Source organism: Lolium perenne, chromosome 5 (genome assembly GCF_019359855.2).
Source record: "Lolium perenne isolate Kyuss_39 chromosome 5, Kyuss_2.0, whole genome shotgun sequence".
Lineage (NCBI taxonomy): Eukaryota > Viridiplantae > Streptophyta > Magnoliopsida > Poales > Poaceae > Lolium > Lolium perenne.
Genome location: NC_067248.2, coordinates 267,187,814 through 267,247,928, shown reverse-complemented (window position 1 = coordinate 267,247,928; position 60,115 = coordinate 267,187,814). Strand labels below are relative to the sequence as shown.

Sequence of the window (60,115 nt, the reverse complement as noted above, 5' to 3'; positions counted from 1 at the left end):
CCATATAACAAATTAACGAAGCAGTTTCAACCTTCGCCATGAACATTAAAAGCTAAGAACACATGTGTTCATACAAACCAGCGGAGCGTGTCTCTCTCACACACAAGCATTTATTCAAATAAAAACAAAAACAAACACAAACAGACGCTCCAAATAAAGCACATAAGATGTGACAGAATAAAAATATAGTTTCAGGGGAGGAACCTGATAATGTTGTCGATGAAGAAGAGGATGCCTTGGGCATCCCCAAGCTTAGATGCTTGAGTCTTCTTGAAATATGCAGGGATGAACCACCGGGGCATCCCCAACCTTAGAGCTTTCACTCTTCTTGATCATAGTATATCATCCTCCTCTCTTGACCCTTGAAAACTTCCTTCACACCAAACTTCTCATAAACTTCATTAGAGGGGTTAGTACATAATCAAAAACTCACATGTTCAGAGGTGACACAATCATTCTTAACACTTCTGGACATTGCTCAAAGCTACTGGAAGGTAATGGAACAAAGAAATCCACCCAACACAGCGAAAGAAGCAATGCGAAATAAAAGGCAGAATCTGTCAAAACAGAACAGTCCGTAAAGACGAATTTTTAATAAATACTTCCGTTACTCAAATCAGAAAACTCAAAACTAATGAAAGTTGCGTACATATCTGAGGAACACGCACGTAAATTGGCATATTTTTCTGAATTACCTACAGAGAAAACAGCCCAGATTCGTGACATATAGAAATCTGTTTCTGCGCAGAAATCCAAATCTAGTATCAACCTTCGATTAGAGGCTTCACTTGGCACAACAAATCACAAAACTAAGATAAGGAGAGGTTGCTACAGTAGTAAACAACTTCCAAGACACAAATATAAAATAAAGTACTGTAGCAAAATAACACATGGGTTATCTCCCAAGAAATGTTTTCTTTATAGCCATTAAGATGGGCTCAGCAGTTTTAATGATGCGCTCGCAAGAAATAGTATTTGAAGCAAAAGAGAGCATCAAAAGGCAAATTCAAAACAAATTTAAGCCTAACATGCTTCCTATGAAAAGGGATCTTGTAAATAAACAAGTTATGTAGGCATAATGCAACAAGCGTAGAAAGATAAAACAAGTGCAACTTCAAAAATTTCAGCATATAGAGAGGTGTTTTAGTAACATGAAAATTTCTACAACTATATTTTCCTCTCTCATAATAACTTTCAGTAGTATCATGAGCAAACTCAACAATATAACTATCACTTACATCATTCTTATCATGAGTCTCATGCATAAAATAATTACTACTCCCAACATAAGCATAGTCATTTTTATTGGTAATAGTGGGAGCAAATTCAACAAAGTAGCTATCATATATAGGAGGCATATTGTAATCATAATCAAATTTATCCTCCATAGTAGGTGGAACCAAAAGACTACTATCATTATAATCATCATAAATAGGAGGCAAAGTATCATCAAAGTAAATTTTCTCCTCAATGCTTGGGGGACTAAAAAGATCATGCTCATCAAAACCAGCTTCCCCAAGCTTAGAATTTTCCATAGCATTAGCAACAATAGTGTTCAAAGCATTCATATTAATAACATTCCCATTAGCATGCATATAAAGTTCCATGGGTTTTTTAATTCTCTCTTCAAACACATCATGTCCTAATTCAAGATAAAGTTCATAAAGATCTCTCATATTTTTGTTGTTTTCCATTATGCCTAACTAGTGTAAACAAGAAACAAAAAGATGCAATTGCAGGATCTAAAGGAAATAGCTTCGAGTACTTACAACGGCGCCGGAAAATAGCTTAGTAGCCGAGATCCGGAGTGTGAGTACCTTTTACCTTTCCTCCCCGGCAACGACGCCAGAAAATAGCTTGATGTCTACGCCCCCTCCTTTTCCTGTAGACAGTGTTGGGCCTCCAAGAGCAGAGGTTTGTAGAACAGCAGCAAGTTTTCCCTTAAGTGGATCACCCAAGGTTTATCGAACTCAGGGAGGAAAAGGTCAAAGATATCCCTCTCATGCAACCCTGCAACCACAAAGCAAGAAGTCTCTTGTGTCCCCAACACACCTAATAGGTGCACTAGTTCGGCGAAGAGATAGTGAAATACAGGTGGTGTAAATAAGCAGTAGCAACGGCACCAGAAAAGTGATTTGCCCAGGACAGTAAACAAGCAGTAGTAACGCAGCAGTAGTAACGCAGTAAAACAGTAAACAAGCAGCGATAGAAGTATTTAGGAACAAGGCCTAGGGATCATACTTTCACTAGTGGACACTCTCAACATTGATCACATAACAGAATAAATAGATAGATGCTAGACTCTACACCCTCTTGTTGGATGATGAACACCACTAACTGTGTAGGATTACACGAACCCTCAATGCCGGAGTTAACAAGCTCCACAATATTCGATGTTCATATTTAAATAACCTTAGAGTGCATGACAGATCAACATAACCAAACCAAGTACTAACATAGCATGCACACTGTCACCATCACACTACGAAAGGAGGCATAGATCACATCAATACCATCATAGCAATAGTTAACTTCATAATCTACAAGAGATCACAATCATAGCCTACGCCAAGTACTACACGATGCACACACTGTCACCATTACACCGTGCAGGAGGAATAAACTACTTTAATAACATCACTAGAGTAGCACATAGATAAATTGTGATACAAAACATATTGCAATCATAAAGAGATATAAATAAGCACTTCACTATGCCATTCATAACAGTGAATAAGTATTCTGTGAAATATAGCCTAAGAGACCCACACGGTGCACACACTGTCACCTTTACACACGTGGGACAAGGAGTCTCCGGAGATCACATAAGTAAAATCCACTTGGCTAGCATAATGACATCTAGATTACAAGCATCATCATATGAATCTCAATCATGTAAGGCAGCTCATGAGATTATTGTATTGAAGTACATAGGAGAGAGATTAACCACATAGCTACCGGTACAGCCCCGAGCCTCGATGGAGAACTACTCCCTCCTCATGGGAGACGGCAGCGTTGATGAAGATGGCGGTGGTGTCGATGGAGAAGCCTTCCGGGGGCACTTCCCCGTCCCGGCGGCGTGCCGGAACAGAGACTCCTGTCCCCCAGATCTTGGCTTCACGATGGCGGCGGCTCTGGAAGGTTTTTGCGGGTTTCGTCGATCGTTATAAGGTTTTCGCGACGGAGGCTTTAAATAGGCGGAAGGGCAGCCTCGGAGGGGGCATGGGGCCACCACACCATAGGGCGGCGCGCCTGGCTTCTTGGCCGCGCCGCCACCATGTGTGGGCCCCCTGTGGGTCCACTCTGGCGACTCTCGGGTGTTCTGGATGCTTCCGGAGATTCTAAGATGCTGGGCGTTGATTTCGTCCGATTCCGAGAATATTTCCTTACTAGGATTTCTGAAACCAAAAACAGCAGAAAACAGCAACTGGCCCTTCGGCATCTCGTCAATAGGTTAGTTCCGGAAAACTCATAAATATGACATAAAGTATGCATAAAACATGTAGATATCATCAATAATGTGGCATGGAACATAAGAAATTATCGATACGTCGGAGACGTATCACAACACAACGTAGGCGGAGATAGAAGAAATGGAACATAGGAACCAAGAGGAGAAGATGCAGATGCAGCAGCAGCTTAGGGAAAGCATGCAGATGCAGCAACAGATGTTGCAGCAGGTGCAACAACAACAGCAGATGTTCCAGCAGATGTTCATGAACCAGGCCGTGCTGACTTCCCCACCGGGGAGTAGTGCTCCTAGCACGTCGTGTCCTCCTATCTTCCCCAACTGGGTAAGTGGTTAACTTAATATCTCCGTCTCAATCTTGTTTGTTGTCTAACCAAACTTTGGATATTGCAGCCCGCGCCTGATCCACACATGTTGGTGCTCCTCCAGCGACCGCCAAGTCAGAGCCCGTTGACACCTCAGATGACCGTCAATAATACGGGCATCATCCGGAGCCTGCATCAGTTTCTAGGTGAGTTCTCCTACACTTCTAATTCTTCCATACCATGTCTCTACTATATAAAAAAGAGGAATTGTTCTGTTTCCTCCGGTCGAAGACTTCGTCCTACATAATTTTCATCTGACCATTCTGCCCTCCCACCGCACCATCAAACAATGCATCAAGCAATTACCGCATCATAAATGTTGCCCACCATGAATTTCAGGAAATAAGAACTATAGGAATACAATCACCATAATTTCAGGAATTACACACCATTACATGCCATCAGGGAAACATGAATTACAAGAAAGGAAATTATATTACGGGAAAGGTAAACTCTGACCACGCAATTTCTCCAAAAAGTTAAAGGAATATTAGACATTAATTGCGCGGAGATTTGCGAGGAAGGTTAAAACGTAACTACAGAATAATATCTCTTCCTTCTCTACTTTTTTTCAGCTTCATCAGGGTCGTGTGTTTTCGGCGGCAGCTTCAGGGACGATGGCAGCTTCGGCGGGAGCCGGCCAAGGAACCGCCGCGGCGAGGTCATGTCGTTCCCGACGCGGGCCTCTCCATTCCCAGTCCTGTCACGTGTTTCCTTCGGTCGAAGACTTCGTCCTACATAATTTGCATCTGACCATTTTGCCCTCCCACCACACCATCAAACAATGCATCAAGCAATTACCGCATCATAAATGTTGTCCACCATGAATTTCAGGAAATAAGAACTATAGGAATACAATCACCATAATTTCAGGAATTACACACCATTACATGCCATCAGGGAAACATGAATTACAAGAAAGGAAATTATACTACGGGAAAGGTAAACTCTGACCACGCAATTTCTCCAAAAAGTTAAAGGAATATTAGACATTAATTGCGCGGAGATTTGCGAGGAAGGTTAAAACGTAACTACGGAATGATATCTCTTCCTTCTCTACTTCTTTTCAGCTTCATCAGGGTCGTGTGTTTTCGGCGGCAGCTTCAGGGACGATGGCAGCTTCGGCGGGAGCCGGCCAAGGAACCGCCGCGGCGAGGCCACGTCGTTCCCGATGGGGGCCTCTCCATTCCCATTCCTATCATGCGTCTGTGCGTCGATTCCCTTTGCTGATTAGGTCGCGAGGGGACGGCGCATGCCTACATGTGGCCGGACGGGAGTTGGGGGGACGCGAAGGGGTGGTGTTGGTGGCCGCTCTCGTGCGTTCTACAGCGAGCGGCGAGGACGGAATACCGCGGTGGCGCGCTCCGGGATGGCACTAGCAAGCAGCGACTGACCAATGATCCTTCGTATTTTCTTCGTCCTAGGTAATTGCTCTAAATGCACGCTGGCGAAGCTCATGTCATCACGGCCGAGACCGTCGTGACTCGCTGGACAGCGCCAGCGAGCATCCATTCTGATTTTCCACAGAACCGAAATGCTTTATTTGTTCAGAATTTGTCTAGAAACAAAAGCAAATTCTAAAAGGCCCTGGGAAGCAAGAAGGTGATGCGCAGAACCATTTTTCTGCACTTCTCTGTCTACATCTTTGTGTCAATTGGTCTGTCCTATATAGTGAAAGTAGCATTCGGTAGCCATGCACTTGGTTTATTGAGATTGATTGATTGTACGGACGCTAGATCAGTTCAGGAATTCACCCCATTAATTTGGTTTGGTGCTTCATCGTGTAATGCTAATCTGAAAATAAATTTAGTCGGTAGATTCGACCTGCGGGTCAGTTATGAAGATTGTCAAAACCAAGTTGTACTGATAATATTGGCTATTGTACGGATGTACGTATATGTAATTTTGATATGCTCTTCTTCATTGCCTTTCACACATTGATCATCAACTAAGATGTAGAGATTTAGTATATCTCCTCTCAGTTCAATCTTAATCCTAATGCATTATGTACCCTCACTAGGAATCAATCAAAAAACTGAGGGGCTTAATACAATGTCATCCAATCAAGAGGGGTAGAGAATGGTGAAGGCCGTGGCACATCGGTTGTGATCGTGTTGTCCTTCCCATGCCAGCAACTCGTGGAGAAACGGAGTGTGAAATGGTACAGTCGCTGGCGTCAAATCACTCAGGTGATATGCAATATCTAGATGACAAACCTGAGGTGGTAAAAATGGCACTTTCATTTTGGTTGGATATAACTTGCAACAAACCTAGGAGGAAACAATACCTCAAAAAAACCTATGAGGAAACAAATGGCACTTTCATTTTGGTTAGATATATCTCGCGAGCGGTCGCCGGCTCCAAGGGTGGGAGGCCGCCCGCCCGCTGGCACGAGGCTGCAGCGTGGGAGTCCACCGGCGGGAGGCTGCTAGCGCAAGCGCGGGACTCCGTCAGTGCGAGGCTAAGATCGATCAGTCGGGGATCCGATGATGCGTTTTTGAAATAGGAAGGGTGGAAATAAAAAAATGTTTTCAACTACACTTCTGACACCTAAAACATGACAGATGGGGTAGTATTGTTTAGTTCGTTGTTATGAAATATTCTGCAGAAACTCTTAGGTATTCCACAATTTCGGGATTTTAAATCTGTTGATGTTACAAGAAATTTGTCCAATGCAACATAGTTAATGCCATTCTTTTTTCCCCACTTTTATTAATGATGTACTAAGGTGGAGCAGTGCAAATTTTGACTGCATACTTCCTATTGTTTTGCCCCTGGACTAAACCTACGTAAATTTGGTTAGTACATCACAAAATTTGACATCACTATTCGATGTTCTATCAGGTTACGTGAGATGACAGACTTTTAAAGCGACGACAATGCTAAACCAAAGAAAAATGAAGAGGGTGGAGATGACAATGCTAAACCAAGGGAAAATGAAGGGGGTGGAGTGGAAGAAGAGGCCGCGAGACCTGACATCTGAGAAGGAGAGAGTCGATATTCATCCATATATGAACGGAACCATATTACTTATGTTCCGCACATTTATGGACTGAAATAATTGTTTACCGGTGGGTAAATTTTTCCATTATCCCGTGGCAACGCACGGGCATTTGTGCTAGTCACTTGTGAATTTTAGCCATTCAACCATGTCAATTTTAGCCATTATGTTCAATTTTAGCTATTCCATGTTAATTTTAGCCATTCCATGTCATTTTTAGCCATTATGTTGAATTTTAGCCATTTCATGTCAATTCTAGCGATTATGTTCAATTTTAGCCATTCCATGTCAATTCTAGTACTTCCATGTCTTACATGTCAATTTTAGCCATTCCATGCCACTTATGCATCTATGAACTTGTAGGAGGACAAGAAGATGGAGGACAAGAAGGTGGAGAAGGACAAGGAAGTGACCACGGAAATGGTGAAGGTTGATGTTGGTTGTATGAACTTTGTTGTGCGACTTGGAACATTCTATGTTGGAAACTCTATTTTATGGACTTTGTTGGACTATTCGTGTATGAACTTTGTTGTTGATGATGCAAATGCTCTATATATTGTGCTATATGTGTATCTGGATGATTATTGCTATTTGTGAATTGCATATGCAGGAATTAATGGGGAAACAGGAAAAACCTGGAAAATTTTCAGCATCTTTGCCGTGCGTATGCACACGGCAAAGACATGTGCATGCGCACGGCAAAGGCCGCCCACCTGTGCACTGCGCCGCCCACATGTATGCTGTAGGATCGTTTGCCGTGCGGGGCGGAGTGGAAGCGCACGGCAAAGCCAAGTCTTTGCCGTGCGGCTTGGAGGGGAGGCGCACGGCAAAGAGTGCCGCACGGCAAAAGTTCCAAGCGCACGACAAAGGTTCTAGAGCACACGACAAAGCTGCGTCGCACGGCAAAGGCGTTGCCGTGCGATTTTCCCACGACACACGACAAAGGCATCTTTGCCGGGCGGGTTATTGCCGTGCACGGCCGCACGGCAAAGGCGTTGCCGAGCTGATTTTGGCCTTTGCCGTACGTTTCGGCTGCACGGCAACGCCCTGTTCTGCCGTAGTGATCGAAGAAGCCATACCTAATGCATCATGGGCAGTGGTATACAGTTTTTCGGCTCCCGAGCTGGTATATGCTCTTGCTCAAATAAAAACAATTAAAAATGGTAAATAAAATAAAATATTCTGAAATCACCTAGAAAAGATATATGTAGTGATCTGTGTAAAAAAAAAGATAAATCTAGTTGTTGCAAACAACTAATCTAAATGCTCCAAACAACACTATATTTTTTTTATTTATGCATAGACCACCAATTTCTCACCACAATGTTGCTTGCAGTTAGAGCACCTTCTCGTGTCCGTTATAAAAATTATTCAGATATTTTTGCTATTTTTTAAATTGTTTTATTCAAGCAGAAACATATGAGTTCGGGTCTAAACATGTATTTCCGGATTGAAAATGAGATTGGTGATGGACAAGTTAAACAGTGGGTGCAGATGATTGAAGAGAGACGCCACTTTATTTCGTTCACTGCCTATGCATGATCAAAGCGTCCAGGCCCTGGCGTCAACAGAAAATAAAAGGTGTCCAGGCCCTCCCAATAATTCAACTTAATGGAGATCTCAATGCACGGATCAGTTGGTTTTTTTTTTTGCGGGGAACTTAGAGAGCTTTATTAAACAAAAGCGTTCACTTGGCAGTCAGTGAGAAGGCTGCTAACCAGGAAGTTTGGAGTCTCAGACAACCAACTCTCGGTCACACACAATATGCTTGCTTGTTTTGCACATTGGTGAGCCGAAACATTAGCCGTCCTTAATACATGATGAATAGAAAAAACTGTAAAAGAACTAGCTAGACTCCAATTTCTAACAAGATAGGAGCCACAATCGAAAGCGAATTGCGGCGATTATTCCAGAGATTAACTATCTCCAGGCAGTACGTCTCCATAATCACATGCGTGATGTTAGGAATAAGCACTCCGATATGAAGACAACACGGTGTGCTCACGTGTACGAGTAGTATACGTATGTGTATGGCTCTAGGAGTTGTGCACCGAGTCGGTTAGCTAGTCTAGGTATTATATAATCTATGTAATAGCTAGGCTTGTAACAACACCGTGAGTTGAATCAATACAAGGAAAAACACCAAGGTGCGATATGCACCTGTGGCTAATCGCTTTTGTGTTGTGCGCGTGAGTAGTACTAGCTAGCAGATCACAAGATCGATCAAGCAGGAGCTTGGCTAGCTGGGTCGTACCTCACGGCGGAAGTACTGGCTATCGTACGTGCGTGACGTCTCGTCGGAAATCACTTCATCGTCAGTCGTCGGAAAGTACTCGACGGCAGGGCTGTGTTTGGTATCAGATCGGCGAGAGTACTGCCGGGTCTGGGCCAACAATTGGTATCAGAGCCTCGTGGAGGATCTCCTAGTAACGGGAGATCATGACGAAGGAAGTGGGCGAGTCTTCCGGCGCCGCGGCGCCGGTGTCGACGCAGTACCCGCAGTACATCCGCGACAACTACACGGTGTGGGCGACCACGATGATGTGGGCGCTCGAGTCCAACGAAATCTGGGAGGCTGTCGATCCCGGCGGCGACGAGTTCATGAAGGGCGCGCCGAAGTACCGCAAGGACCGACAGGCACTCACGGCCATCTGCTCGGTGATGCCGATGGACGTGAAGCAGCACCTGATCTCGAAGAAATCTGCAAAGGAGGCGTGGGAGACGATCAAGACGCTAAATCTTGGTCACGAGCGCGTCCGCGAGGCGGCCCTACAAACCTTGCAGAAGAAGTACGAGAATCTGGAGATGGGAGAAGATGAGACGCTGGACGCCTTCGCTTCGAGGGTCGCTACATTGGTCAATGGGATTCGTGCGCTCGACGAGAAGCTCGAGGAGATCTCGATCGTAAGGCGTTTCCTACGCGCGGCGCTGCCGCGTTACTTGCCCGTTGTTTCGGCGATCGAGCAGTGCGTCGATCTCAAGACTCTCACGATGGATGATCTAGTTGGACGGTTCAAGGCTCATGACGAGCGGATGAAGATCACCTATGGTGATGTGGTACCGCAAGAGCACGTTATGCTTACCCGTGCCCAGTGGCAGGCGGTGGTCGCCAAAGAGAAGGGCGACAAGGCATATGACAGCAGAAGTGATGAAGAAGCTTCTCGCCCAGCGAAAAAGTACATCGCAGGGGAGGACGAGGACGACGCTCCGCCGAGGAGGAAGTTTGACATCAAGAAAGTAAGATGTCATAACTGCGGCAAGCTCGGTCACTTCAAGGTTGATTGCCGGAAACCACCGAAGCCGAAGGAAAAGGCTCTCATCGCCCAGGAAGGAGATGATGGACCGATGATGCTGATGCTCGAAGTATGCGAGCAGAAGGACGAGGAGGAGCTACCTCCTCCATCACCGGCTACGGAGATTGTGATGGATCACGGTCTACCGTGTGTGGATCACGTGGACAAGCTATGCGGCGAAGGTGTCGTCGAGAAGCTACAGAGTGTCCCGTACCCATGTGAAACCACGTTTAAGGCAAGTGAAGCTTTGGAGCTCGTTCATGGCGATATATGCGGTCCAATTTCACCCGCAACCCCGTCCGGCAATGAGTACTTCATGCTTGTGGTGGATGATCTCAGTCAATACATGTGGATTGTGTTGCTGAAAAGTAAGGATCAAGGTCTACAAGCATTCGAGAAGATCAAGGAAGCTGGAGAGGTCAAGGCGAGGGCGAAGAAGTCCCAACGCATAGATCGGGGTGGTGAATTGAAGCATAAGGTGGTGGCCATGGCACGGAGCATGATGAAGAGCAAAGACTTGCCAGGAAAGTTCTGGGGTGAGGCAGTCAACACAGCTGTCTACTTGCTGAACAGGGCGCCAACTAGGAGTGTAGTTGGTGGGACTCCGTACGAAGCATGGTACGGACGAAAGCCCTCGGTTGATCATCTTCGCACTTTCGGGTGTGTGGCGCATGTCAAGACGGTATCCAGCCATAAAAGAAACTTGGCAGGTCGGAGTGCTCCAATGATCATGACTGGATATGAAGAAGGCTCGAAAGCGTACCGTTTGTGCAATCCATCGACGAACAAGATGATTGTCACGTGCGACGTAGTTTTCGAGGAAGATCTATCCTGGATTTGGGACTCCACGGAACCCATACACGACGAGATTTTTACTATTGTCTATAACAGTAATTTTAGGCATGCAGATGATCAAGTTTGGCCAGACACAAGCGTTGGTGCAGCAGCACGCTCGCTAGTGTCTCGCGCTCGACCTGGAGATGAGCCGAGCGAATCCAGCGGTGAAGTTCCAGGCGCTACACCTGGAGGTGTCTCTCCGCGTGGGAGCCCCAGAGCGAGCAGCAGCTCGCGCGCTTGGGCAGACAATCTAGGCAGCAGTGCGCCAGGAGGCTCAGCAGTGGAGCTCCACGGGAGCTCAGTTCGGACCACTCCTAGCGAGGCTAGCAGGCCGGCAGGAGGTGCATACGGGAGCCCACCAAGCAGGCGTGGAAGCTCACAAGCATGGTGTCCACGTTGGGAATCAGGAGGCTTATTTCTTGGTGTGCACTTGCCCAGCCAAGTAAAAGGGCCTCGTGGAGGTTCCACGTACGAACTAGAGAAAGGTTCAGGGGTGCACATCCCAGATTCTGCGACAGACGATAGGGATTCGTCAGGAGGTCTAGGAAGTAAAGAAGGGCTCACTAGCCCAGAAACAAGGCCGGATGAGGGCAGCCGTGTTGCTGTTTTGACCGGGCCAGAAGAAAAGAGGAGCCTAGCTCAGGTTGCACCAGACGGGATGGAAGTTAACATCCTAGCAAGAAATAAGCAGCCACATTATGCATGTCTCCAGCTAATTGATCTAGCTACATGTGAGTTGCCTCGTACGTGGGTACATGATGGCCAAAAGAATCGGCTTGAGTTGCACCCATCAGGCAAGGAGCTAGCTAGCGTTGCTAGTAGCTGCAGCATGCAAGTTCGTGTGAATCTTGGCGAGAAAGAACTTCGGCGAGATCACATTGGCGAGTCGCGAGAGAGCGACGTGGGTCATCAACCAACAAATGAAGGACCCTCAATTGAAGAAACAAATGCGACGTCGGACGCTGAAGAGTACGTCGTGCCTTCTCCGACTGTACTGGAGACGAGACGACTACGACCGACAAGAGCACGCATGCGACGCGTGTTGGACTACTATCCGAAGAAGGAATTTCGGACAGTGAATAATCCGGTGAAGATGGAACGCAAAAAGAAATGTTTGTTCATCAAGGTACCGGTGAAGACTGAAGACGCGGACAAGGAGAACTGTCGGCGTGAAGCCATGAAGGAACCGACGAAGGTAAAGTCGGTGACATGGGTGCCACGAGGAGCGGCAAAAGCAATGCCGAGGAAGACGCCCGCGAGAAGCAGCTGGCGCATTTGGGACCCAGGTCGAAGTGAAGCACACGTCGTGCTTAGGGGGTGATTGTTAGGAATAAGCACTCCGATATGAAGACAACACGGTGTGCTCACGTGTACGAGTAGTATACGTATGTGTATGGCTCTAGGAGTTGTGCACCGAGTCGGTTAGCTAGTCTAGGTATTATATAATCTATGTAATAGCTAGGTCAATACAAGGAAAAACACCAAGGTGCGATATGCACCTGTGGCTAATCGCTTTTGTGTTGTGCGCGTGAGTAGTACTAGCTAGCAGATCACAAGATCGATCAAGCAGGAGCTTGGCTAGCTGGGTCGTACCTCACGGCGGAAGTACTGGCTATCGTACGTGCGTGACGTCTCGTCGGAAATCACTTCATCGTCAGTCGTCGGAAAGTACTCGACGGCAGGGCTGTGTTTGGTATCAGATCGGCGAGAGTACTGCCGGGTCTGGGCCAACACGTGAGGCCTCTAAGCTTGGCGAAGAGAACACCATCACGCAGCGATAGACACTTAGCAACCAGCGGTTGCGTAATCCCGAGCAAAGGCTTGCTCCAGGCTCCAATTAGATGACCAGAGGACCTTGCAACACCTCCTGCACCTCCATTGCCCGCAGTCAAGTTGATTGAACCATCGGTATTGATTTTAATGAAACCCTCATCAGGAGGCCTCCATCCATGACCAGGCAAAACAATCGGCTGTCGTGGAAACTCTAGAAGAGACAAAGCTTCTCTGGTAGCCTTGACTGAAAAGTGAAAACACAGGATCATTAAGTTCCTCATCATGCTTCCACTTATTTTGCGAGTGCCAAATCAACCACATAACCATGATGATCTTTGCTCGCTCTTGATCCATAAACTGTGAGTCACACAGGATATCCCTAGCCCAAGTGTCTGGGTGTAGCCTAGTTGGTATTTGCTCCAGTACAACCTTCTTCTTCCAAACGTAGACAAACTTAAACACAAAGACAAGTGAAATCGCTCGATACGACCAAAATAATTTGACTGTTGACGAAAAGAAAATCAGTCAACAAATAAATAGCAAACTGTTTATATAAAATTGCATCCAAGGCGGTGGCAAACAAACTGAAGAAACTGCTCCCAATTATTATCATGGAGGAACAGAATGTCTTTGTTCCAGGGAGGCTAATAACTGACAACATTTTTATAGCCTATGAGTGCGTTGATGCAACTAGGACAAGGAAGCGAAAAAGGTCGTTATGTGCTGTGAAATTGGACATGATGAAGACGTACGATCGAATGGAATGGTTATTTCTGGAGGAGATGATGCTAAAGATGGGTTTCTCGGATGTATGGGATGATGCTAAAGATGGGTTTCTCGGGTGTATGGGTCAACATGATTATGAGGTGTGTTCTCGCTCCGTCGGGTTCTCGGTAAAACTTATTGGGGGTCTTTCGGATGCATTCCTTCCACACGAGGGCTTCGTCAGGGGGATCCACTATCGCCGTACCTATTTCTATTCTGTGTCGAAGGTTTCTCTGCTTTGCTTCGTCAAGCCCAAGAGGAGAGACAGATGGTGGGTGTTTGTTTTGGATCGGCTGGCCTAACCATTACGCACTTGTTGTTCGCAGATGACAGTGTGGTGTTTTTAGAGGCAAATGCACAAAATCTTGCGGCTCTCAAAGGTGTGCTGCAAATGTATGAGTCTTGCTCTAGACATCTTGTAAATTTTCAGAAGTTGTCCATCTTCTTTGGTAAAGGCTGTTGGCAAGAAGTTAGGGAGGAGCTAAAGAGTGCTATTGGTGTCACATGTGAGGCTCTATCGGAGAAATACTTGGGTCTACCAATACAAGCGACGTTTTTTGAGGCGGATGTGAATGATACACTGAAGATACCCGTTAGCGGTGCCGGAACTGGTGATTATCTAGCATGGAACTACAATAAAAACAGAGTCTTGATCGAGTGTTAAGTCAGCATACCACCTTAAGATGCAGCTCAATATTCTTAAGGCCGGCAACGCTAGTTCATCTACATCTTGTGATGATCATCGAGGATATGATGGCTGGCGCTTTGGGCGGCGGATGTCCCTGGGAAGGTTAAGGTGCACAGTTGGAGGTTGATCAAAAATGGATTGGCCATTGGCTCGGAGCTACAGAGATGGAAGATTAAGTTGGGGGTTAAGTGTTAGCATGTAACAGGGACGAGACGATACTACATCGATTATGGTCTTGCCCACACTCTGTACGCACCTAGGACTTGTTGCGTGAACAGACGGGTCTGAAGCTTCCACGGCTGCCTGGACATGTCAAGGAGCAAAGGCAATTGCAGCTCTGACTACTAGACAACCTTGGTACTCTTGATGTTAAGGAGCTACAGTTCATGATGATGACCTTGTACCAGCTTTGGCTAGCTAGGAACGATGCACGCGATGAAGATCATATCAGAAGATCATATCGAAGACCCTGACAATACCGCGAGGCGAGCGTTCTTCCTCGTGGATGAGGGTAGCTCTCAAAACACCGACGTCAAACAACATGCGGAGGACGGTGGAGCACTGGCTTCCTCCGACGCAGGGTTGGACTAAAGTCAATGCCGATGGTGCTTTCTCCAAGAACTCTGATATCGGAGGTGGCGGTGTGATCCTTAGAGGTCACCACGATGGCTTCATCAGTGGAGCCATTTTTCTCTCACCAATATCGGATCCTGAACAGGCGAAGCTACTGGCATGCCGCCAAGGTTTGAAGCTGGTGCAAGAGATGTGGTTGCTATGCTCAAGGGAACGGACAAGGACCAATCTATCCATGGACCTCTCGTGGAAGAGATCAGGTTTTACTCCAGGGTTTCGTCGAAGCCGGAGTAGGGCATGTGTGTCAATCTTGCAATGAGATTGTTCATAAGTTAGCGAAATTTGGCTGCGTGAATGAAATCTGTAATATCTGGTCGAGGGAACCCCCAGAACTTATTGTAAACATTTTGGCAACTGAGGGTGCCGGAGTTTGATAAAGTCGTAGCAAATTGATCTTAAAAAATTACATATACTTTCCTATCTAGCTCGCCATTGAGCTTTTGGAGTTCGACTTGAAATTCATTTACTGCAGGCAACAACAGATAAAGCATCTCGTCAAAATCGATATCTGCTTGGAATATATATGTGGAATACTTTCATCATGTTTCCTCCCCTGCTAACAAAACTGAAAGAGAAGCGGAAATTCAATTCGGCTCACGGGTGCGTATGCTCCCTCTACCAAGAAAACATATTTTGAAGTGTGGAAAAATTTTGACGAAAAATTCTACATGTACATCTCCATAATATATGTGTGTGCGTCAAGTTTCACGAAAAAATAATATTTTTTGTGGCCTATGTAAAAAAGAGAAAACTTATCCTGTGAAAAGCATTGTTTTTAGCACTGAATTTTGTCTTTTTTACACACGTCACATGATAAGTTTATTTTTTATGAAACGACTTTGTGAGCGCTTAGCACGTGAAGATGTACGTGCGAATTTTTTGTTTCAATTTTTTTGAAATTTAAAATATGTGTAAGATGCATTTCAAAATATAGGGAGCATATGCTCCCATGTTCCAAAACACCACTCAGGGAGAAGAGGGTTTTGAACATAAAATACACAAATGAGCTAGAGGCCCAAAAGGAAAAAAAAATGCTATCACCAATAGATAATATGAAGATGAGTATATTGATATACATAAAAAGGAAGCGAAAAACATTGGACTGGGGAATTGGAGTTACATACCAAGGACGTATTGCTTGTAGCTCTGGTCCAGGATTGACACCTTGAGAAAGAATCGTGTCAATAACCGAGCACATGGCACACATCCACGCGGTGCATCGTGAGCAACACCTGGTGCCCCCTTTTCCCCCTTTTTATCTGTCCTACATATTGCAAATATGTTTAACAGTGTTTTATTTATGCGGATTTAATGATACCGAAACCTGTCAACGATCAGAAGCCATGCAAGGTTTGAAGCCTAACGACATTATGGTCAGTACATAACATGGGATGAGATAGTGACAGACCATGAAGGGAGTAGCTAGATGAATAGATCAGACGGCGTATCTTCAGTCGTCTGAGTGTCTTAGCTCTTCTTTTGCAAGATTAGAGCGTCTTAGCTCTGAGGCCAACGGACCATGCATGGACGCATGGCCCTCCCAACAAATCAATATGGCGATCAATGCATGGATTAGTTGGGAGTATAACATTGCCAAACATAGCAGCCAAGCTAGCTATGTATGACCCCGCAGAAACTTCTTCGGCTGGCATCTGAGTTTGGCACGTGTGGAGTAGATTAGATGGACCGAAGTCATTTCTTAGAGCATCTTTACCAGCGCTCCCATAGCGATTTAGGGGTCGGGAGCGAAAATGGGCTCATACTGACACGTCCCAAATGGTGTTGGTGGTTTTTGGAGCCCAATAGAAACGCCGGCAACCGCGTGCCGGCGCCTTGGCAAAGGGCGCAAATCGGACGAGCCGGCGCCTCGTGAGGCTGAAAATTTTGGGCATGGGGGCTGCCTGTCACCACACATCCCAAAAGTCGACGCCAGCGTGGACTGGCGGGGCCGACGCGTCAGCGGCACATTCAGTTTTAACCTAACCGTCGCCTACCTCGCGATGGGAGTTATTGGGGCGCAGCGGCGGTGCAGTTTCCGCAAACGCGCAAGAAACCGTCCCGTCGCGCCTAGCTCTCCGTGCCGATATTAATGAGCGCCACCGCTCCCCTGCCTCCCTCCGGCCTATAAAGAGGGCGCTCTCGCATCGTCCCTCGCACACAAACCCTAGCGCGTCTCTCCCCAACCCTAGCCGCCACCATCTGAAGAGACGACACCATGTCTGGTCGAGGCCGAGGTCGCGGCCGTGGTCATGGTCGTGGCAGCGGCAGCGGCAGAGCTGCACGCTCGTCGTCGCCTGCGACGCCGTCGTCTTCATCATCGGATCTGCAGGAGGAGGTGGAGCGGCGAGTGGTGTTCGAGTTCGTCATCATCCTCAAGGGCGACCCACATGGCATCCAGAGGCTGCCGGACACGTTCGCCGACTTCGTCGCCGGCGACCAGCCGGGCTCGCTGCATCTGCGGGAGGCTGCCTGCGGCTGCAGTCGGTGGATTGTGGACGTGATCTACGATGCTCGCGGCAAGATGTACCTCCATATCGGCTGGGAGAAGTTCGCGCGGTACCAGCACCTCGAAGCCGGCTTCGTGCTCATGTTCTCTTACTTTGGCGAGGGGGCATGGGCGTCAAGGTGTTCGACGAGACGCACTGCCGCCACTACCACGGTGACAGCGCCGAGGAGGACGACGACTGAGTGTTGTTTCTTCGCAGCGAAAATCGGCACGCATGTTGTTGGATGTTCTTCCTCGAAAGAACCAACAGGGGCACCGGCACCAGCTGGATTTCCAGTTTGGGTGACTGTGTGTGCCTGAGAGTGTTTCTTTCTTGGCAGCGAACACATGAAACATGCGATGACCGGCCTAGTTAGGTTTAGTTATTTTTCAATAGTTTATATTTGTGTCAATCATGATTCAAACTATGTATTAGTTTGTGGAAAACCATGTTCCAAATTATGTACTAGTTTGTGGAATGAAATGTTTCTTCTCTTTATTCGATTTTCTATACTTTTATTTGTGATTTTAATTCAAAACATCTATCGGGGCCGCCGGTGTTGGAACAACTCCCCCAAGTAAAGGTGCAGTGCCGGCGTCCCCCATACGGAGGTACCGATGCATCTACCGGCGACTATTTGGAGGGCGCCGGTGGAGATGCTCTTATAGACCCTCCGTTCTTTGACTTTGCAGATAATGAGAAAAATGTAATCTAATCAACTACTAGTGTAAATGGTAGTTACTGTTGATGCTGCACGGCCGGCTATCCTATCGACATTTCTCCTTTTTGTTAACGATTAAGCTAGGTGTGTTTAATGGGCCAGAAAAAGCTTCTGCTGCGCATCATTCGTCTCATGGAACGGAATCATTGAGAAAAGATAACCCTAGTTGATAAAAAAGATGGAGACTATAGGTATGCCAAATTGCCGATGCGTCATGGGTTGAGATGAGAAGTTCGACGGTATTTCCGCGTATGGCTGCAGCACGTTCTAGCTATGACCTCTGAGACCAAGTGTCCAGGTCAAATGCAGGCATCAGTTGGGAGATATATCTCCAATTTATGAAAGCGCCTTAAATTATGACCACGTGCTTAATCTAGGCAGTATTACTACTAGTAGAACAGAGAATATCCATGGCTGTTTAGACTACTCACAGTAGAGATATCATAGTAGTACCATGCTTTGGAGTAAGGCTAGCCATAGTGCTAATATCATAGCTAGTATCATGCATCCTAGCCCCACCAAACATGCTGATGTGGCAGGTAATTATGGATAAGAGAGGAGATTAGAGTATCATAGGTAGATATTGTATCATAGCGCACATCACGAGAAAAGTTAGTATCAAATAAATCTTGTACACAAATTTGTATTGGGATTCTACAAATCAATTAATATAGCAAAACTATGATACTAGTCTATGATACTATGCATTATGGATCTAGTATCATACAAAAGTATCATATACATGATACTACTATATGATACTACCCACTATGGCCAGCCTAAGTACATGCAAAATACTGACGTGTCAGAATAATTAATGATGAAAAAATTATAGCACTATCATACTATCATAGATACTACCTCCATTTTAAAGCTTAAGATTTATATTATTTTTAAAAGTTAAAACTATGTCAGGTTTGACTATTTTTTTACTAAAAGTTATTAAGATGTAAAACAAAATTAATATCATTAGATAGATAATAAAATATATTTTCATATGGTATCCACAAAATATTATATTTGTTGATAGAGTGTTCTAACAATTTGGTCAAACTTTACTTGGTTTGACTTTAAAATAATAAGCCTCAAACTTTGGGATGAGGTAGTAGATACTATATCATGGCACGTAGAACTAGAAAAATCAATTTCAAACAAATCTTATACACATGTTTGTATTAAGATTCTATAAATCTATAACTATAACTAGCTTATGATGAGTGATGTTTTGGAACATGGGAGCATATGCTTCCTTTAGTTTAAAATGCATCTTACATACATTTTGAATTTCAAAAAAATTGAAATGAAAAATTCGCACGTATATCTTCACGTGCTACACGCTTACAAAGTTGTTTCATAAAAAATCGACTTTTCATGTGACGTGTGTAAAAAAGACAAAACTCAGTGCTAGAAATAATGCTTTTTACAAGATAAAATTTCTCTTTTTTACATAGTCCACAAAAAATGTTGGTTTTTCTTGAAACTTGACGAACACACATATATTATGAAGATGTACATGTAGAATTTTTTGTCAAATTTTTTGACACTTGGAAATAAGATCTTTTGGTAGAGGGAGCATACGCATCCGGGAGCCGAATTGAATTTCTGCTTATGATACTAGTACATAATATTATGCATTATGGAGACAATATCGTAAACTAGTACCATACATGATACTACTAGAAGAAAGTCCAATTCTCATCCTTAAACTCTTGGGAAAGTTCACTTTCAGTCCCAAAATTTATTTTTAGTCTAGAATGAACCTTGAACTCTCATAATAGTTCATTTTTCACCCCTTTGCAGTTGAGTTGAGCAGTGGAAAGAAAAAATAGGGAACGAACCAAATTGGTTTAGAACTAGACCAAGCCCAAACTAGCTGAGATGTTAAACGAAACGTCACAATGCAAAAAAAAAACGAAACCCTTGGATCCTTGAACCAGTCTCTCGCTTGATTTCTCTTCCTTCTAATTCACGTGAAGCGTTGCGCCACAAATGTCTCCTTGTTTGCTTATCAACATCGTCCCGTCTCTCTACCCTTGCACCGTTACCTTAAGTTTTTGGGCACCTATGGCAGATATTAGCCAAACTCAATCGGAGTAAGGACTAAAAGTGAATGATTCTGAGAGTTCAATGTTCATTTTGAACCAGACAGAAAGTCTAGGACCAAAAGTGAACTTTTACTAGAATTCAAGAACCAAAAGTAGACTTTCTTCCTACTATTATATGATATTTCCATTGTGATTACTCTTATCTAGCTAAGCTAATCTATGGAAGGTTGGATTAGATTTTGTCAACGCTGGCACGAGTATGCCAATAAATATTATTTTTTCTAGTTAACCTGCTTACTTTTGATTTAACGGATTTGCTAGTTCTAAAGTGTCTGAGATTTTACTAGTTACATATGGTTATATGGATTGCGACTGTGATATTTCTAGTTACACATAGGGTGCAACTAAAAAATTCCGGTTACTCATGGGTTGCAACTAAGATTGTTTAAACAGGAGGCAAAAAAAATTCCAGTTCCATTGATTAAGAAGATAGTTGCCAGGTTAATTACGAAAAACCTGGCAAAAACCGATACAAGCACACAACAACCAAGAGGCCGCACACCGAACTGGACTAGGACAACAAACCAACAACAACTACGACAGGGATGCAAGACCGGCATGAACCTAGCAAGTCCGATATGCACTAGGCATCATGGATGATCTTCACGACAACAAAATGCTTCTTATTTTTCTTTGGGGCACGCTTAGACTTGAATATGTGCAGCATCTTCTAATGTTGGGCATAGCCACTAAGGCGAGGAGAGGCAAGCATGGGTGGGCCCAGGATTTTTTAATAGGTATTCAAAATAAAATAAAAATTGTCAAGAAAAATTGAAACAAAGTGAATGGACAAGAGTTTGTACTCAAGACTTGGTACTAACCATTCGCTACCTCTAGCCAACTATACCAACGCATCCTTATATCAACCACCGACTTGGTTTTTATACATAGCAAAGCTGAGTTGATGGCTATATCATATAATATGGAAAGTTTTCTTTAAAAATTGGGTATTCACCTGAATACCCATGAATGCACATGGAGGCAAGTATCGTGGACATTTACAACGGTAAGGGCAGGTTCACGGGCACTGGCAATGCATTTGGCGTGGGCGCAACGGATATGCCTTGAGACCCACAAGTATATGGGGATCGCTGAAATCTTCGATGAGAAGTATTACCTAAATTTATAGTTCGACTCAAGGGAAACACAAGAATATCAATAAGACTTTAGCAATTGAGACGTCACTATCAACCACACATGTATATCAATAAACTCACAAACCAAGTGGTGATTTATAGTAGTTGATTCAAAGCAGTAGAACAAGCAGTCAACAATAGCAACACATTTCTAGTTATCACCGGAAGTACTGATGTGTAACTTTCAGTGGCTAAAGGCGTAGACATGAGGTGATAGCGGGGTGTTGCATGAATGATATTGATCATATAATGTAATCCTAATAACATGACATTCATCTCTAATTCAGTTATTGATGACCCACAAGTATAGGGGATCGCAACAGTCTTCGAGGGTAGTATAACCCAATTTATTGATTCGACACAAGGGGAGACAAAGAATACTTGGAAGCCTTAACAGCGGAGTTGTCAATTCAGCTGCACCTGGAAACAGACTTGCTCGCAAGAGTTTATCAGTAGCAACAGTTTTATAGCAGTAGCAGTAGTAAAATAACAGCAGCAGAGTAACAGAGACAGCAGTAGTAATTATAGTAAACAGCAGGATTAAAATACTGTAGGCACGGGGACGGATAACGGGCGTTGCATGGATGAGAGAAACTCATGTAACAATCATAGCAGGGCATTTGCAGATAATAATAAAACGGTGTCGAAGTACAAAGCAATCAATAGGCATGTGTTCCAATTATAGTCGTACGTGCTCGCAATGAGAAACTTGCACAACATCTTTTGTCCTACCAGCCGGTGGCAGCCGGGCCTCAAGGGAAACTACTGGATATTAAGGTACTCCTTTTAATAGAGTACCGGAGCAAAGCATTAACACTCCGTGAACACATGTGATCCTCACGTCACTACCATCCCCTCCGGTTGTCCCGATTCTTGTCACTTCGGGGCCATTGGTTCCGGACAGCGACATGTGTATACAACTTGCAGGTAAGACCATAAACAATGAATATCATGATGAAACAATAACATGTTCAGATCTGAGATCATGGCACTCGGGCCCTAGTGACAAGCATTAAGCATAACAAGTTGCAACAATATCATCAAAGTACCAATTACGGACACTAGGCACTATGCCCTAACAATCTAATGCTATTACATGACCAATCTCATCCAATCCCTACCATCCCCTTCAGCCTACAGCGGGATGGGGGAAACATTGCTGGTTGATGGAGAGGCGTCGGTGGTGATGGCGGTGATGATCTCCTCCAATTCCCCGTCCCGGCGGAGTGCCAGAACGGAGACTTCTGGCTCCTGCGGCGGAGTTTCGCGATGTGGCGGCGTTCTGGAGGGTTTCTGGCGACTTCGACTTCTCCCCGTGCGTTTTTAGGTCGAGGCCGATAAATAGTCCAAAGGAGGGCGTCGGAGGCCGACCGAGGGGGCCACACCACCAGGCCGCGCGGGCCCCCCCTTGGCCGCGCCGCCAGGTGGTGTGGGGCCCTCGGGCCTCCACCTTACTTCTCCTTCTGGCTCCGTCAGTATTCTGGGAAAATAGGGCCTTCTGCATAAATTCCGAGGATTTTCCCGAAAGTTGGATTTCTGCACAAAAACGAGACACCAGAACAGTTCTGCTGAAAACAGCGTTAGTCCGCGTTAGTTGCATCCAAAATACACAAATTAGAGGTAAAATAATAGCAAAAGTGTTCGGGAAAGTAGATACGTTTTGGACGTATCAACTCCCCCCAAGCTTAGCTTATTGCTTGTCCTCAAGCAATTCAGTTAACAACTGAGCGATAAAAGAGCTTTCACGAACACATTTTCTCATATGATGTATATATTCTCATGCTATGGCTAATACTTAGGCAGTTCATAATGAGATGCATGCAAATAAGATCATCTAACAGCTATGTCAATCATGGAGAGGTACCAACAATTAATAATAAGCACCATGAATCATATATATAAGCAGGATTGCAATGTTCATAAGAGAGTATGATAAAGTGGTATCTCGCTTGCCTGTATTTGAATAGCAAAACATAAATGCTCAGGCACCTCTGAGGTTCATAGAAAGACTAGAAATAGAGATTGTCAAAGATAAAAGCATCAAAGTTATACCACAATCAATAATATTTTGAGACAAGCATATTATACTAAGAATGACAGTTGTGCTCTCAAGATAGTGCTCAAAAAAAGGATGGAGACACAACATAAAAGTAAAAGATTGATCCTTCGCAGAGGGAAGCAGGGATTAACATGCGCTAGAGCTTTTCATTTTTAAAGCAGGAGTAAAATTATTTTGAGAGGTGTTTGTTGTTGTCAACGAATGGTAATGGGTACACTAACTACCTCGCCAACCGGACTTTCAAGAGCGGCTCCCATGAATTATTTGCATGTTTATGCGGCACTCCTTCCAACCTTTCTTACACAAACCATGGCTAACCGAGTCCTCGGGTGCCTGCCAACAATCACATACCATGAAGGAGTGCCTTTTTATTTTAGTTTTATTATGATGACACTCCCCCCAACCCTTGCTTACACAAGCCATGGCTAACCGAATCCTTCGGGTGCCGTCCATCAATCACAAACCATGGAGGAGTGTCTATTTAAGTTAATTAATTTGGGACTGGGAATCCCATTGCCAGCTCTTTTTGCAAAATTATTGGATAAGCGGATGTGCCACTAGTCCATATGAGAGTCCGTCAAAAGTAAATGACAAGGTTGAAAGCTAAACACCACATACTTCCTCATGAGCTATGAAACATAAACACAAATTTAGAAGCATTTTGAAGGTTTTAAAGGTAGCGCATGAGAATTTACTTGGAATGGTTTGAAATGCCATGCATAGGTATATATGGTGGACACTTTGGAACAACTTGGTTTCAGGTGTTTGGAAGCACGAGCAGCGTTCCCGCTCAATACAAGTGAAGGCTAGCAATAGACTGGGGAGCGACAAATCAAGAGAGCAGTAACTGTCATAATCATGCTTGCGGCAAAATAAATTAACAGAGGCATAAAAGTGATATAAGAACTCTGAAGCAAATTATATCATCGAGGCTTAGTGAGCGACAAATCAAGAGAGCAGTAACTGTCATAATCATGCTTGCGGCAAAATAAATTAACAGAGGCATAAAAGTGATATAAGAACTCTGAAGCAAATTATATCATCGAGGCTTAGTTGACTTTTGTTCAGTCATATGCATGCGTGAGCATGTGCCAAGTCGATATAAATGAATTATTCAGAGGAGGATACCACAATGCCATACTTACTTATGAATAAAACAATGCAAGCAAACATCCATGACATGCTACTCATATTAATAAATTGGAGCTAAACATGAGAGATCATGAACTACTAGACTTTCTCAAACGACATATACCTCACATGAACCAACTAAGCATGCTCACATGGATGAGTATATGTACAAAAATGAAAACAAATAGAGTTCATACCAGCCTCTCACCACAATCCAATTGTCGTAGAACGTCATTATTGCCTTTCACTTGTGTAGCTTGGATAATATAAGATGAAAACCACGCTCCAGCCACCGAAGACCATTGAACTCAAAATGAACTTTACAAACCAAAGAAGAACAGCAAATATTTTTGGTGTTTTCGATTTTTGAAACAAGCACAAAAGGAAACAAGCAAACAAAGCAAAATCTTTTTGGGTTTTCTTATAGTAAACTAGTAATAGCAAATAAAGCAAGATAAATGCAAGAAACTAAAACAAACAAATGATGAAGAGAAACAACAGAAATATTTTTGGTCTTTTTGTGTTTTAGGAAAGAAACAAAGCAAAAACAAGAGAATGAAAACAAATAGAAACACAGAAAAGCAAGATGACAGGAATCTGCCAAAACTTGACAGCAGTACAGAAATCGATTTTTACAAAAATCTTCCGTTGCTCAGCTCGAAAAGTGTTCAACTAATGAAAGTTAGATAATAACCTGGGAAACATGCACAAAAATTGGCTTTGCAAAATAACGTTCTGGCTGTTTTTGAGAATTTTTATGGTGACAGCCTAGAATCTGTTTTCAATCAGCACTTCCCCAAATATCATCTTCCTCTCATTAGAAAACCACTCAAACAAACTAAACAAGTATATACAAGTATCCAGCAATCATAATATGCAAAGAATGAGTGATGCTGGTATACCTCCCCCCAAGCTTAGGCTTTTGGCCTAAGTGGAGTTCAATCCCATCGATCCCATGAGGTGGCATCTCCGTAGTACGACGAAGATGGATCATATTCCGGGTATGTGCTAGAAGAAGCACCCGGATACGTGACGGTGTAGTCGTAAGAGGACTCGATGTCCTCGGAGTCATGCTGCTGGTGGAAGTCTTGTATCTTCATATGTTCCTCGACCTCCTCCTTAGTGCGCGACCATGGTTGCCTGTCAATACCGAACAAACCTGGCTGGGGAAGAGGAATTTCCTTCTCATCCCCGTCAGCAAACAACATTCTATAGACCATATTATCTAAAGTGGAATCAACGGTAACAAAATGATGGCTTTTCATAGCAGTAATATCTAGCCTCCTAGGAGTTAATGGCACATCATTAGAAGCAAGAGGAATCCTTAAATGTGTTAAAATGCGCAATGCAACAATTCCTCCATAAATAGGCCCCCTGCTGGAGAGGCGGCGAGCAATAAGAGAACCAAGATGATATGGTGTCTCTCCAGTAAGTGCAGCAATTAAGAAAGCAAGATGGTAACTACAAATATTACTAGTGTTCTCCCTACCAAGAATGCTAGTAGCAATGTAATAGGCGAAATACTTAATGGCGGGGAGTTGGATATTTCTTATCTTGCCACGCTGAATGGTGCGGCAATCATCATTGGTAATCCCTCTGTAGAGCTCCAATAAGACCCGGGGGTTGTCCTCAATCTTCCTTGATGTACCTACAGGGGCAATACCCAATGCAACACAAAATTCTTCCAATTCCATAGTAATAGGATTACCATAGATTTTGAATGCAACTGTCGGCCCATATTGCTTGTTGTGGAACTTGAAGCTCTCGACGAAGATCTTGGTGAGCATATGGTATTGCTCCCTTTCATCTCCCACGTAGGCGGCTAAGCCCGCCCTATTGACGAGGGTGAAGAAATCATCCAACAACCCTGCATTTCTCAGAAAATCATAACATGGGAAAGACGAAGCATTAGGAGCCCCATTGTCTTCCTCGGGCGCGAAGCTTGGCGCGATGATATCCTCATTGTAGGATCGCCTAAGTTGAGTGGCGGTCCTAGATGGCCTCCCGGTGCTGGTTGTCCCTCTCTTGAACAACTCTCCAAAGTTGAAGTTCTTCATCCTTTTTCTAAAAATTTTCAACCATCATATAAAATTTGATTTGGTGACATATAATCAAGGGAAACTACTATAAGAACTTGCTAGAGTACTAATCATGCATCAAAACTAATTTATTCAACTTAGAACAAGCATGCAAGCTCACCATACATGTTACCTACAGCAGTAAAATAATCAAGATATACTCAACCAAACGAAATTCTACTTGGATCATTGGAGGAGTCACATACCAAGGAACAAATGTGCCAAATTTCAGCAGGAAATCTGGGCTGAGCAAAGAGATCGAAAAATCCTGAGCTCTTGAGCAAAAACGCGAGTGAGAGAAAGCTGGTTCGAGTTTTTTCGGGAGAGAGAAGGTTCTGGGAGGAAGACATGAGAAAGTGGGGCAAGGAGGGGCCCACACCACAGGGTGGCGCGCCCCCCCTCCTTGGCCGCGCCGACTGGTGGGGTGGCCCCCTGTGGTGCCCCACTGGTCATCCTCTGGTGCTCCCAGGTGCCTCGTCGAAAAATAGGACCAACGGTATAATTTTTGTGAATTTTTGAAAACTTTGAAAAATGCACTTTTCTGGGTATTAAGTTTATTATTACTGGCCAGGAAATTTTTTTGAAATCTCTAATTAACTAAGGAACTTTGCAAATCAAAAGTGCTACAACAAATAGAACAAGTGGAGGAAGAAAGAGATGATGTTTACCCCTCTATGCATATAAAAAGTATTTGTTAACAAGGTTGATCAAGTCTTGCCACCAAATAAATTTTACATAACATATGAAGAAATAAACCCCAAATCAATCATGTTACCTTGTATTGGATTGATATGGATCCAATTATGAGAGTTTGATATTCTTCTTTAGGCTCATATATAGGACAATCAATAGTTACAATTCTGATAGTTCTCACCTTGGAGATAGTATTAACTCCACATGCTTTCTCAATCCTCTTGGGAAAATAAACGGTATGTTCCTTATCATCAACATTGAAAGTAACCTTCCCTTTGTTGCAATCAATAACAGCCCCTGCGGTGTTAAGAAAAGGTCTCCCAAGAATAATAGACATATTATCATCTTCAGGCATTTCCAACACAACAAAATCAGTTAATATCAAGCAGTTAGTAGTAACTTGAACAGGAACATCCTCACATATACCAACAGGAATAGCAGTAGATTTATCAGCCATTTGCAAAGATATATCAGTAGGTATCAACTTATCTAAATAAAGTCTCTTATAAAGAGAAAAAGGCATAACACTAACACCGGCTCCCAAGTCACATAGAGCAGTTTTAACATAATTATTCTTAATAGAACAAGGAATAGTAGGTATACCTGGGTCGCCCAACTTCTTTGGAACTTTGCCATTGAAAGAGTAATTAGCAAGCATAGTGGAAATTTCCTCATTGGGGATTTTCCTTTTGTTAGTAACAATATCTTTCATATACTTTGAATAAGGAGGCAATTTAATAGCATCAGTCAAAGGTATTTGCAAGAATAAAGGTTTCATCCAATCACAGAATTTATTATAGTGTTCTTCTTCCTTTGATTTTAGTTTCTTAGCAGGAAAAGGCATTGGCTTTTGCACCCAAGGTTCTCTTTCATTACCATGTTTCTTAGCAATAAAATCTTCTTTAGTATACTTTTTATTTTTAGCATGCTTTTCAGGTTCAGCTTCAACTTCTTTTTTATCAGAAGCGTCATTCTTATCATTGTCTTTATCATTATCATGTTCATTACCACTTTCAGTTTCAGCATCAGTAATAGAAATACTATTAGGATCATCAACAGGTTCAGAGGATTCTACAACATTTTTATGTTTCTTCTTCTTTTTCTTAGAAAGAGCACTAGGTTCAATTCGTTGAGAATCTTGTTCAATTCTTTTGGGATGCCCTTCAGGATATAGAGGATCCTGGGTAGAGACACCGCCTCTAGTTGTTACTTCATAAGCATGTTTCTCTTTAGAATTATTTTTTAACAAGTCATTTTGCACTTTAGTGAGTTGATCAATTTGAGTTTGAACCATTTGAAAATGTTTAACAAGCATCTTAACATCATTGGAGGTTCTCTCCACAATATCATGCAAATTGCTAATAGCTTGAGAATTTTCCATTAGATGATTCTCTACTCTCATATTAAAATTTTCTTGCTTAACAATATAATTATCAAACTCATCTAAGCATTGAGCAGGAGGTTTTGAATACGGAATATCTTCCCTAGTAAAGCGTTGAAGGGAGTTTACCTCAATCATGGTTGAAGGGGGAATTGTCTCACATATATCTTCTATGGGAGGTAGATTCTTCACATCTTCGGATTTAATACCTTTCTCCTTGAGAGACTTCTTAGCTTCCCTCATATCTTCATCATTCAATTTAATTAAACCCCTCTTCTTCAATATTGGTGTTGGAGTTGGTTCAGGTGTAGTCCAATCATCATAATTCCGGCTTATTTTAGCCAATAATTCTTCAGCTTAAATGCAGAGTTCTTTTCCTGAAAACACAACCAGCACAACTATCCAAATATGCTCTAGACGCAATGGTTAGTCCACTGTAAAATATATCAAGTAGATCATTCTTTTCTAAATCATGTCCAGGTCGAGCTCTGATAAGAGAACAAAATCTTGTCCAAGCCTCAGGCAATTTCTCTTCATCTCCCTGGTCAAACCTATAAATTTTCTGTAAAGCAATATGTTGAGCACTAGCAGGAAAGTATTTTTGAAAGAAAACATCACGCAAATCAGTTGGATTTTTAATAGAACCAGGAGGCAAATTATTATACCAAGTTTTAGCATCATCCTTTAATGAGAAAGGAAAAAATTTAACGACAAAGTAAGTACGCATCTTGTCATCATCAGAAAATAAGCTACTCATAGAAGAAAGTTCAATCATGTGTTCTACAGCACTTTCTTTTTCAGTACCACAAAAGGGTGTTTTCTCTACAATAGCTATATGAGATAGATCAAGAGAAAAATCATAATCTTTATCCTTAATGCATATAGGAGATGTGGCAAATTCAGGATCAGGAGATAACTTATGTCTAACAGTATATTGTGCGAGAAACTTTTTAATTTTTCTTGCATCAGTAGTAGAATTGCATCTATTAATAAAATCATCATTAAGCTCCACATAATCCTCATCAGGATCATCACTAGAGTAATCAAGTTCAGGTGAACTAACAGGTGTAGTGGCATTAGGAGTTTCAGCATTTTCAATTTGTCTAGACCTAGCAATTGTAGCATCTAGAAAGGATCCCAACGAACCACTATCATCAAGCACAGCAGAAATATTATTAGTATTATAAGAGTTTTCAGATTCAGCAGAAGTACCAGCAAGTGAAGCTTGCGGCGGTGAAACAAGTTGACTTATCACAGATGGTGAATCAAGAGCAGCAGAGGTACTCAGAGTTGTACCTTTTCTTGTAGTGGATGGTAATATGGCGACTTTAGGATCGCGAGATTTACCCATGATGGAGAATTTGCAGCGAACAATATCAATCCAAGTGAACTTCCAAATAAAGCTATGCTCCCCGGCAACGGCGCCAGAAAACAGTCTTGATGACCCACAAGTATAGGGGATCGCAGCAGTCTTCGAGGGTAGTATAACCCAATTTATTGATTCGACACAAGGGGAGACAAAGAATACTTGGAAGCCTTAACAGCGGAGTTGTCAATTCAGCTGCACCTGGAAACAGACTTGCTCGCAAGAGTTTATCAGTAGTAACAGTTTTATAGCGATGCGATAGTAAAATAACAGCAGCAGAGTAATAGAGACAGCAGTAGTAATTATAGTAAACAGCAGGATTAAAATACTGTAGGCACGGGGACGGATAACGGGCGTTGCATGGATGAGAGAAACTCATGTAACAATCATAGCAGGGCATTTGCAGATAATAATAAAACGGTGTCGAAGTACAAAGCAATCAATAGGCATGTGTTCCAATTATAGTCGTACGTGCTCGCAATGAGAAACTTGCACAACATCTTTTGTCCTACCAGCCGGTGGCAGCCGGGCCTCAAGGGAAACTACTGGATATTAAGGTACTCCTTTTAATAGAGTACCGGAGCAAAGCATTAACACTCCGTGAACACATGTGATCCTCACGTCACTACCATCCCCTCCGGTTGTCCCGATTCTTGTCACTTCGGGGCCATTGGTTCCGGACAGCGACATGTGTATACAACTTGCAGGTAAGACCATAAACAATGAATATCATGATGAAACAATAACATGTTCAGATCTGAGATCATGGCACTCGGGCCCTAGTGACAAGCATTAAGCATAACAAGTTGCAACAATATCATCAAAGTACCAATTACGGACACTAGGCACTATGCCCTAACAATCTAATGCTATTACATGACCAATCTCATCCAATCCCTACCATCCCCTTCAGCCTACAGCGGGGGAATTACTCACACATGGATGGGGGAAACATTGCTGGTTGATGGAGAGGCGTCGGTGGTGATGGCGGTGATGATCTCCTCCAATTCCCCATCCCGGCGGAGTGCCAGAACGGAGACTTCTGGCTCCTGCGGCGGAGTTTCGCGATGTGGCGGCGTTCTGGAGGGTTTCTGGTGACTTCGACTTCTCCCCGTGCGTTTTTAGGTCGAGGCCGATAAATAGTCCAAAGGAGGGCGTCGGAGGCCGACCGAGGGGGCCACACCACCAGGCCGCGCGGGCCCCCCCTTGGCCGCGCCGCCAGGTGGTGTGGGGCCCTCGGGCCTCCACCTTACTTCTCCTTCTGGCTCCGTCGGTGATTCGGGAAAATAGGGCCTTCGCATAAATTCCGAGGATTTTCCCGAAAGTTGGATTTCTGCACAAAAACGAGACACTGTAAGCAGTTCATTGAAAACAGCGTTAGTCCGCGTTAGTTGCATCCAAAATACACAAATTAGAGGCAAAACAATAGCAAAAGTGTTCGGGAAAGTAGATACGTTTTGGACGTATCAGTTATGCGTAGGTGTGCGACCCAAATATAGTTATGCATACTAACCAAGAGAATTTGCATAACATCTATTGGCATACCTTCCCATTTCACCGGGCCAACTTGGAACTGCATGCAATTAAGGTATATCCTTTCAAATAGCTCGGAATAAAGCATTAACACTTCATGAAGACACAATATCCTCAAACTATCGTACATTTCTATTGTTTTTCATAACTTATACTTTAGGGTTCGCAGGTTTAACAAGGTAATAGGCAATACACTTTGCAGATAGATACCAAACTCATATATATGATGGGGCAATAGAGGTTCAATAATAAAATCGTGTCACTCAGACCCTAGCAAGAAGCATTGAACATATCAAAGGCGTACCAACACTCATACAAGAATATCCTCAAGACAAATACCTCAAATTTCTATATATATGGATGATTACATGATTGATCTCATCTAACGCCCTTCCACTTCACATGCCTACAGAGAACTACTCACATGATGATGGAGAGTGAGCACATGGTTGTTGGTGATGACATTGCTGGCGATGATGGTGGAGAAGACCTTGAAATCCTCCTCTCCGGTCTGGAGAGCAGGACCAATGTGACCCCCGAAACAAAGATCATGGATGTGACAACACTCTGTTTTGTGAAAGGTTCCGTGCTTCTGGATACCTAGGTTTTTCGGGTATATATGGGGGTACCCCAAAGGAGAGGTCTGGGTGGCGAGCCCAGTTAAGGGGGCGCGCCTCCTATGCTCTTTCAAGCCTCGTGGACCCCTCGTGCGGTTCCAAATCACATGCTCTTGTTTTGGTGAAAAACTTGCGTGGTATTTTTCCTTGATTTTATTCCTAAGAAAATAGACATAAAGAAGATTTTTGCTGAAAACTGCGTCAGATTTAGCAGTTTTATCTATGGTGATATTCCGGAACAAATTATCGAGAAAAAATATTTGGAAAAGTAGATACGTTTAAAATGTATCAATGTCGCGCACCAGGTAGGACGAGCCGCGGGATAGGTCTACCAAACACCGCAATCCCACTGGAGAAGGTGGCGAACTAGATGGAGACATCCTTGGTGATCTACGTGCCCTCGTTCTAGGAATCATCCTCTCCATGGAGAGGCACCAGGCTTTATATCACAACTAGCCCCATTGCAGCAAAAGGTGGTCTAATAGCCACAGGAGGGAAAGGCCCCTCCATGGGAGAGCATGGGATGGGGAGAACACATGCGAGGCGATGCCGAGTCTAACCTGGAGTCACAGTTTCTTCCTTGATATCGAATGGCGAAGACTTGCAATAGAATAGCCATGGTGGGCTTTTGCATATGACATAGTCGCTAGGCTTGCATCTGAAGGAGGGACCAGCAGAGACGGAGGGGCTGACACGTTGTTGGATCCAACTGATCGATGTCCCTATAAGCATGAGAAATATGAGTATGCTACAAGCATGAGACAATAAGGTGAAGATTGAAGAGTTGCAAGACACCTTAAAAATTTGAAGGTAAGACTAGGAAGAGAAGGAATATAGGGAAGATGTGGTATCCGCTCCCACCTTGAATCATCTGCAAATCCATCTTGGGAATATAAGGTTCACACGATGAATGAAGTTAACAACATTCAGCGGCTACAAACAAAATTTCCCCTTAAGAATCAAGTGACATTGTTTGTGGTATAATAACCTCCTTGTCCATGAAGAGATGATACAAATGATAAAAAAAGACCACCAAATAAATAAATAAAATAGTTTAAGGCTAATAGGGATTTGGTGAATTAGTCGAGTAGACATAGTAGTTTTTTTTAGATCAGTAGACATAGTAGTTTTTTTTTAGATCAGTAGACATAGTAGTTGGTATAAGTGGATGGCTTGTGCTTTCATAGATCCTTTACCTGAGTGAAACACAAAGACGACTAAGATTAAACGATAGATTTTCGGGATTAGATGTAGGATGGCTAAGATTAAACGATGTCACGGTACCCTTTTGGGCGTTTACATTGTTCTAAGACTTGGGGAGTCTATGGAAGCACAAGCCTAAATGGATACATACATCTAGTACATCCTCTTATCACATTTTAGTGGGAGTAGAAGAGCTGGTCTTATAAGCCACTACAACCAACAAACATTCTGCGACTAAATTTTAATTTCACCTAGTACAGGTATGCATGCGGGCCATACCAATTTTTTTTGTATTGGACTACGATGGGCTAAAGCCCAAATGCGTAATTCCAACACAGGGAAGCGACGCGCAGAGGCCATGACTTTGCTTGCTCCGAACTGAATGGGTGCGTACTAGCTAGCTGGACCCGTCGGAGCTGGAAGCCTCACTCACAGAAGTCAAATCCTTGTCAACCAGGACTGCATATATACATCGGCGTGATTGATGTCTGTCCAGCCGCCGGTGAGGATCGCGAGAAATACGCGCCAATTCTCTCAACGTTTTCTGCTGCGAAGGATTTTCGTGGTTCAGTTGCGCTAATATGATGTCCCTGCACTGCACTTCCATGAAGTAAATGGCAGAGTTCTAGGCGAAATAAAGATGATTCATGCTTTTTTTTTTGCGAGAGGAAGAGGATTCATCCATGGATAGTTCTTGCTTTGCGGGGAAGTTGTTCATAGTTTCTCTCTCTTAAACCAAGAGCTGTTTACGGTTGATATCTACCACTGTTAACTTCATCTAGCTAGAACCGAGCACGCAATCTTTGAATATGTTATTGAGATCATAAGTTTGGGCCCTAATTTTCTGCTCAGGATCACACATCGCTTTTCTAACATGGAAATGTGTCATACTAGTTTATATACTTCAATATTCAGTTACATGTAAGGCTGTAACTATAATCCAATGCCTAGTAGTTGACTATCTACCTAATTTCAGCGCGTTTAGCTGGACACGCATTTCAGGCAGCTAACATCTACAATCAGCAAACAATATCAGCTTCTTCTTACCACAGCTCAGGAACCCAAGCCAGGCGCCCATGCTAACCAGGCCACCCTTTCCATCCAGATCGCGATCAATTCAACCAACGGAATTAACCAAGCCAGGAACTCGCTCAGCTGCAGTTTCAGAGAACCACAAATCATTTGATCAAACCCAGGCAGCTACATTTCATCAGAATACAGAGCACTGAGAGAGCCAACAACATAAAAGAAAAAGAGTCACCACACAACCATTTAACAGTTTTTACAGATGGCATGATTTGGCACCCATCCGACACAAACAGGTATCATACACTTCAACAGAGACACCAACACGATACAACAAGTTTTTGTCTGTTACAGGGTAGTGAGCTCGGAGTTCAATCCCCAGATCAATTTTGATCTGTTACACACCCCATTCAACATGCTCTACATCTTCCAAGATACACCAGCCATGTGAGGGCGGTCACATGGAGCAACTCTCTCTTTGTTCCAATTATTGTTTAGGAGCATGCCTCGATTTGCTGCTCCAGCTGCATCAGAATAAAATAGATCAATGATTACGAACATCCACAACACACAACGAAATGCTAACAAATGATCAATGCACATGGTGTCATAAATCAAACATGTTACAAGCTGGTCGGTATCTTAGCAGGGTACATTATTACCAAGCTTAATTTAAGTGGGAAGCAAGAAAATTCACTACCTACAACTCGCCGACACATCTACTCAAAAGTGACAACACAATTGTGACAGAAATATTCAACGGCAAAATGGGACTTTCAGAAGACGTCAAACTAATTGCTCCAGGAACCAAACAGTATTTCTAGACAAATTTCAACAGCGATAAGAATAAGATTAAGGCTATTATTATTTTTATCTTGAACAATACAAGGAATCTAGGAAGAATAGCCAATGCCATTAGAGTGTGTGCACATCACAGACTATGATGCCAGCAAGACAAAAAGTAATGGATTATGGTACCAGTGAGAAGTTAAACGTCAAAAGCCAAAGATAATTAAGCGCACAAGGGGATACCTGAAACATGGTCTGGAACTTGCTGCGAGAATCATAGAACTCATTTCGGAGAAGAGCCAATGCCATGACGCACCTGAGATGATGCATACACACGACACTGTCAGATTGTACAGAAATTAAGCAAACAGAACTGAAACGTGTAGGAAAATGCAACACTCTGTTTGAAAAAAAAATCAAGCAATCTTGGAATTTAGTCATGCTATAAACAGAAGTCCAAAAAACAACAAGTTAAAAAGAATCATCAAAGATTAACATATTCAGATAATGAACCAAAGTCTACCAATCAAGTGGTTGAAGTTGAAGCCAACAAGCAGATTACTTCCAAAAAAATATTGATATGAGCTAAATGCAGTACCAGAAAAGACATAGTCAGCTGGCAGATTTACATAAGAGTTTGAGCAACAGAGTGTAGAATAATTAATTATTGTGCAACATCTATTATAAGGTACTGAGTACTGACCCATCTCTGTTTTTTGCCTCGTAGTAGCTATGGAACTGCTCGCATGACAGCTTCACTCTCTGAGCACCAACACTGAAACACGCCCAAAAGCACTGATTAGCAGACTAGCAATTTCTCAAACTTATGAAACTATGTAGCATGTTGAAACGCATAAGCATCGTCAAAAAAATGGCCCGAGCCTCGGAAGGAAGTCAACAAACATAACAACAGTAAATTTCCAATTTATCCCCACAAGAACACAAGCATAACTTTGCTTTCTTTGGAAAGCGACAATTTTTTTTGCCGAGGTAGAGCATACTACAATTAAACTGACAGGAATACCCTCACATCCACTCCACCTAACACGATTAAACTCAGCCCTTCTACTTATGGCAATAGGGGAGCGGAAACGGCACAAACCGCGTGAGCCATGCCGCACACATCATGCACCAACAAATCTGAATACCAGAAACGTTATGCAAAGCCACAATTTTTTTGTCGCCGAGCTATGATATACTACAATTAAACCGGCAGGGATACCCTTACTTCCACTGCACGAAACATGACTTGACTCTGCTCATCTACTTATGGGCTATAAAACAGCGCAAGCGACGACACGAACTGTGTAGCACCGAATGGAACAACAACAACCACAGTGGACAAAATGAACAGTTCAAATTAAACTGTTTGACATACCACGAAAACCACAACTGGCGTTAGCTGGAATAACAGATAAATAGTACCAGGAAAGCCCCGCAAACCGACAATTCTTTTTTGTAACCGGCCCTAGAATATTTCAGTTAAACTAGCAGGAATACCTATAATTCCGCTGCACGAAACATACAAAACTCAGCTCTTCTACTTATCTATGGCCATAAAACAGAAACATACTAAACTCAGCTCTTCTACTTATCTATGGCCATAAAACAGCGCCCACGACATGAAACGCGTGCCCACGATTATACAAAATTCTACGCCGACACATCTAGAAGCAACAACTGTGGATAAACAAACAGTTAAAAATGATTGAGGAAAAGGCTTGTTATCATCACCTGGCGCTGCTCCCCTTTAGCTGGTGCACCAGGGCGTCCACCTTATCGAAGTCCACGACAGGCTGGTCCCTGCACACACACGCACGCAGACAGAATCAGTACTTCAGATCGAGATAACAAAACCAGAGATGGGGGCGTCGGGTGATTGAACGGACAGCAGGCCGGCGATGAGGCCGGTGATCTTCTCCGCGTCGTCGATGAAGAGGCCGACGACCTCGCTGACGAACCCCGGCGAACTCCCGTCATCCTGAAGCATCTGTAGCTCCTGGAACTGCTTGTCCAGAAAACCCTAGATCACAGAGTAGAGACGGTAAAAGTCAGCCCGCGTCAAGTCAATACTACCGCGATTCGCCGGCGATCGGACCACCGCGATCCGCAAGAATTCCACCGTGCCAAAGAGCTAAAATTTTACCAGAGAGAGGGCGGGAGGGGAGCATGAGGAAACTCACCGCGGCGAACATGGAGGCGATGTGTGCGTTGAGCTGGTTCTTGAGCGCGACGGCGGCCATGGCGACGAGCTCCGGCGAGACGGGCGATCCGGCGGTGTGGGTGGAGACGCCGAGGAGTAGGACGCAGAGAGTATGTGGTTGTTGGGAAGTGGGTGAGAGATGGCCGGAATTCGAAGCTGCGGCGGCGCCGGCGGTGGCGGAGTGAACGGGAAGACAGAGTTGGGGCGGACACGATTCGATTGCCGACCATATATACTGTCTCTGCCAGCCGCTCACTCGGCTCCATTTCTTTTTTTTTATTCCCTGTTTTCTATTTCTTTGTTTAAAACTAGGGTTTTTTCCTTCATTCTTGGTGGTACCTTTCCTTTTTCGGGTCTTGTTTCTCATTTGCTAGAATTTCACGATTTTTCTCTAGGATGTTTTGATAATTTTGTTTTAAACAGTAATTGGCTCGTTTTTCTTCGTGCGTTAAAATTAGCGCGAAAACGGTTGCGCGAGGGAGAAGGAGAGGCGACCCGAGGAGGAAGAAGAGAGATGAGCACAGGGATGGCCCAATCGGAACCTTGGTGCCTCCCGCCGTAGTCAGTGGTGGAGTAAAACCAGATGGAAGAGGTGGAGGAAAAATCGACGAAGGTGGTGGCCATGTAGAATGGTCAACATGAGGTGGGTGTTAGCAATGGAGTGAGAGGAGGTGGAGATGCGAGGTGGCGGTTTGAGAAAGAGGAATGAGCTTCGCAAAAAGACAAATTCTCGAGGATGATGGCACTGTATGTATGTCCTTTCAAGTAATAATGAGTCCACACATAGTATATGGATGCAAAAAAAACTTGCAATGATAAAGAGTGAACCACTTGGCAATATGAAGTTTTTATTGGAAACGTTGAACATTAGTAGCACCCACAAAAAACTTCTCTCTTGCACATGGGTCATGGGTCCACATCTAAGCCATGCAGGGGCCAAAAGATTAATTACCATTTTTAAAGTGAGAAGATATTCCAAAATTCTCCTTTGTATTTGACATACCATATGTATAACCAGTTGGTCGTACGCAAAAGAAATTATGATTCAGTTTGCGGTTTTGGTGTTGACATTACTTTATTTTCTTTGAGAAAATAGCCATGAAACGAAACAAAAGTTAATTCACCAAACAAAAAAGTTAGGCACCAACTGATCTCGAAATGCTGGATTAGCGTAATCTATCTCAACCCCAAGGGAGCACAAACAAAAGTCCACGACATTTCGGTATTTAAACCCTCATGAGATGACTTGTCCATAGAACATAGGAGTAACTTTTTATTTACTTCGCGTTCATTAGGATGTCCATTCAATTAAGTTTACAACTTTTTGTACAATAAACAATGAAGGGGATACCGTACGCTTACATTCCCTACACTTCTTCCTATATCCGTGCCTCTTGCAGTCGCCTCTCTCTCATTCTTTAAACTAGGTTTTTTTCCTTTCTTCTTGGTGTTTCCTTTTCTGTTGGGTGTCTTGTTTCTCTTTTACGAAAAGAATCGGTATTATTCTCTAGGATGTTTTGATTATCTGAAAATGGTATCCCAAATGTTGTTGTTCGCAATTAGGTCTTAACGGGTGAGCGGTTGTGAGAGAAACAAGAAGGAGCGAAGTCCTGAGGAATAAGAAGGGACACGGGTGAGGAGTGTAAATCTTAGCACAATATAATTATAGTTTTAACTTTTCATAAGATAGTATCATACCATATTAGGTTATACTTATGTCGAGGTAGAGGACCTCGCTGGTCCTTGTAGGAATGAGAATGACGCGTAATCTTCTTGTCATCAATTTTCTGGTCATGATGATTTCATCATTAATCACACCTGCTACATCATTGCATCTTGCGCCATGCCAATCCAACATCTCACGGAAATTACCTTTGTTCAAGGAAGTGCTAGACTCAGCGTGCCCACAAAAAGCTAGACATTGTTCAAAAAAAAACCTTACAACACCAACAACAGCCCTCAAACGAATTTCATAATCAATATGAGACTTCTCATCATGACAAGTGATAGCATATGACACACTTTTATATCTTATTTCTAAAATGTTCGCAAGCACTCTCTACATTGTTGTGAATTCTGTTTGGTCATACTACATGACTCTTGAAACTTTGTGGTCTTTTTCCCCAAATTTTTAAACCCCTTCTTTGTGAAAGCATCGTGACCAAAGTGTGAAGTAGTGCTTATAGCTTTGAAAAGAAAACAATAGAAATAATATGCAGCATTTTCTTCACATTATACTCTTACCAATCATATTTTGTATACCATGCATTTTTCTCTATGATGTACACTAACACGCCATATTTGGTAGAGAGACGAATGTTGCGCGATAATCATGTGCTCAGACCCAAGGGCCGAGGTATTTAGAGCAAGTTTAATAGTATAGCCAGCTGCTGGCTACAAGCCATGTGCCATGTCATTTGTAGCTAACATAGAGCCAACATGTATAATAGTGAGCTATAATCATGTACTACTTTATCAATGGATGGCCCACATTTCACTCTCACAAAGTGCACAGAAGACGCGTCTTTGGCTTCGCTCTTGCATGAGAGCCCACTCCTCTTCTCTCTCCTCCTCTCTCTCCTCCAACTAAGCATGAATATATTATTTTAACCCTTATAGCCAGCTGACTAGGACTTATTATACTTGCTCTAAGAGCCACACACTTGTCCAGAGCCAATGTATTCTCTCGGGCAGTGGCCTAACAGACAATTCTATGCCAACTACTTTACACGTTCTCCACAAAATTAAAATACATTATCCTGACCGGTCTCCGAGAACGAGATATGCTTCCTTGCGAGGGCGATCCCTCCACATCCCTCGGCCCTTTCGGTAGCACATGATCCTTCATGTCTGCCTGTCTCCATGCCTCTGAAACTTTTCCATGATTTAGTCGTCAAAAAACTTTTCCATTTTTTTGGTTACAGTATCATCGTGGGGTAGAAGAAGCTACAACACATGTTGGGGATCTCATCCGAATCCCCAGCCATCTGTCACTAGGATCTGTACTCGTCGCCGCAGTCGCCGATGATGTCCATCAGGTTCCGGCCCCGACTCGACGCCTCAGCGATGCTACCCATGTCCTCCTCGTCCAGCTCAAGCGACAGTATGGCGTTGGTGTCCCGGATGTGCTCCGAAAGGCCCAGCCTCACGCCCACCATTGAGCCCGCCACGGATGTCTGTACCCAAGAACAGTCACAAATGGCACAGGTCATGGGTTGCGTTGGCAAAGAAAACACGGCATATGTCAATGCCGATAGGATGAAGATTGTTCCGTTGTGGAAAATAGAAAGTTGCAACGAAGATGTGGAGGATATATACCTGGTTCAGAATGTATCTGACAGCGACAGTCGAGATAGGGACGCCGTGTTTCAGCGACACCTTCTTTAAGGTCTGAAGCAAAGCCTGAAACAGGCTCCAGCCGCCCCAAGCATCAACCATCTGTCACAAAGCCCAAGAATAAGAATTGCAGGAAACTGGGAAGTGGGCAACACGTTCAACAAACAAAAGGATGATGAAGTTCTCACCCTCTTATACTTCTGCAAGGATGGGGTGTTCAGAGGGGGTCCAGCGAAAGGGATCGACACATTGGTGTCGAGGAACTTCTCGGACAGAAGGCCGCCCATCACCGTGCCGTACCTGCATCCAGAGTTAATGATTTTCAAACTTCAAACTGTGTTGTGCTGAAGAAGAACAATAAAAAGGAGGCAGGATGCAGGGGAGGGAGCAGACGTTATGAGCTTGACTCCGGTAAGCTGGCAAAGCTCTGCCATTTTTTTCTGCGGGCGCATATCTACGATGGAATGTTGAACCTGGTAATTACAGCATCTCTCGTTATTTTATCCAAAGAACATATGCTAATCGACATTAAGAAAGGAAAAACACAGCATGCAGGAGATACGTAAGCAGTGTTATACCTGGTTGCTAACAATCGGTATGCCATTTTCGAGAATTATTTGCAGCCTCTCCGTATCGAAGTTTGTCAGAGCTACAGTCTTTATCTTGCCTTCAGAATTTTCAGAACAAAGAAGAGCATGGTGTAAGAACTCAATCAGACTGAAAAGTCACAAGAGCGTAGAAGATGCGCGCACAAGTGAACTATGTTATCTGGTACATGTTTTAGAATTGGGTTAATTGGATCTATGCCACTTCCACTTTTCACCAGCATTGATCCAATTAACCCTTAAACATTACCTTCCTCTTTTAGGTCTGTCATGTGCTTCAGTGCATCTAGGTATCCAGGATTTGAGTAGTCCCACCTGTTTTAGGATATAAAGTGTTAGCAAAGTTACTAGCAGTGGCAGTAGTTATAAGATACACCATGCAATGATTTCACTGCATCAATTAACAATGCTCAATGCCGGTCACGCCTTTCACGGGTTTTTAACAAGATCACACTTCTCAACTTTTGGAGTTTCGGCAGTACTAACCGAAGTCCTAGAAACTGATCTCTGATGCAATAAGCATTTTCAATGATAGAACAGTAAATTTTGTTGTGTAAAAGTTAATGAAATTCTGCATCAACAGTGAAGAGGTCGGTCCAAAAGCCCCTGTTGTTAAACTTGACAGCGGGGGTGTTATTTATAATGAATAGATATCCATTTTCAAATCCCATCAAAGGCTTCCCTTCGCATCGACGGTGAATATGAAATGTTCATCAAAGAGGTTATGACAAGTTTGTAACTAATCAGCAAGCCACGCAGACATACCAGTGGAACTGCAACATGTCCAGTGCAGCGACGTCCATCCTCTTCCGAGACCTGTTAATGTTCTCCTCGACATAGCTTCTCGTCATCTTAACCGGTGGCGGCACCCACTTTGTGAGCCTGCACAGTGAACTCACCGTGACAATCAATCAGAGGCAGCAGGAATATTTTTGTAACGATGTGTATCGTGTCAACGGCACCTGGACCATTACAATGTACAAAGCCCTTACTCACCCCTTGACTTCTTCGAGCATCTCGGCTGGGCGCTCGCGCCGAACCCTGTTGATGAACATGCCGTACAGATCCTCCGCCGGTCCATCTGCCGCAGCAAAAAATTACGCCTCTATGTCAAGATGAAAATACTCGTTGCGGTTCAGAAACTTAGTTAGAAGTGGTTTGCAGTCTCGGTTCTGACTTCTGACTAGACAACTTCCTGCGTCAGCCCAAAGCAGTTTCAACGTTCAAATGTACAACTTCAGCTTAAAACTGGCGATCACGCGTGAATAAGAAACATCGAAGGCCGTCAGATGAGACCCCTAGCGCTAGATGTACTAAAACTGACCATAGGAAACAAGACGCAGCACACGCACGCTAGGTGTTCGCGCGAATTCTGCAGAGAGGCTGTACAGAAATTCAGACGGCGGGAGCATGGTCAATCAAGGGTGGGAGAAGGATATATACGGACAGTGGTCGGCCATGTCGAAGGTGGACAGCCCGCTGTCGGCGTAGGCGAGCATGGCGTCGACGGCGTCGGCGCGGTCGATGCGGCCCCAGCCGCCGCTGGTCTGCCACATCCCGTTGAGCACCCGGCATATGGGCAGGGACGAGTCGGCCCCGCCGCGGCTGCTGCTGAGGGTCACGGCCCTCGCCCCGGGGCTGGCCGACTCCACCGCCGGCCCCACGAATCCCGAGCACCTCGCCGGGCGCACGCGCTGCGGGACGGGGAGGGCCGGCGGCGCCGGGGAGAAGGTGTGAGCTGCAGAGGACGACGACATGGCGCCAGACGAGCGTGCGTGCGCGCGAGACGCGAGTGTGGGAGGGATAAGGCGCTCTTGGCCCTTGGGCCTTGTTTCGGGCTTAGTCAGGGTCTTACGAGGAGTTCTAAAATTAAATATACGTTAAAAACCTAGAAAATTCTAGGATTATATCAGCAGTTTTCGAGAGTACATATGGTTTTCAAATTTCTAGTCTAAATAATTAAAATGCTATTCATACTAAATTAAAAATAAAAGTTTGAGAAAATTCATGCCCAAAACAGCATCCATTTGTGATAACGGTAGTATACCTCTTAAGTTGACAACAAATTACTTACCAATATTCCCCCGAAAAAAAAAACTTAGCGATATTGCAATACATTTCGTGCAGTAGATATGTGTCATTAACTTTAAGTGAATGATTATATTAATGTATATTTTTGGATGGTTTTTTTTTTTTTGCATAAACTTGAGAATTTTTTTTTTGTGAAAACTTGAGAACTATATATGATACAAGGAATAGAACAACTCAAGCAATTTAAAATAAATCTATAGCGCCCTGCCCACGAGCATTTTGTTGTTACAGAACAAGGTTCAGGTTCAACAATATATACTGTGGATCTTCAGATGACAGGAGATGCAGATGATCTACTACTCGCTTGTGTCAGAAATGTGTAGGCGTCAGTAGAAGCACTAAACGTCGACCACACCAAAAGCAATCCGTAAAACATAATTTCTCGTACTCCTTATCAGATGACAGGAGTAGCAGAACGATGACTCGAAAAATCGCAAAGGCATTTGCATACGTGGAGAGTCTGGTGGAGGGTGAAGCATTGGACGAGCGGCCGTGAGCGTGTGCACACATGGGACGCGGAAGCCTGATCCAGAAGTAAGAGGTGATCCTTACTTACATATGTCGGCCATGTCGAACGTAGCGAGCCCGCCGTCGGCGTAGGCGAGCATGGCGTCCACGGCGGCCGCCGGCGCCGCGCGGCCCCATGACGCGCCGCTTACCTGCCACATCCCGTTCACCACCCGGCACACCTCCAGCGCGTCCCCGGCCTTGCTCTGAACCGTCGCCGTCTTCTTCTCCCTGGCCTCCGCCTCCCCCGTCGCCGCCGAGCAACGCCACCTCCTCGCACTCACCGGCGCAGGCCGCCGATGAGGTGACGTCCATGGCATAGGCAAAGAACGGCCAGAGGCCGTAGCGGCCATGACGGTGCCAGAACCAGAGCGGCAACACAACAACATTGCGCGCTCACGATGAACGTGTGCAGTGCACTGACCGTAAGGCTGTGGGTTTTATTGAGAACAAAACAAGTTCACAGAGTATATGTGGTACAGACATCACAACTGGAAACCAAATGGTATTGTACTGCGTAGTGAGGTATGTATGGTAGTCTAGTATCCTGTATCCCTGTGACGATACAACCACACAAGTATCTCTAAAATGGCAGGAAATGTACACCGAGCGCGTGTCTCATCAGATCTTGCTGGCAAACAGGAGGCCATCCTTCTTGAGCTCCTCGAGGCTGGACACCGGCGGCTGGGCCTTCGCGACCTTGGCGATGGCGCCGTTCTCGTCGGCCGACCCGCCCTCCAGGAACGCGCCCACAACCTTGCCATCCTTGATCCAGTATGACCCGAACTTGGGCTTGGTGGAGCTAGGGTCGCTGTCGCCGAACAGGACAGCCTCGCCCACATTGTCGCCGTAGAACTGCCACGACAGGTCGAACGACCGCGAGTAGAAGTAGGGCAGGTAGTCGTATTCCGGAACGGCCTCACCCGCCTCCTTCCCCTTGATCGCCTGCGAAAAGGAGATGCAGAGACAATTCAGAGGCAATGTTGAGAAAATTAAGTCCGACACCATTGATAAAAAAGAAATCCCACTCAGATCTTAACATTTCGGTCGTGCTGGTCTGAACTCAGTTAGAAGTTAGAAGCCTATTGCTAGCTGCAGTATCAATTCCGGCAACAACCGGCTTGAGTGTCCGGTAAGACTGCTTTAGGAACACCATGTTGGAGAGATGCTAAAGTAGGGTGTCCTCACCTTCACAGCCTGCTCTGCGGACTTCCTAGAATGGTCAACATGCTCCACTCTCCTGACATCATTGTAAATCTTCATGGGGAAAGTGGCCACATCACCAACAGCGTACACTCCAGGGATACTTGTTTCAAAAGAAGCATCAGTCTGCATGAAAAAAAATTAGGCGCATCAGACATTTCGGTGTAAATAAATAGATAAATGCATTTCCTAAACGAGAATATAACACACAAACAGGCAGAAACGCTGTTGTTCTTGACAAAGCAGCTTGACTTGAAGCATCATAAACATTTTCTATAAACTATAAATAACCACAGAAGTTTCTACGTAAAGGGCACCTTCAAAATGCAGATTAAGCTAACTAACCTTGATTCCACCTTTGTCCTCAGCAACTTGGCCTTTGAAGAGAGTAGTCAATGGTCTACCCCCAACACCAACAACAACAATATCAGCTTCAAGCACACTGCCATCCTTTAGCTTAACGGCAGTAACCTGGCAGGCAGAAACAAAGTTGGCAAGTCAATGTATGCACCGCAAAGAGAATTGCACACAGCTGAATTTGGATTCAGAAAGTGTACATACATCACCATTGGCGTCAGCATCAAAACCAACAGCAACTGTACCCTTGACGATCTTGACTCCTTTGTTAGTGTAGTAACTCTCATAGAAAGCTGCAATCTCGGCGGTGAAGAGACGAGGCACTACAAGAAATGACATTATAACATTATATCATTGTTGTCCATAATAAAAGAACGTTTTCATTATAGCTTTGTTTCACACCATAATTGCATCTGCATGGTAATCAGTTGTGTTTATCTCTGACGCATGATAAGTACTTGAATAAGGATTAGTGGTAGTATGTGAGTCATGCACACTTACTGCACCAAGGTTCAGGGAACACCATAGTGACATCCAGATTGTTCATCTTCAATACTGCGCTTAGTTCAAGGCCAATGTAACCTCCTCCAACAACCACTGCCTTCCCACCCTTCTTTGCTTGGATAGCTGCATACAGCTTGTCCGCGTCGTCAACTTCCCTCAGATACAGAATGTTGTTCGAATCAGCTCCTTGAGTGCCGAAATCAGAGAGCTTGATGACCTGAAAAGGAAATCAAGACAGACGTTGTACCTAAGTAACAGCAACAACAACCAAGAACTGTTTAATTCTTTTACAAAGTCTGAGGACAAGAATTTATTGTATCGCAGTGTCATATATTCTTCACATATATATAAAATAAATTGCTGACAGTTCAAAGTCTAAATAAGAGAAGTAAAACAGAAAATGACACATACTGAGGAGCCAGTAGCTATTAGCAAGATCTCATATGTAAATGTCGCTCCAGCTGCACTAGTCAGAGTCTTGGAGGCAAGATCAGCCTTGACAATTTCAGTGTTGAGGATCAGCTCAATACCTGCCCAACAGATGAATCATGAATATGCTCAGATAAAAAAAAAAAGATTAGAGAAGGAACATATGGATACTCTTGCAGACTTGTATTGCCTTGTGAACCTAGTTCTGAAAATAGACCCTAGGGGAATAGAAGATTTGGTAGTTGGTTAACCAGTACGATTACACACACATGGGGTCAACATCAAAAAATCATTGTAGATATGTACTGCCTTATCAGCCTAATACTAAAATTAGACACTGGAACAACGATGCTGTAACGACATTTGAATAGGTCAGCAACAGTTTTATTCAAGGATTTTTGTTCCAAATGTAGCAAAATTAATTCAGTGTAGGTTGAACATGAAAAAAAGTCTTTCCTCATTAATTTCCTTGACAAAGATTTGGTAGTTGGTTAAATAGTAAGATTATATAGACATGGGGTCAACACAGTGATTCCTATACTGCCATACACAGGATAGCATGACAAGCTAACATGGGAGTTACCAGGTGCATGTAGCATACATTCTTACAGCTAAAGGAGCGTCCACACGGATAATCAAAACAGTTCAGAAGGTTGAACCTTACACAATCATGGATGGTCAAAAAAAATACAGGGGAACTGGTGAACTGTACCTTTCTGTGAGTACCATTCAGGCAAGAGCCTCTCGCCTCCACTTCCCACACACACATGAAATCCTGGTAATCTTGCAGGATCTGTTCATAAACAAGACAAACTGAATCAGCATGAGGTGCCAAACGTGGAGCGGGTGAGGCAATCAAAGGGAGAAAGAGATATGGATTGAAAAAAACTTACTCTGAGGGAAAAGGTACGCCTTGCTGAGGGCAGGGCGCTCGTAAGGAGCCACCTGAAGGGAAAAAACATCGCAAGAAATGAGTTGCATCCTCAAATGTTCACAGACAGGTAAAACTACACATAGCTAACAGTGACTATCTTATCGCCAATATTTTTGGAATACCGTCAATGACTGATAGAGATAAGCAAGTGCATAGTAAAGGCTAGTAATTTACAGGTATAAGCAGCATATATGCTTTTACTAATTATTACAACGGAAGAAGGTGGCTTAGTCTGATGGAGATGTGGTTTTACATATGGCTGACAGCACCCAGTATCGGTTCGTTCACCGCCTAGAAGTCAGGAACCATTAATTTACAGGTTATTACACATATAAGCTGAAGTATCAGCAGGAGCATGTGAATAATCACTAGACTGTGCTACACACTGCGCGCCATTGGCAGTTGTGGCCTATTGGTGCATTAGTTAGAAGACGTGTTGATTTCATGGGGTGGGTAAGGGCATCTAGGTTTGACCATGTGCAACCCAAGATTCAGATGGTGCACTGAACCTCCTCCTAAACCTGTCATCTGGAATCTGCATGTGGAGATACAGAGGGGGGAACGCATGGGCACAGGAACATCTTGTGGAAGTAATTAGAGCAGAGGGTGAGGGAGGGAGGGGAGAAGGGGTGAGGGATCGTACGGCCTCCTTTGAGATGATGGCGAGCTCCCCTGGCTGCGCGCCCTGCTTGACGAACTCCCGCGCCGCGTACCCCTGGATGGATGCACGATCGGAGAATCGCGGTGAGAGATCCAGAAATCGAAACTCTAGATCGAAGGAGGAGGAGGCGTGAAGTAAGTGCGCGCGCGCGCGGACGTACCCCCGAGACCCCGCCGCCGAGGACGACGTACTTGAAGTGCTTCTCCGTCGCCATGGCTTGTGTCCTGCGAGCGATCGATGGAGCGAGCGAAACAGAAGCAGAACCAGAACCAGGGGAAGAAGATGAAGAGGAAGTGGAATTTGTCTGGGGTTGTTGTCCGTGGGAGAGTGGTATGGCCAGCGTCCAAGTGCAGCGAGGCTACTGGCAGGTACGCGTGGCCGGGTCAGCGTGGGCCCAAGCGGCAGGCACGCGTGGACTCTTCCTATTGGATTAGTGGTACAGCCACGTGGACCACCCCTCAGCCGTACAAGATTTCGTGATACATGGCCACGCACGCCAATTGGGATCGAAATTAGAACAAGCAAGAGGCACCGGCACGTTACAAGATTGCACAAAACCAATCTGGACCACACACGACCCAAATGGTTCGCGCGGATCAGTGCTGAGGCAAGGGAAACGGGTTCGTTTTCTGATCCGTGAACACCTCCACTTCCTGAGGTCGTGTCGCCAAACAGCGGAGCCTGCGTAGTGAGCCTATTGTGCCTCGGCTGAGAAGGTTGACGGAGCCCCCCCCCCCCCCCCCCCCCACGGGGGAGGCGGCACGCGAGCACATACAAAGCTCACCTGGGGCACTTGGGCCAAGGGCTTACCGCTTCCCTAAGCCTCATGCGTGGACACTGAAGCAATGCGAGCACCCCCTCCCGAACCTGGCGCCAGATGTCGCGTCCCGGGGACGATAGACATCGAGGGTTTGCACCCCTTTTTGTTCGGTTAGAGGGCGATGGGCGGGATCAAGCACAACACAAAGACACGCAGTTTTGATCCAGGTTTAGGGCGCGAGATGCGAAACCTCTTCGCCCTGCTTGTCTGATCTCCTTTATGATTTTGACCCAGGTTTAGGGCGCAAGATGTGAAATCTCTACGTCATGTTTGTCTCATCTCCTTGATGATTTTGACCCAGGTTTAGGGATCAAACACCGTTATTTGCACGAGTTAAGGGCGGAGGACCGGACGGAGGTGGGAGAATGGGAGGGAAGAACGGCGACAAAGCTGGCCCATCAGACACACCAACTGACAGCAAATAGGGTAGTTCCGGTTGTTGTTTAAATTCAGTTGTTTTTCATTCAAATTTGTACGTAACAAAATTTAAATACTATCAGAATGTTAGCTACTTAAACTCAAAAGACATGTTTGTTTAAAAGTCGTTTAGGGGCTTTAACTCAAAACGCATGTTTGTTTAAAAGTTGTTTAGGGGTTTTAACTCAAAACACATGTTTGTTTAAAAGATGGTTAGGCTACACACTGCCACGGAGGCGTCAACAGAAGCAGCAACACGTGCCAGACCTCACAAACGGTCTGCCCGATACGTGCGTCAAATGCCGTTTTCAGCTAGGATGCTCTTACAAAAGGGGAGGGGTATGGAGCAACTAGTTTTCACCTCAAAACTAAAAGTGTTTGCTAATGAATGTACCAGATCTATGGTATGTACAAACATTATTACCTACTAGTACATTTGCCCGTGCGTTGCATCGGGTTAATTATTGAGTTAATTATTGAACATGTCAAACTGATCTATATTGAAAATGCCATATATATGGAATATGAATTAGTACAAATTACTTCAGCAGTAGTAGGATTGATGTAAAATATCAGTATACGATGATGCACATGCCTGAACAAAATTGAAGCCGCGGCGAAATTTGGTGCAAGGGTGAAAAAGAAATACCTCGCGATCAAGTGTGCCGCCATCACATGTTCTGCCCGTCGCTTCAGCTAGGCCACCGGGTGAGTCAACACCGACATAAGCATTCACCGTCATGTCCAAATCTTGAACACATGCATTTGATTGACACACGTTTTTATAATAATAGGTATATAATGCAACTACTTCAATTAAGTACAATACTTGATTTAAATTTTGGAGAAGAAAAGTTGTACTAAAAATAAATTAAGACTACCCGAGCTAGAGTGCCACCCGTGCACCTCTCCCTGGCCGCCAAAAAATCCCACGCAGCTCGTCCCAGCCCCCCCCCCCCCCCCCTTCATCTAGAGCTCCTCTGGCGAGAGACATCATCGGCTCGCACTATCGTCACCGCCGCTTGCTGCGGCATCGCCTTTAGTGTTAACGTAATCGTGTTATATTAATTAGTTACCAGATTTTTTTTAAAGCAAATTATCCTCCAGCACACGCCACTTCCTCCTTATCATCTTCTGGTTGAGAGGTGCAGCATGTGTGTATAATATACACTGGTGCCTTTTTTTTATCTCTTTTATCTCACGAATTTGAGAGGTGCAACATGTGTGTATGATATACATGCTATTGTACCAAACAAAAATGTTCTGCTCAATATGGAAACTGATAAGCACACACAAAAATGTATTAGCTCATACCTTGCAAAAAGGACCAGTTCTCTTGTCGTGCGTTCTGAATTTCATGCCCTTTGTCTAATAGTTTATCCTTTAGTTGGAGGGTGTTGCCATTGGCTTACTCGCTAGTTTTGTTAGCTTGCAGCAGCTGAGCCTCAAGATGCTACATTTTCTCCACCAGCTAGGTATTTTCCGCGTCTTTTTTAGTCACGACGGCCATGAAGTCTTTTCCTTCCAACTTTGACAGCGGCACCCTCTTCTTTCGATTTTCTAGTAGAATTAACAAAACATTGTTCTTTGGGCTGCCATACCTAAGAGGCCCAGACACATCCTTAGCTTCTGCCTCAAATCTTCCAACTAACTTATTGAGGCAAACATTCTCGTTGTTAATTCACTTCGTCGACCTTATAATTCTCCTTGCGTTCTGCAGACTCGTGTTAAACAACTTTGCAGCTCTAAACATCGGGTGTTCAAGAGTGACCACAACTCAACGGCAAAACGCGGTCAATCAGCATGTATCCACGGAACGATGTCTCGAGAGTGAGCAACCTGTCCAGGCTGATGACCAGGAGCAGCAGATCTGTTGTAGATAAAAGTCAGGAGGTAGAGCCAATGTCTTGCTGCGAAGCTCTTCGAAACGCCAACAGCCTTTTGTCAGAATGTCCGCCTGTAAATGATCTTCCCTGTAGTTTGATACCTGTTTTCAATGCCTTTCTGCTCCTGTGTCGAAGTTCTTTTGCAGATCAACATAATTGTTAATGTGTTCAAGTGTAGTGAATACACCGCACCAAGGATGAAACATGAATATACACATACCAATTTAAGTTGGAGAAAAAGCCTCTCTATATATTAGGCGAATGCTGCAGCAGGAAAATTATTGCGTCGAAATCAGCAGCCATGCACCATTCACCAAGGGACAGGTGAGGTGATACATTCAGATCCAGGCCGATTTGTGTCTTTTTCTTCACGGGAGTTAAGGTGATTGATTTTCTTTCTCTCCAATCCACAAAAGCCACTCCGAACCAAGGCAAGCTAGCACGATTATGTCAAGATGCAGTACCCCAGCCGGATGAAAAGACAACAGTTCCATGGCCACCCTGCCAGTCTGCTGCAACATGGCCGGAATCACGGTCATGCCCTTCTTCATCAAGACCAGTCGACCATCCCGGCCTCAATTCTCTGTGCCTGCTGATTCCTCGGCGGTGGCGCCCGTTCTGCTTGGACATCGCCGTGGAGAAGGGAGGCCAGGTACTGCTACACCTTGAAGCGAACCTCTGCGAAAGCTGGGCGGCGGGAGCAAAATAGGTGGCGGAGAGGTGGAGACCTTGGTTTGTAGCGTTGTGCAGCCCTCCTCCCTGGCCGGCGGCCTGCCGACGGTGGAGCTGTGGAGGAACCCTAAGGCACGCAGGGGTGGGCTGGCGGCGGATCGGGGCGCTCGCGTGAGGGAGCAATCGATTGGATAGACGATTTTCAGGATCCTATTCTCATCTCTAAAGTCAACATCCTTTGCGAAACGTTATTTAAGTCCAGCGGTGGCAGTGGCGGTAATTTTCATTGAAACGTAAGGGCAAATTTAAAACGGACGAAAAAATTGGGGAGAAACCTTCCTTCCTTTATTAGTAGGTATAGATATAGATATAAAAGTTGACCCCCTTTGCTAGAATTTTAGCTCTTTGTATACTAGCTTTTCATCCAATAGGGCGTTGGCACATCACCCACACCAACGAACGATAGGAAGTTTTGAGATGGATTCCTACGACCCCTCCCAGGGTGAGACACGTGCTCCCTCCCGATTCCTCTTCCAACTCCTCCATTGATGCTCTCTCTACCGAATCTCCACTTCCGCCGGTCTCCCACCGTCCCACGATCTTCTCACTTCCTAAGTTCCTAATGAAGACCTCAACAACTCCGGCCCTGAGCAGTACAACGCCGGGAACTCCGGGCTTCAGCGGTACACCGTGCAAACGGCGCATCCAATGCTCAGCGGAGCTCCCTCGCCGTTGCCGGCACCACGATCCTCGGGGCGAGGGACATTGGGCGCCGCAGGAAGCTCTCAGATGGAGCGACCGCCTCCTGAGCCACCGGCGGCGAGGAGAGCCGCCACGACGTCTCATTTTCTCCTCTCTTCCTTCCTTCCCCTTAGAGCATCTCTAGCAGATACGGTAAACCCCAAACCCGCGTATCCAGGTCACCCCAACGCGGATTTGGGGTTTGAAAAGCACACACACAGTTCAGATACGGCATATGAAATTACAAATTTAAAAAAACACGCGCAAGAGAAGAAAAGTTCGATTCTTGCATTTCAGTGCTTGCAGTTCATCCTAAATTCAGTTGCATTGTAGCACTACATACAACAAAAGTAAAATAATCCGCCACTGCAGTACAGTGCAGCAAAATCAGCTCACCGGAGCCCTGTGCCGTGGCGGCGGCGCATCGTCTCACTCCTTGTCGCTGACGAGGTCGATGAAGACGCGGTCCTGCTCGACGGCGATGCACCTCCATTCGTCGGCCTTGTCCGTATCCTACTGGTTGGAGTGCACGACGAGGCCGACCATGGTGTCGATCTCCCGCTCCGCGACGAAGTCACCCGGCGAGAGGCCCACGTTGACGCCGAGCTGCGGGAGGAGCTTCTTGAACTCCTTGTCATCGAGGTAGTCGCCCTCGGCGAAGTGGGGGAGGCGCGGCGGCTCCGGCTCAACCTCCATCTTCACCACCAGCGCCGTCGGCGGGCGCTAGCGGGAGCTCGAGCCTGAGGATGACGAGGCCGCGGAAGAGGACGCGGCGCATCCGCGCCGGTACCGCTCCGACTCGCGCTTGGCGAAGGCGGGCGGCGCGGTGACGCCGTAGTTGCGGTAGCGGTAGCTACCGCGGATGCGCGCCGCGTCGGACTTCACCTTGTCTGGCTCCATCTTCTCACCAGCGGGAGGAGCAGAGGAGCTCCCACCACGCTCGGTGGAGCGTCCGCCGCGGCCCACCTGGCCGCCCCTGCGTCCGCACCCTTCCACTATCATCACCGGCGGGAGGTGGGGACTCTCGATCTGCGTTCTACCGCGTCAATTGCTCGCCGGAGGAGCGGCGATTGCTCGTCGGCGGGAGGCGGAGAGGCGAAGGAGTGGATGGGGTTTGGCCCCCATCCGCCTCGCCGACCGCTATATATGCGGGCGTTTTGGCGATTTAGGTTGCGGCCTGGATCTATTATCCGGGCCAGACCACCGATACGGGTCTGGTCTGATCCAAAATAACACCAAAAATCCCATATCGGCTCGCCGCCGCGTTTGCAGGGCGATATGGCGTATCTGCTAGAGATGCTCTTAGGGATTTGTTTTTTTTTTATTTTCACGGGGGGGGGAACGAGTCCCCACCTGAATATATTTCAAAGTTGCCTATGAGGTTTTTCAGCCTCTACAAGATAGGTTCAAATGAACAGAATACACAGGGGATACAAGAGAGGAGCAGAAAAGTAAAAAACACACACCCCAACAAAAACAGAAGGAATGTGAGAAGAAAAGGCCACCCCCGCAAACTTTGGGGGGACGGTTGATCGAAGAGAAAAGATTTATTCAGGCGGTGCCGTAGGAAAAAAATCCTCTCCTACTCCGGGAGAGGGCAGATCCTACCGCAGCGGAGCCTCTGGTGAAGGGGAAATTGACACCATTGACATCACCACTCCACCTTGGTGTACGGGGCAGCATCTCCATCATCACCATCACCATCTTCGTGATCAACTTCATCCCCCTTATAGTTTGTGTTTCATTAAATCCCGGATATTGTTTTAAGAGCTAGTTATATGTTTGTGATTGGTACTTTATCTTTATTTGAAGGAGAGATTATAATTTTCAGATTGTGTTGTAACCATTACGCCTTCAATTCACACCATGTTTGGCACTTGTGAGTAGTTTCCCATGTACATAGGGCATAGGATGATCTACCTATGACTCTATATGATGTGTAGTGATTATTTGGTCAAGTTTTTATTTTTTTATATTGTTCTATGATGATTTTATGCGAACGTTGGCTGCATTTTACTTCACCTTTATGGGTTCATAGTGCATCACTTTAATGAAGTGATGAGGGTTGGAAGGGACGGAATAAGAGAAACAGACCTCATGTTGGTTCACTATTTATGCATATTAGGGCATGGCCAATGGTATGCCCCAACTTACTTCCTCACATGTCCAACTAGGATCGGATGCCACCGTGTAGGTTAAAAGGAGGTTCGGATGGGGCAGTGACTTCTTGCAGAGGAGGCATGATCCTCAAGTAAAGAAAGGAAAAAAAGAATGGGGAGATGGGAAAAAGTACAAGGAAAAAAGTAAAACGCAGGAAGGAGATTGGATGGCCATGGAGCACTGTGTGCAGTATGCTTGCGTCACGAAGCTACTAGTGCGTTGGGCATATGGAAAAACGAGCAGTGGCCTCACATGCTTGCGCTGATGTGGTTGTACTGGAGCGACTACTTGTGATCGCTTCCTTTGTACGTGCCCTTACTTCACCCAACCTCAGATTGGTTCTCCAAAATATGAATATTTTCAAGAATAGAAAGTCGCTAAGAAAAGTTATAAAAAAATTACTTTAGAAAAGCAAAAGAAACAGACCTAGGACACTATCCATGTGTGACACTCTGCCCTGAGGGCCTCGTGCGAGCAAACACGCTCAGCTTTTAAATAGGGAAAAGCTGGCGATCCTCCGGAGGATCTCGCACCGCATCCTCCTCCTCCAACGAACGCCACGCGTCCCCACGGGCCCACGAACCACCGACGCTGCGACGCCTTCTTCTCCACTCGTTTTCCGTCCCGTACATCTCGTCTCCTCCGTTTTCCCCAAATTCACCCGCACCCTTCTATGGAGAGGACGAAGTGAGACGGAGCTCGCGCAGCGCCGCCGACGGTTCTCTATTCTGCAACGCCGCCGCCGTCGTTTCCCACACCGCCGCGCCACCCTCGCCCAAGGCCTCCTTTCCCTGCCTTTTTCTACCCAACGTCTCGCTGCTGCCGGTGGGACAGCGCCGCTGCTAAGGCATGGCGGCACTGCTGTCAGGGGCACGGAAGCTACTAGCCGTCCGCCACCGCTCGCCATCGTCGACTGCTGCTCCAAGCCATCCCTTCACCTGCTGCAAACTCAGTTCGCATCTGCTGCCATGGGCCGCCGGCGCAACACGCTGCTACGAACGGCCGCCGCCGGGCTGCTGCAAGCCATCCACCACCGGCGGTGCTACAAATGTCCGCTGGCGCTGCTACATATGGCCACTGGCGCTGCTACAAACCGCCGTCAGCGCTGCTACATATGGGATGCCGGGCTGCTGCAAGCCAAACCGCCGTTGGTGCTACTACATACGGCCGCCGCCGCTACTACATACGGCCGCCGGCGGTGCTAGAACCGCCGCCGGGTCTGCTACATACGGGACGCTGGGCTGCTGCAAGCCATCCACCACCGGCGGTGCTACAAACCGTCGCTGGCGCTGCTACATACCTCCACCGCCAGTGCTACACACGGCTTCCGGTGCTGCTGCAAGCCATCCACACCGCCGCTGCTACGAAAGGCCCCCGCCCCTGCTGATATGAACGGCCTTTGGCTCTGCTACGAAGGCCACCGGTGCTGCTACAATCTGTCGCCGGCGCCGCTGAACTTTCGGAACAGCCGCCAGCGCTGCTTCAAGTCTGACGCCGTCGTCGCTGCAGCTTGGTTGCGTGCTGCAGCAAGCACCGCCGCCGTAGATGCAAGGGGACTAGTGCTGCGAGCTTCGCCTCCCTCAGTGGAGGTCGCGGCTGACGGTGGAGCTCCGCCGGTCGCCGGCTGGTTTGATGTGCAGAGCCACGCAGTTATTTTCCCTTTAGAATTGTTCATGCGGAGCGAAGTTGAGATTGGGGAGAGAGACGAGGTCAGGGATAGAGCCCGCAGAAATATCTCACGGTTGTTAGTCAACTGTTGACGAGATCGCACGGCTACGGACCCGGGGGATCGGGGATTTGATCCCCCCGGGGGACGCTCAGCGTGACCCTTTTAAATATGGTGTATTATATTATGTACTGTATACTACTAGGTCCTAAAAGCTTCGGAACATTGCTAGCTCCGTGATATTGTCGTCTGCGAATCGAGCTTGAAAACACCCAATCGAGCCCAAAGCTCAGTATAGCACTCGTACTAGACAAGGAGGTGTAGACGCTTCTGTTTTTTAAGACAAGTTTTAAATATATTTTAAAATGTTGAAAAATTAATAAAACAATGTGGCAGGTACATCTTAACCTTGCAAAGTTGTTTCACAAAAAATCAGTATTGTTCATGTTGTGTGTAAAAAGGACAGAAAAGGTTGTAAAAATAGATCTTATTGAGACATTTTCTTTAGAATAATTTTTTTACACTGGACACAAAAATGTGGGTTTTCCGTGAAAATTGGCATGCACACCTAAAATATCGAATGTCTGCACAATTTTTTTTTGTTTAGAACTTTTAAGATATTTTAAAATAATTTTTTCGAATGGCAGGAGAATATGCATTTCCGCTCGTGCTGCAACTACTTGTATGAAAGTAGGATGATGAGTCCGAGCTAGCGTAGCGACGCATTCTCGTCTTCTTGCCGTGCTACTCCTCTGCCCGCTACCCTACCGCCGCCGCAGAGCTTGATGACCATGCGGGACTTCTCCTGCTTCCGCGACGCCGCCGTCACCACCCTCCCCTCCTCGGTGGCCGCCGGCGACGCGCAGCACCTCGACCGCTCGCTCCAGTCCGCCACCGCCTGCGTCTACCGGGCCACCCTGTCCTCGGGCAAGGAGCTGCTCGTCACTGTCACCTGGACACGCTCCCTTGCCGTCCCCGGCGACGCAGCCACCGGGTTCTCCGTCGCCGTCGAGGACGCCGTCCCCCTCGCGCCCCCGAAGCTCCTCCCTCCCTCGTCCGCGGCGAAGACGGCGCCCACCACGCCGCGCCGGTCCACGCCGTTGCAGGCGTACAAGATGCAGCTGCAGACCAAGAGGCGCGGGGCCCGATCCTTCGCCACGGAGGGCGGCACCGCAGTGGCCGTCCACTGGGACACCTCCGACGCCAGGTACCCTTCGCCGTCCTCCCCCGAGCCCTCCGGTGGCTACCACCTCGCCGTGGTCGCCGACGCGGAGCTCGCGCTGCTCCTCGGCACCGAGCTGCCCCGCCGCTTCGCCGCCGCCTCGACGCCCTGCCGCCCGGCCCTGCTAAGCCGGCGCGAGCAGCTCCGCGCGCCGCCCACCCCCACGTCCGCGGCGGTGGCGCACAGCACGCGGTGCCGGTTCCGGGACGGCGGCGAGGAGCACGAGGTGACCGTGTGCTGCCGCGGCGACCGGCGCGCAACCGCGAGCGACGAGAGCGAGGTGGCGGTGAGCGTGGACGGACGCACGCTGGTGGAGGCGCGGCGGGTGGAGTGGAACTTCCGCGGGAACCGCACCGCCGTGCTCGCCGACGGCGCCGTGGTGGAGGTCATGTGGGACGTGCACGACTGGTGGTTCCCTACCGGCGCCGGCGCGGCGCAGTTCATGGTCAAGGCGCGCGGCGGCGACGGCGGCGGCCTGGGGGTGTGGATGGACGAGGAGATGGCCAGCAAGGGCCACCCGCCCGCCGGGTTCTTCCTGCACATGCAGTGCTACCGCCGGTGATCGCCCGCCGGCCAGATGTAACTAAAGTTATTACTAGAATGGTTTCGTGACTGATTCTTTGTTTCGTCGGCGAACGGTCGCCGTCTTTTCTCATCCGATTGATTGGAATTCTCGGCCCGTCCCTCTCCCGACGTTGATAGTTCATGGCATCATCTTATATTCTCTGTTGATGGCGACTTTGACTTTGGACATTAGAAGAATGGCCAATGGCAGACCGCCGGCGGCGGAGGAGGAAATCGCCATCAGAGTTGCCACAAGCCGATGGAGACACTTGTTTGGCCAGGAAAGAAGTTGGGCTGCTCGCCAGCTTCGCTGTCGCCGCATGCACCGCCATTACTGCAGGCAGGCAGCTCGACTCACGAGGCTCACGGTCTCACTGGAGGTGACGCTGGTGTTTGGCAGGGAGTGCTTTACTACTCTGCTAGTAGCTCTGCCTGGTTCGGCCGGCCGCTCGCCATTAATGAATGAGCTCGATCGGAGACGGCGTGCATGCGTGCAGCTACCGTTGGTTCGAGGATGGATGCCGGGCCGCTCCGGCCGGGTCGCGGTCGGTCGGTCGTGGTCTCTCTCGTGCAGCATTTAAGAGCAGGGATGGGCCTCCTAGGCATTCGGGGGGCCGCCTGGCTGCTACTCTGCCAGTGCCAGGTTGACGACGACGGCGGCTGTTAGGGCATCTGCAATTCGGCCACGCGTCGGATGGATCTAATCGAATAAAAACGCGGCCGTGCAACGTAAATGCGGATGGCCGCCGCGTCCGGAACGATGCAAACCCGGCTCAAATATGAGCTAGGCTTGCATGACCGCGGATGGCACGCAGCGTCCGGTCACGTTCGGATGCTCGCCTGCTCGTCTCTCTTAGGCCCAGTAGTTGGTGACCGCGCGCGTCTTATCAAATGTGGACCGGAGGGATCTATCCATATCCAGTCCACTCCCTATTCCAGTCTCCACTCTTTCGATGGTTCCGCACGCACGCGCAACCGCCGCCATGGCCCCGAAGAGACGCTTCGCTCCCGGCGCCAACGACGGCGAGGCCAGCAACAACCGCTGTCCTCCGCCGCCGCTGCGGGCCAGAGGAAACCGCGGCGGACTCCACATCGGAGAGGCCGCCCGTGGCGGCTCGGCATTGGCGCAACCCGCACTGCTGCTGCTGCCGAAGCCGGAGTCCCCGGAAGAAGAAAACCCCGACCTCCACGCCGCTCTGGTGCTATCGGCGGCTGATACGTCTCCGACGTATCGATAATTTCTTATGTTCCATACCACATTATTGATGATACCTACATGTTTTATGCATAATTTATGTCATATTTATGCATTTTCCGGGACTAACCTATTGACGAGATGCCGAAGGGCCAGTTGCTGTTTTCTGCTGTTTTTGGTTTCAGAAATCCTAGTAAGGAAATATTCTCAGAATTGGACGAAATCAACGCCCAGCATCTTAGAATCACACGAAGCTTCCAGAACACCCGAGAGCCACCAGAGGGGGGCCACAGGCCCACCAGACACTACCCTGGCGCGGCCAAGGGGGGGCCCGCGCCCCCTGTTGTGTCGTCGCTTCGTTGACCTTCCGACTCCGCCTCTTCGCCTATATAAAGGTCCCTGACCTAAATCTTCGATACGGAAAAGCCACGGTACGAGAAACCTTCCAGAGCCGCCGCCATCGCGAAGCCAAGATCTGGGGGATAGGAGTCTCTGTTCCGGCACGCCGCCGGGATGGCGAAGTGCCTCCGGAAGGCTTCTCCATCGACACCACCGCCATCTTCATCACCGCTGTTGTCTCCCATGAGGAGGGAGTAGTTCTCCATCGAGGCTAAGGGCTGTACCGGTAGCTATGTGGTTCATCTCTCTCCTATGTACTTCAATACAATAATCTCATGAGCTGCCTTACATGATTGAGATTCATATGATGATGCTTGTAATCTAGATGTCATTATGCTAGTCAAGTGGATTTTACTTATGTGATCTCCGGAGAGTCCTTGACCCACGTCTGTAAA

The 60,115-nt window shown here is 45.9% G+C and overlaps 4 protein-coding genes across 5 annotated transcripts; 1 reads left to right on the top strand and 3 right to left on the bottom strand.

Moving 5' to 3' along the window:
• Nucleotides 1-34,559: 34,559 nt before the first annotated feature.
• LOC127303052 (histidine-containing phosphotransfer protein 2) lies at nucleotides 34,560-37,575 on the bottom strand. The gene is made up of 6 exons (XM_051333813.2): nucleotides 37,332-37,575; nucleotides 37,038-37,171; nucleotides 36,883-36,951; nucleotides 35,852-35,923; nucleotides 35,392-35,464; nucleotides 34,560-34,883 (listed from the first exon to the last, which is right to left on the bottom strand). The coding sequence occupies exons 1-6, from the start codon at nucleotides 37,389-37,391 to the stop codon at nucleotides 34,854-34,856; spliced, it is 438 nt and encodes a 145-aa protein (XP_051189773.1). The 5' UTR covers nucleotides 37,392-37,575; the 3' UTR covers nucleotides 34,560-34,853.
• Nucleotides 37,576-40,214: 2,639 nt separating this feature from the next.
• On the bottom strand, nucleotides 40,215-44,311 carry LOC127303051 (uncharacterized). Of its 2 annotated transcripts, none has more exons than XM_051333811.2 (9): nucleotides 43,940-44,311; nucleotides 42,289-42,373; nucleotides 42,058-42,174; nucleotides 41,543-41,607; nucleotides 41,266-41,354; nucleotides 41,081-41,160; nucleotides 40,876-40,987; nucleotides 40,670-40,789; nucleotides 40,215-40,527 (listed from the first exon to the last, which is right to left on the bottom strand). In XM_051333811.2, exons 1-9 carry the CDS (start codon nucleotides 44,277-44,279, stop codon nucleotides 40,345-40,347), a joined length of 1,191 nt encoding a protein of 396 aa, XP_051189771.1. In that variant the 5' UTR covers nucleotides 44,280-44,311; the 3' UTR covers nucleotides 40,215-40,344. The 2 variants fall into 2 exon arrangements, with proteins under 2 accessions (XP_051189771.1, XP_051189772.1); XM_051333812.2 differs by lacking the exon at nucleotides 43,940-44,311 and adding an exon at nucleotides 42,740-43,079.
• Nucleotides 44,311-48,308, bottom strand: LOC127303050 (monodehydroascorbate reductase 3, cytosolic). Its single transcript, XM_051333810.2, has 10 exons — nucleotides 48,139-48,308; nucleotides 47,961-48,032; nucleotides 47,277-47,328; nucleotides 47,096-47,176; nucleotides 46,366-46,484; nucleotides 45,952-46,171; nucleotides 45,655-45,773; nucleotides 45,439-45,564; nucleotides 45,079-45,219; nucleotides 44,311-44,835 (listed from the first exon to the last, which is right to left on the bottom strand). The coding sequence occupies exons 1-10, from the start codon at nucleotides 48,190-48,192 to the stop codon at nucleotides 44,512-44,514; spliced, it is 1,308 nt and encodes a 435-aa protein (XP_051189770.1). The 5' UTR covers nucleotides 48,193-48,308; the 3' UTR covers nucleotides 44,311-44,511.
• An 8,755-nt stretch (nucleotides 48,309-57,063) lies between these two features.
• Nucleotides 57,064-58,241, top strand: LOC127303049 (uncharacterized). Its single transcript, XM_051333808.1, has one exon. It carries the CDS (start codon nucleotides 57,126-57,128, stop codon nucleotides 58,122-58,124), a length of 999 nt encoding a protein of 332 aa, XP_051189768.1. The 5' UTR covers nucleotides 57,064-57,125; the 3' UTR covers nucleotides 58,125-58,241.
• Nucleotides 58,242-60,115: the final 1,874 nt, after the last annotated feature.

Bases quoted from the DNA above. Each gene is read 5' to 3' on its own strand.
- LOC127303052 (XM_051333813.2), bottom strand. From the start codon at position 37,391: ATGGCCGCCGTCGCGCTCAAGAACCAGCTCAACGCACACATCGCCTCC. The intron at 35,924-36,882 runs GTGATGATAACA...GGCGTGTTTCAG, and splicing joins CTAAAGGGGAGCAGCGCCAG to TGTTGGTGCTCAGAGAGTGA. The intron at 35,465-35,851 runs GTCAGTACTCAG...GCATCATCTCAG, and splicing joins GAGGCAAAAAACAGAGATGG to GTGCGTCATGGCATTGGCTC.
- LOC127303050 (XM_051333810.2), bottom strand. From the start codon at position 48,192: ATGGCGACGGAGAAGCACTTCAAGTACGTCGTCCTCGGCGGCGGGGTC. The intron at 48,033-48,138 runs GTACGTCCGCGC...GCATCCATCCAG, and splicing joins TCGGCGGCGGGGTCTCGGGG to GGGTACGCGGCGCGGGAGTT. The intron at 44,836-45,078 runs GTGAGGACACCC...TCCTTTTCGCAG, and splicing joins CCGCAGAGCAGGCTGTGAAG to GCGATCAAGGGGAAGGAGGC.
- LOC127303051 (XM_051333811.2), bottom strand. From the start codon at position 44,279: ATGTTGTTGTGTTGCCGCTCTGGTTCTGGCACCGTCATGGCCGCTACG. The intron at 41,608-42,057 runs GTATGTCTGCGT...ATCCTAAAACAG, and splicing joins GACATGTTGCAGTTCCACTG to GTGGGACTACTCAAATCCTG. The intron at 41,355-41,542 runs GTAATGTTTAAG...AAAATTCTGAAG, and splicing joins GACAGACCTAAAAGAGGAAG to GCAAGATAAAGACTGTAGCT.
- LOC127303049 (XM_051333808.1), top strand. From the start codon at position 57,126: ATGACCATGCGGGACTTCTCCTGCTTCCGCGACGCCGCCGTCACCACC.